This window comes from Falco cherrug, chromosome 3 (genome assembly GCF_023634085.1).
Source record: "Falco cherrug isolate bFalChe1 chromosome 3, bFalChe1.pri, whole genome shotgun sequence".
Lineage (NCBI taxonomy): Eukaryota > Metazoa > Chordata > Aves > Falconiformes > Falconidae > Falco > Falco cherrug.
The window spans coordinates 109,910,797-109,980,757 of record NC_073699.1 but is presented as its reverse complement, the minus strand read 5'-3'; the positions used below and the strand labels follow the sequence as shown (position 1 = coordinate 109,980,757).

General features: G+C 49.9%; 1 protein-coding gene across 7 annotated transcripts; it reads left to right on the top strand.

Annotated features, from left to right (window-relative positions):
- The first annotated feature begins 17,870 nt into the window (after window positions 1-17,870).
- On the top strand, window positions 17,871-62,984 carry ZBTB40 (zinc finger and BTB domain containing 40). Of its 7 annotated transcripts, none has more exons than XM_055704741.1 (18): window positions 17,871-18,019; window positions 25,399-26,189; window positions 26,800-26,933; window positions 33,869-34,064; window positions 34,599-34,741; window positions 40,110-40,302; window positions 43,213-43,349; window positions 43,803-43,992; window positions 44,918-45,051; window positions 45,923-46,091; window positions 50,360-50,764; window positions 51,244-51,450; window positions 52,249-52,413; window positions 52,875-53,089; window positions 53,664-53,826; window positions 54,130-54,216; window positions 55,183-55,403; window positions 56,146-62,984. In XM_055704741.1, the coding sequence occupies exons 2-18, from the start codon at window positions 25,460-25,462 to the stop codon at window positions 56,335-56,337; spliced, it is 3,681 nt and encodes a 1,226-aa protein (XP_055560716.1). In that variant the 5' UTR covers window positions 17,871-18,019; window positions 25,399-25,459; the 3' UTR covers window positions 56,338-62,984. The 7 variants fall into 7 exon arrangements, 6 of the variants coding, with proteins under 6 accessions (XP_055560716.1, XP_055560720.1, XP_055560718.1 ...); XM_055704742.1 differs by lacking the exon at window positions 17,871-18,019 and adding an exon at window positions 18,260-18,405 and having other exon boundaries at window positions 26,803-26,933; XM_027803313.2 differs by lacking the exon at window positions 17,871-18,019 and adding an exon at window positions 18,261-18,405.
- The last annotated feature ends 6,977 nt before the right edge of the window (window positions 62,985-69,961 follow it).

Sequence of the window (69,961 nt, the reverse complement as noted above, 5' to 3'; positions counted from 1 at the left end):
GCTGTCCTGCCTGGGGGATACAGGGCAGTAACACACAGCACAGACTGCCCTATGCTCTTCAAAGCCGAGATGAAACAAGCTGATGGTTTTCACAGCCTCAGCCTGCCCTTCTCCCTGCCACACACAGAGCCGAGGGGGGCGTGTAGGCAGAGAGCGAACAGCTCTGGGGTCCCGCTGGTGGCTCGGGAGCCCATCCAGCTCCTCTGCTGACACCTCCCAGCCAGCCTCTGGCTTCTCAGCCCTTGGGCTTGACACTGGCTCTTCGGTGACACAGGTGTGATCAAGCTCTTTTCCAAGCTCCTGCCACTGCAAACTACTTAACCGAAGTTCGCCTCTTAACATTAAAGATATTTTTAAGTGCTTTATTAAGGGGCACCATAATACTTCAATACTTTGTTAACGAAGAGCTTTGACAGCTAGATGCAAAGTAGCTCCTTGAGATGTGCAGCGAGGGCATCCAGAGGAGGGTGTGCAATCCCAGCCTGTGCTGCGGGGAAGGAGAGGCAGCACTGGGCAGAGCCCTGCTGGCGGTGCAGAGCATGGGATGCAGCGGGGTGCTGCTGCCCCAGCCCCCTACATCCCGGGGGTGGGTGAGGATCCTGAGCTCTGCTAAGAGGCACATGCACGAATGGCGGAGCAAGAATTTGAGGGGATTCCGATAGTGCATTTCATTGACGCTTGTCGCTTGTTGGTTATTTGAAAAATGGGACTTGAAAAATGAGAACTCTTGTTGTCATTTGGCATTTCACTTTGCTGCTAGGCTAGGAGCTGTCTGGGATTCCCTGCAGCTGCAGAAGAAAGGTGGATCCCTCCAAACAGCATGTACTTTCAGTATTTCAGATGCTTTTTCAGAGTGGGATGCACTGTCTCTGTCAACCCCATGATATCCTTCTCAAAATGCAAACCTGGGACTGCCTGTGATGCTTCCGAGAAAGTTCTCATGTTAGAAATACCTGACATAATGTTGTAGAAATCAACTGGAATGGTCTGCACTGTGCAAATGGTCTGCACTTCTTTCCCTGTTGGAAGCAACTGGTATGATGCAAGCCCAAGAACTTCATGGGAAAAGCTTGTTTACGGGATTAATGACAGCTCAGAGTGGTTGCCTGGGACGGGATAAATTCTTATCTAAAGAAAAACACAGATGGATACTTGATGGCACAGGAAGAAATCAGGATGGAGGGATGAGGGGTTCATAGGCACCAGAATACAGAAACCCAGGGACACTTCAGTCAACATTTAATGACTGCTTGATATCAGATGTGCAGGCCACCTCTGTGGTGAGGGACCAGGGAAAGCAGGGACTCTGGAGAAGGTTTAGGCTTCCTCAAAACCCAGGGAACAGAAATTCCCGCTGCTGTTGCAAGGCTGAATATGATTCTGATATGCACAAGCAGGGAATATCACGGAGGTGGCATTACTCCTGCATGTGATTTTAGTGACATCATCACCAAAACGGTACATTCAGGTCTAGGGCTTATGCTTGAGAGTGGCACAGAAAACTTGGAAAAGACTCAGGAAAGAACTAGAAAATTATCCCAGGGCTAGAAATCATTCTCAGTGAGAGGCTAACAGAACATGATCTGTTTAGTTTATCTAGTTTTTAAGAGGTGATTTAATCATGGTCTGTGAGAACTGATGTGGGGGGATACTTCGAGTGCAAAAGGCTCTTTAAGAGGGCAGACAAAGACAGGAAAAGATCCAGGGATTGGAAAGCAAAGCTGGTGGCTGTCGAGCTGGAGATAAAGTAACTATTTTTAACAGTGGGAATAACTGACCATTGGAACAAGGAGCCCAGAGACGTGGCAAACTCTCCATCCCATACAGCCTTGAAACATAGACCAGCCGCTCTTCTGTGAATATGTGAACTGAAACGCAAACTGTTGGTCTTGGTGAAGTTATTAGAAAAGTGAATTTTCAGCTAAGAACACCTGAAATGACCTGTGGCGGCAAGAGAGAACTACTCCACCACATGCTGACACGGTGGTAGGGCCAGGCTTAGCTCCCACTGACACCTGCAAAGGCAGACGAGCACAAAGCTGCGCTTGCTCTGCATAAAGTCCTACCTGAGATTGCAAAACTTTTGCTATTGGAACCTCCCTTTTCTTGTACATTCATCCATGTTGGTTCTTTCTTCTTTTGTATCAATGAACTCTTCCCAGGAGCTCATTCTGTAGCTGGCAAATGTGAACGAATACCTTTCTGCATCTGACTGATATTTTGAAAATGTATTCTCATGGGGAGAAAGCTCCTAGGAAGTTACCTAGAACAAACCCTCCTCAAACAGGAGGGGCATGGCTGGGTCTTGTGGCAGTTCAGTTGCTACTTCTCACGTTCAGCAGAGCTCAGCTTCTCCCTCGTGAACTGGCTGTAACACTTCTCAGCACAGCCTGACAAGGGGGACATCATGAAGGTGTCAAGGGCAGTATTTCATTTGCAGATTGTCACCTTTGGTGAGGAACCTGGCTGGTGACCCTTGCAGGGGGAGTCTCCCCCCGTTCCTCAGCGTGCAGTAGAATTAATTTCCCCAGGCACTGCTAGGAGGCAGCCCCCAGGTCTCATTAATCCCAAATTCATTTGGTTGCCCAATTTGGAAATTTCTGAAATTCCCCGATGAGGCAGATCTAGAACAACAGCAGAAACAAATTTTATTCTAGAAAAGCAAAAGGCTAAATTTTTCAGAACAAACCTGAAAGCAAACTTGCTGAAAGAAAAGCCATGCCTGGACTTCTCCTGACCTGTAGGTGCAGGTGCCAAAGAGGCAGCTCAGGTCCACCTCCCTTCCCAAACGCTTTGCTTAGGAACTCCCCCTTCCCAGTTATACTGGAGGGTTAGCAGATATGCTCAGTCTCATTTTGGGAGTTTGCCCTGCTGCCTCTAGGAAGATCAATATCATAGCTTATCTTTCATGACTGTGGCAATGAAAACAATGCTGGACTGCAGCTGGAGCAGCAGAAGAGTCTTTTATGGGCTGCTTTCACCCAGGAGGAGTTAGTGGACTCACCATGTCTCCAGGCACCTTCTGTGGCATCACAACACGTAGTTTCTGAATTATGCAGACTGTCACTCCCGGGACATGCTGCAAATGGCTCCCAGGGCATTGCTGGACTTCATTACAACAATTACAGCACACAAATAACCTAGCTTTGTTCTATGGAGCCCTCCTCCACATCTCACGAGTCTAGGAAGGTCACAGTACTGCCAGGTTAAAACATCTTCTGGTCTGTCGGATGTAGGTAGGTCTTTGCACCTCAAACATCCTTTCTCTGACGTGAAGGCTCAGACAAGCTTTGTGGCAGGGAGGTTGCATCTGACGTTGCCGTGACCTAAACCGCAGGCTCCCCACATGGCAGCCAAGCTGGCCACCTCTCTGGTCGACTGCCCAGCAGGAAGGCTGATGCAAATAGCAACTGTGGATGCTGGCACTCGCTGGAGGACAGCACAAACACGCATCTGTGTCGCTTGCCAGTTGCTATTCAGCACCCATCTTCCTTCTGTTTGTAAAGCTTCGGGTCCACCCACTCCACGAGCGGAAACCACCGTGTGTGGCCAAGCAGCCCGGTCAGGCATCATGGTGAATGAACAACAAATGAGCAAAAAATATTCTGAAAATAGTTTGAGGCTAAATATTCTTTGTCCAAGTGACTTGACCGAGACCCACAAATGAGGAAGTCACTGGCAGGAACTGAGATCACGCTGGGAAGGATTCGGAAGAGAGTGAAATTCATCTGCTCCTTTGTCTCACTGGACAATCGCAGCTTTCATCCTTAACCAGTTGCATTTCAAAATGCGCCTCATGCTTGAAGCCAGAGTGGATGCTTTGGTCAAACTATTCAGTACATTGAAATCCTGGGCTTAAACTGTAGCCCTCAGCTCATTGCCGCACACAAGGTTTATCCAAGCACGTTACCAAGGCTGTGAGGAGTCCTGGATCCTGATGGAGATGTGAAGAAAAACAATTGCATCCTTACGCACCAGTTTCTGTGCCCTGGGAAGGACTGAGAACTTCTGAATTACTTCTCCGAGAAGCTAGGAATATGTTGGGAACTGAGAGATGGAGATGGAGCCTTCATCCTAATTCAGCCCAACCTGTTTAACCCATCTCTTGTTGCTTCCTACGTATCTTTAATGAGTACTTTCTTCTAATGGAGCACTTGCAGTAAGATTAAGACCTGTATTAGTCAGGTGGGAAGATGATTCATTATTATGATGTCCTAGCTCTGCCTGAACCTCGCACCATGCCTCCTGCACAGGTGGGATTCATTTGTAAAGCAATCTCAATAATTTAGGAGAAATATGTTGGAAAAAGCACATGGGTTATTTGCCTCTGCAAAGACCCTGAGGAGAAAGAACTAAAACTGCGTGGCCTGCATGGGTGTCTGTACGACATGTGGTACACAGCCTCTGCTGATGGGCGTACCGGATTTGTGTGACACTGGCAAGACCTCACTGGGCCCATGATGGGACTGGATGTGTCTTCTTGCCTCTGGACCAGGGCAGCTCTATCCACCGCCTGCATTTTCTTGGTGAGGATGTGCGTGGAGCTGTGGCCCACCCCTGGGCTGCATCTCCAGCAGAGAGAGGCACAGCAAGACCATGGTTCCAGCACGAGCCACAGGCACTTCAGGGCTGTGCAGGCAAGGATCTAGCTGCCAAGGGTGTTATGTGTTTGTGTCTGAATGTGGATGGTCTCGATGCCTGGACACGGACACAGCACACACTTCCCCGTGTGCTTCCTCCCTATCAATAAGAGCTTGCCCTCCCCGTGACGAGAGTGGAGGTTATCCTCATGTCACATCCCTCAGTCCCATTGCTGAGACGCCCCATTAGCTGAGTGTTAAGTGATGGAAAAATCCTGCAGGAGAAAATTAGAATAGGGAATTAGAGGCAATAGGAATATAAGAGACGCCTTACTGGGTCAGAGCTATGGCTCGTCCTGCATCTAGCAGGGGCAATAGAAATGCTGTTTTGGGTGAGCCTTCTGCAGCCCAAGCACTTCATACTTTATCATCCACGGTCCCTGGGCTTGGGACAGCAGAAGGCACATCCCTGCTTGTTCCCTCTGATATTCCCTTATGGACCTGCTGTCCATTAGCTGGTCTAATCCCTTTCTGACCATGCTGACAGCATCTCCCTCCACAGCCTCTTGTGGCAGTAAATTCCTGAAGTTTTACTCACTGCATGAAGAAATCTTTCCTTTTCTCTGTTTCAGAATGATATCCTACCAGTTCCACTGACTGCCCCTAGTTCTTGCCCTTGGGATTTGATTTCATCTTCACCTGATTCACCACCTTGGGGATTTTGAGAACTTCAGTCATATCCCCCACAGTATTCTCCTCTGAAAAATCATGAATCTCAACCTTTTCAGTGTCTCTTCACAAGACAACTGCTCCAGCCCCTTGTTCATTTTAATTTTAAATTGTATTGCCCTTCCTATATGAAAGTTAGAGCCTCCAGGTTTGTTTCTATCCTCTGGTTAGCTCTGGAGAAGATCTGGCAGAACTTCTCTAGGGGTTGTAATTGTGGTGAGTGAACATTCAGCTACTTGGAAATATATCCTAAAAATATCAAATGCCTTGTTTGTGGTGTTGGCTATAGTCCTTCTGGATTTACAGTTTCTTTATAGGGTATTGCTCTTTATAGCGTTGCTCCAGCAACCTGTATTGGAAGTTGAAGATGCGAGTGACCTACTACTAAAGAAAATCTCAGGAACTGTCTCAGCTCTGCAGAGAGAAAAGGCTGTTGCGGTTTAACCTCAGGCTGAGGAACAGCAAAATTGTGAAGACAACCTCAGACTGAGGTCAAAAATCTCACAGGCTGATGTCCCTGGTGGCTTACCATAAACATGCATTTATTTAACACCGCATGTGGTCCTGCAGCATTTGCAGGAGAATGGTTGATGTGTCTCATCCTGCTTCCAGAGCTGTCCGGAGATCCCAAATCTTTGCTCTGCAGAAGCACAGCTGAAGAGTCTCTTCTCAAGGCTCACTGCAAAGGTTAAGCTGCATCAAAGGAAGTTTTTTTCCAGAGTTGGGGTTGAAGGAGAGAGCTCTGGTACAGCCGCATGCAGTCTGTGTGGCTGTGATGGTCCCTCAGGCCATCAGAAGGGCTTTGGGACAGAGAAGGCAAGCATTTATTTGTAAACTTTCCCGTCTCCTGAAACGCTCACTGATGAATGAATGCATAAAACCCAGCTCTCCTCTGTGTTTCATCTGCTTCAGCTTCTGCAAAAGCATTCACCTCGTGCACAGCAATGAAGCTAAACATCTCCCCAACTTTATGTTCATCCCACACTTCCTGCTCCTTCCTGGCCCCATGTTTGTGTGTTCCCACCCTAGGAAAGCCCAGGTAGAGCTTGCGCTTGGCTCTTGAGCCTGGTGCCCAACAGCGGCAGCTCTCCAGTGAGGATTCTGGTGGCAGGACACAGCCAGCCATCAGGCTCCGGTCCATCACAACCAGCACCGTGCGTGCAGGAAGCCATGGGACAGGATGGGGCAGGACGGGGCAGCACGGCATCCAGGTGCCTGCTCTTCCCAGAAAACCAGGTGTGCAGCCAGCAGAGATCAACCACTCCAGAGTGCAGGGACCAAGGCCCAGGGACTGCAGTGAAGGGGCTCACCCGAGCTGGTGCCGCTCTCCCCAACATGCTGAACCACAGCTCAGGCAAGCACGGACCTGGCGGCTCTCTCCCCCCAGGGAAGGAGGTGTCCTACTGACCAGGGTCATGACTCATGCAGAGTCCCTTTGCCATGGCCACTGATCCCAGGGAGCAGAGGGTGGTGGGCGAGGAGATACCCATCTGCCCTGCCCCACGGCTCTGAGACCTCTGCATCCCACGCGGGTAGGTGGAGGCTTGCCCTCGGCTGTGCCCGCACAGATCCTGCGCAGCGCGAGTGGGACGCTGACCTCTCCCTGCACCAGGCTGGATGCTGCCGCCTGTGCTTTGGGACCCGCTGACTCACGCCTCTGACTCACTCCAAGGCTGAATTTCCACTGCCCCAAGTTACTCTGTTTTGCTAAGCCATAATCCCCCCCACCCCAGGGAGGCTCTCAGCCCTGCGGCAGGAGAGCAGCAGCTTTACTGCCAGTCAGCAAAGCGGCTGAGAAATGACAAATGGGTTCACGGTTTGGTGGCAGCATGTGCAGAACAGGGTCCTTGCACACAGCTATTGCCTGTACTTGCTACCTACTCACTGGGGCAGGGCAGGGAAGCCCAGGAGGACAACTCCAGCCTCCAGTGTTAGCCTCCTCCTGGAGGCTGCCTGGGACAAGAGCTGTCTGAGCCCAGGGCTCCAGCCCTAAAGCCACCCAGGGACCTGCCCGATGTGGTGCTCTCCTCCTAGCTGGCCACAGGCATCACCAGTGGACCACCTGGCTAGTGCTGCCTAGTGCTGCAGACTGGCCTTTCTGCATCTGGAATGGGGCACGTGGGGATGCATGGAGTAATTTGCCTTCCTCCTCAGGAAGGGATGCAGAGCCTTGCCCAGGTAAAAGGGGCTGCAAGATGCAGAGCTCAGGGGGAAAGAAGAGACCAGAACAAGTGTGCACCAACTCAGAGCTTGCCCTGGTTGCCTGATAGGAGTGGCTCATCTTGCCTTATGATTTCCAGTGCAATCTATGCCTCAAACCCCATCTCACCAGAGATGTCACACCCTCAGAGAGATGAACAGTCCTCCAGGAAGGTGCCCCTCTGACAGGTCCCTGTGCTGGCTGAGAGGTGCGAGAATCAGACCTTCCCTTTGTGCACAAGAAGAGGATCCACGCCAGGTCGGGGAGAGCAGGACTGGCCCATCACTCATCCCTACTGGTCCCAGGAGTGGGGTCTCCTCAGTCCAGCTTTGCTCCCAGTCCATGCTACAGCACTGCTGGAGCAGCAGACCCACTGCATTGGGAAGGGAAGGCAGGTGGGCTCATACCTAGCTGTTCTGAGTTACGTAGTGGGGATCTCTGGGATGCTTGTTGTCCCAGAGCCTCCTGCGCCTGGCCTAGTGCCTGCCTGCTCGTGCTTCCTTGCAGTTTATTTGCCAAAATCCCCACCAGATCCCAGTAAGATGGAGAAGCTCCGCACTGTCCCTGGGGCCTGGCCAGGCTGGGAGCTCTCTTGGGAAGATCACAAAATGCTCACCATCCATCTGGTCTGTTGTCCCCATGCCTACCCATAGGTAGCCACCCATAGGTCAGTCTTAAGAAGAAATGTCCACAGCTGCCAGGTTAGGGCAAAGAGAAAAACATCTCCGAACTTCTATAGCGAGGAAGAATCCTGGTTCACAGCTCCCCCTGTGAGCGACCGAGATCGACAAGCATGGGTTTTGGTTGCTTCTGCTAGCCTGCTATGGTTACCTGTGTCTTATCTGCACTATATCCCAACCAGGGCAGTCTTATCCCCACAAATATTTAAGCAGTTGTTGCTACAGAGATGATCAGCAGTGCCTTGTGAGGGATTACATGGCCCTTAGGGTCCAGCACCCTGGCAGGACCATGGTAGGACATGCCTCTAGCTCCAAATGAGAGCCCTTATCTCCAGGGATGGGGAGTTTGGATAGTATGGTTACATTTGCAACCACTTACCATGACTGAATCACTTTCTTTTTCTGGAGGTTCCCCATCCCAGGAGATCAGGTTAGATCAAGGTCTCTGGTTTTCACCCAGTGACCCTCAGCACACAAGAGCAGTGTCCCAGCCCATCAGAACATCTGCTGCTCTTCACCCTTTGCAGCTGGATGAAAATACCTCCTGAGCTCGATTCACAGGCTCGATTAGAAACGCTGTCTCAGTCACATAACCCATCAACAAACTTTCTGGACTTTTGCAAGGCCCTGGAAACCTTTTGCCACCCTGTTTCTGAGTCTCCCCTCCATTTTCCAGACGGTGCAGATGCCTGGGAGGCACAGAGGAGGTGCCAGGGGTATTCTTCCCAAAGGATGACTGTTGCTGGGTACCATGCATTAGGACGGAGTATACTGTACAGCCGGTGCAGTGTTACTGCTGCCCTGAGCCAGCTCTGGAGGGGTGGGGGGGTGGCCGTGCACAACCTGTCCCCAGTGTGTGGGGAGAGGGCTAAAACAGTCAGTGGGCTAAAGCACTTCCCTTACAAAGAGCTCTGTGACAGACAGACCTTTTCCAGGTCTGGTCTGTCCAGAAAGACCCCAAAAAAGTATCACTGAGGCATGGAGCCCCAGGGGAGAGAGGAGCAGGAGCAGGGAGTTGGACCAGGCTGGTACACTCAGCCCCATGCACAGGGCAGTCACACAGATCCACGCTATTGACAGAGCCAAAAATAACTCCAGCATCTCTATTTAATGCTATTTAGACAAACCTCCCTCTCTGAAATGGTGAGCTTCCCCAAAGACAGGATCAATATTTATAAATGCCGCGATTTCCATGACCTGGTGATTTATACGGGAACTGGGTCAGGCAGGGTTGCGGCAGCCCCAGCCGGGTCTGTGTGCATTAATAGTGCCAGTCAGTCATTTTTGCTGTTCCCCAGGGGACCAGGGCAGGCTGAGGCTGCTAGAGGAGGAGGGCTGGGCTGTGCAGGGAGGCTGCTGGGCAGGGGCAGGTCACACGGAGGCTGAATTTTCCTCCCACATGAATACATAATGAATTTTTGAGGAAATTCGGTGCCAGCGCTGACCCAGCCGGGTTGAAGTTACCAAGTGATGTTGGCCAGTGGTACGCTGCTTCCCATGTCAGAAACAGCTGGGGGCTCCTGTAAGGTAGCAGAGGGAGCATGAGGCACTCCCTGGACACAGGAGACTGTCTCCATCCTCTTATGCCCAGGATTTAGCTCACCTTTCCTCCTCCCAGGAGCCTGTGTTGCCCACATGGAGAAAAGTCTGGAGGTCAGTGCCTTAGCTTTCATGGACGTGACTAAAGTTTGAGCCAATAAGGAAAACTGCAAAGAAATAACCATTTTGGGTCAATGTGAACTGTGTTTTCTCGATTGCAATTTTCCAGGCCACAAATCAGCCAGCAAACACACTACTTGCCCAGCCCTGATCAGGACTGGTGTCCTTTCCTACCAGACTGGCTGGCAGTCCCCCTGCCCCTTGTCACCACAGCTGGAGTAACACAACATGTTTTATTGGGTGACAAAGACGATTTTGATAATTTCTCTTTCTCTCACACCTTGCCATCTCCTCCACTGTTCCTATCCAGCTGACCGTGGATGGCTGTAGAAAGCAGATGGGGGTTATATTTAACCCCCAAGTCATCTCCACAGCTCGATCTTTAGCACAAACAAATGTGTCAGCAGATGGCAGGGACAACAAGCTGGGGGGAGAGATGGTTACCAGCAACTCTGTAACATGATTGCCCCTGATAAAAAAGCGTCCTCTGCAACACTGCTTCCCAAAATGTTCTGCCTGGCATTTGGACTGGGATATCCAAGGGATAGCATAGGGACTGGAGGTTGCTGTGCCTGCATCAGCTAGGAATAGGTTCCACCTTGCTAAATGCCAGCCATCAGGACCTCTCCTACTTGCCTTCATTGATCCCACCACAGGACAGGTCCCAGTCCATGAGAAAGGACCCTTCTGAAGCGTTTGGGACACTGCTCCTCTGTGATGGAAATCTGTGGAAGCAAGATGCTTCTCAGGCAGGTGCACAGGGCACAGATTTACCTGCATGGCTGAGTGACAGAGAACACCAAGCCCTTCTCTGTTCTGCAGCTCAACTGTGCAGCCTGGAAAGGTACTCATGATCCAAATCATGGCACTACCTTGGCACCATCAGGGGACTGTAGGGGTCTCCACCCCCTGCTCCCACAGCAGAAAAAGCAAAGCACGGTGGTGGGAAAGCCAAGCTTGCTCGTCGCTCCTAACCAGCAGCAGGCACTGGTTTGCAGCTGCCAGTGCATGCTTGAGGGCCAAAAAGGGGACTGGCAGGAGTCTCTGCCCCAGCAGGAACATGGTCCATGCAGCAACTGGGTTGGGACGTGCAGAGGGACATGTGCCACAGAGGGCAGTTTGAGGGAAAGGAGCTAAATCAGCAGGCGAGTGCATGACTGGAGCCCCGCCAGCACCTGCCACCTCTGGAAATAGCTCTTACAGAGAACCGGGTTACAGGCATGGAGTCCCCTTCCCTCGCGTTATTACGCTGTACATGATACATGAAACATGTTGGCAGCGGTCAGTCTAGGGAGAGTTGCAGCAAGGGAGGGAGCAAGATTAATAGGAAAACAAATCAGCACCTAGAAACGGAGCAAAGGGACAACATGGAGGGACCCAGACCACCGGGTATGCTGGATCGCAGACAAGCCCATGCACATGCATGGAAGGAAAAACAGGCTGTGAGCAGAGCTGGCCACCAGGAGTAAAGACAGGAAAATGAAAGGAAAACCCTTTATTATCTAAATGGGGATACAATTTCTGGAAGAACAGACTCTTCAGCCCAGGAATGGTGTTTGAAGCACTAGAACAGCTGAGAGAGGTGTTGATGGGAGCTGTCATCAGAAAAAAACCCCATCAGACTGTTTTTTACCTAAAGCCAAGACACAGGAGAAGAGAGAGATACTTGATTCTGGGGTGGGGAACTCCGCATCAGCATGGGCCCATGGAGGTAGTAAAGGAGAACATGTAGGGGAGATGCTGAGAGAAGCAGATCTAACACAGAGGAAAGAACAGTTATAAGAAACGATTGATAAGGAGTGGTAGCTGCTGGTGTTTGAGACACGCTGGCTGAAAGTGATGTGCAACGGACACAAGGGAATAGAGTGGACAGCAAAATGTGGGGTTCTGGGCAGCAGTGAGGAACTGCACTGTGCTCAGTGACCAGTGGCAGTCTGCAGCTTGCAGATCTAGGAGCAAGGATCCTGCCAAGTCAGAAACTTGTGGCTTTGCTAACAGAGCATCTATGGACATGAAGGAGGTTGCGCTCAGACCGAAAAGAAGCTGCTGACCGTGTCCTCTGGACCGGGATGAACCCTCCAGCTGCTGGCAATCCCTGGTCACCATGAAAAAGCCCCTACAGAGGAGATTTGCAGATCACCTCTGAGAAAAAAAGAGTTCGAGATGAGCTAGGCTTACCTTGCACCAGATGTGCAGATGGATCTGCAGTCTTTTAGCTTGTAACAGAACTGGCATGGCTGGAAGGAGAGGCTCAAGGGATCTTACAAAGATCCTAACAGAAGCAGGTACTGAGACAGGACAACAATTTGTACAGCAAGGTTGGCAAGATCACCGAAAATCAATGTGACAGATACCAGCAGCTCCTACCAGCAGGTGAAGGGTGAGTTCTAGGTCACATTTAGGGTGGGATTTTGCTTAAAAGAGGCCAGGCACTAATACCAGGGGACGGAAGAGCTGACATCATGGACAGATGCCTAGGCATGCTGAGTCGAGGATGAAGGCATGCCTGGAGCACTGCCAGGGCTGGATATTGATGCTCAGCTGAAGGCCAAGTGTTCTGCCCCATCTTGAAAGGAATCTCTGCAGCCACGTGAAACTCCAACCTGTTTGTGAAAAGACTGGAAGAAACGTGATCACATTTAGTAATGGATCACAGATAGGGGATCACTGCTATTGCAGCCACAGAGCCTGGGAACTGGACTTTCTAGAGGCCATTGAAGTCATAATCTGACGGTGAAGGTGAAGATGCACTGAAGATGCACTTCAGAAAGCCTGATGTTCTCAAGATGTTCTGCTCAGACACGGGGCCACCACACTCAGCAACAGAGTGGATACAGTTTGGCATCCTGTGGGAACCTGGACACAAGATATCTTTCCCCACATGCCACACAGAAGGGGCAGGAAAGGCAAATGCCAAGGAGATGGCAACCTTTGGGAATAATTTCAATAAAAAGCGATGAAGTCAAAAGCCAAAGAAGCTGGTGAAACAGAAACTACAAGGGGCATTAGGAAGCCAGTCTGGGTGCCAGTAGTCTACCTCTGAAGTGAAACTTCAGTTTGGTTGAAGAAACACAGCAATGAAATGCTCCAAACCCATTTACAGTCCCTGCTTCTTAATGTGAACGTCCCCTTCCCCAAAAGACCTCATCGGGCTCAGATTTGAGGGCAGTTTAGCTGGAGTAACAGGGCAGCTGACAATCTCTGAGTACGACCCCGGAATGTGCTGGCAAAGGCAAGAGGATGGGGCAAAAGTGGGGACAGAGACCGCTCTGCCATGAAACAGCTGCTCCCCTGGGAGGAGGGGGAAGGACTAGGGGGAGAGGAAATCTGGAGTTTGGTACACGGAGAGTGCACTTTGCTTGGTAACTCCCAGTGTCTCCTCTGGGACAGCTTGGAGGGGTTGTGCATGGTGTTCCGCTCCATTAGTAATTACTTTATGCCAGCACATGTAAATAATTATTCTGGCACAGCTTCCCAGCAGAGTGCTGTGTGCAGTCCTTCTGAGCCGTTCTAGCATTGACCCCAGAGCACAGCCTGCTCTGCTGGCTCCCTTGGAGGCCGGTATCAAGAGCAATGAGATCTGTGTTCGCACACGGACAGGCTGCAAGTCCTTGCATTGACAGCACTTTGGAAAATGAAAAGTACCTGTGCAGGTAAAGCGTATTTCCATCTGATCAAACTCACTGCTTTCCTTCCAGAACAGATTGTGCAGCCCACCCCTTTCCCTGAAACCAGACACTCTAGAGAAAAACTTTGAGGTTAAAAAGATGGAAGGGAAAAATGCTTACAGAAAAAGGAAGGTAAGCCTCCATCACTTGGTATTTTCTGCGAAAGGTTTTGCCCGAGACGGGGCATTCATGCCAAAGTTACAAAGCCCTGTGAACAGCAAGGTTTCCAGTGGAAGAGAGAGTCCTTGCAAACTGATGTGTCTCTGCATGGTATGAGAAACAAATCTCTCACGCCAGAAATCTGCCTCTTTCCAAACTCCAACAGTGCCCTCAAGTGCTCAAAGAAGAAGCCACAAGCCAGGGACGGAGTTTGCTACCACCCAGGCTGCAGTGCAGAGGAGAGATCAGGAACTAGGAGGGAAAGTCGTGACTGCATGGCCTTGAGCTTGCCCCACTGCTGTCCCTGCCTCCCTACGCTGAAATGGCTGCATCCCCCTGTCTTCCTTCTGTTCCCCCGTGTGGGCAGATCTGTGCCATGTGACAGCCCAGCTGTCACCAAGAGATGCTCCAAGAGCATCCACAGCAGATCTGTACTCTCTGTTGCCTGCAAAGGAAGCACACGCCAAAGCTTGTGAAAACATTGTGTGGTTTGGATTTGACCACTGGAGTGATCCCATCCAGCCAGACCTCCTGGACCCATCCCTCCAGAAGACGCGACCTCCTCTGGAGAGGAGAGGATGAGTCTCAGTGTCCCAGCTTTGAAGGGGAGGTTGTATTTCACCCCAATCTGACTCCCTGCCATGAGCTTTCCAAGCTGTGTGGAGACAGTTTTGGCACAGCAAGGCAGGGCAGTCCTCGCTCCTTCAGTGGGCTGCGTCTCAGCAAGAAGAGCTCTTTTGGGGAACAAGAGATAAGGCTTGTTTGGATCTGTGGGACCTCTGCCTGTTCCCAGTGAGACAGCGGGAGCTGGAGACACTGTCCATGCGCACTTTGTGTGACACACAAGTGATCCCTGGTTGGATGGTGAACTCAAAAAACAGTTCACTTCACTCAGGTCTTCCCCTGCAGGTTCCCTGGGAAGTTATGTGGTGGAGCTTTACCCTACAGTCCTATACTCTGGAGAAAGAAAACGCTGAGATGGTACACCTCCACTCACCAGTACTTGCCGTGTGAGAATTAAGATGGTTCCAAGGGACAACAGGACGTCACTGTGATGAGAACTGACAATGGTATATTGGGACATTGTCCTTGTTTCCTGTTTCCTCACCTTTTTCCTTGTCTGGGGAGGCTACTCTTAGCCTGGATCATGGCATCGGTTTGCTTTACACTGTGTGGCCCCCAAACCCATTAAGCAGTGGAGGGGACAGGAACAGGCCCATGGGGAAGGGAACTTCTGAATCTGTTTTTGTCCCTGTAGCCAGAGTATCATGGGACCATCCCCTCTGACCACCTGCAGCCCTTGAAGGAAAGCCTGCCTGGCTTCTCTGAAAGCACATTTGTTATTCTTTTCTATCACTTCTTATCATGCTACTGTCCTGTCATCTCCATACACCACTGTCCATCACCTCCAAGGCAGGGGACTTTAGCTGCTCTCTGAGCAGGCTGCCATCACGCCGTCAGTCCACCTGGAATCACAGACACTGCCAAGCAAACAGCGATTTTGGCTCCAGAGCTGGTTTCAGCAAAAAGCCACCCCTTTATCGCCTTGTGCTGTGGTGCCTTGATCTGGGCAGTGATGGGCTTTCAGCTTTTTCCTTTCTCTGATTCTGGTGAAAAGCTGCTATCCAAGTGTTGGCTGGAAGTACCACAACACAAAGCCAAATTAGACACCGTCCAGCTCACAAACATAGAGCTACAACCTCATGCCCCACCGGACCCCTTTTAAGTGCCAGAGCTGCAAGTTTCTTCCCCAAGGACTGGTTCTCAAGGTGCCAGATATGGGGGCTCTTCTCTGCCATCCCAGACTTTGCAGGAAAGGTTTTGCTGCTCTGGAGAAGGCACCTGCTCCTGCTCTGCTGTGCTTCAGTGCTGTCTCAGATAGCAGGAGGTGACCCTGCCAGCAAGCACAGATCCGACAGCGATGAGGACGGTCTCTCTAACATAGCGGGCAGTGCTCACTGCCCTTTGTCTCACTGATGCTCTCTGGCAAGTGCCAGCGTCTCCCTGCAGCAGATGGGGAACAAGTTTTTCATCTGACACAACCTGGTCATCACCTTCAGGTCTGCTGCTGTCAGCAGCCACAGAGCAAGAGCTACTAGTGACTTCTCAGGGCTTAGCATCAACTTGCTTTGATCATCACTGGCCTGGGGATAAAAATAACCAGATCTGGGTACAGCACTTTTTCACAGGGATCTCTTTGCCGCATAAATAGGACCACTTACGAGAAAACTGGTGGAGTGGGAACTGATAGCTGTAACAGAGACAACTACTTGCAGGAGTCCAGCAAAGGACCATAGTTTGAGCAGGACCCCCAGGAACTTCTCTCCACACCTCCACAGGAAAATGGCCTGTCCTGCTTTTCTTGCATTGATCAAAAGTGACCTTGAAACCTGCTGCTGCAATGCCATTTCCATTCTAATGACCAGAATAGCTGGCTGTGCCACTCATGGCTGAGGATCCCAGCCAAAAGGCATTTCCCTGGCAGAGCACAGAGGCCCCAGAGCAGAGCAGGTCTCATCATGACATTGTGGGTTTCTAATTAATACCCATTTGTTTGCAAGCTGATCTGCCTGACCACATGCCAGCCCCAGAATTTCATCTGCATCCCTGCGGAGAGGGCTTGACAGTCACTAGGACCCACAATCTCGGGCTCTGCCTGCCTGCTGCTCTCTACCAGGTCACACACAGCCTCGTCTCAAAGCAGCATAGCCGAAGATCTTACTCAACTTGCCTCCACGCGCTTATCCGGAAATTAGCACTTGTTTATGCAAATGAGTCAGCTCATTAGGCCGTCTTCTCAATCCATCAACAGATGGCAGCAGATAACCCCCTTCCAGGCCTGGGAATACAAACGGAATGCCTGAATCTGCTATTCATGGCACTGCCTGGCGATTTTTTAAGAAAAAAAAAAAAAAAAAAAGTCATGCATAATAGAGCCAAAACCTTTCTGTTTCCACAGTGACATGAGTCAGGCAAAACTTCCCCAGTGCACTGTGACAGCTGTGCACAGAGGGACCAGCAGCTTTCAGGTGTGCACGTTGGCACTGTACGACCACACAGAAAGCAGAAAACACCCACTCGACGTTAACACACAGGAGAGGGATCACATCTTCACTGCCAGGGCATGATCCACACACAGCTGTGATTTAGCGAGGCCAGCAGGGACACTTGGTGGCCTCTGACTGTTCCCTGCACTGCTGTTTGATGGCAGGGGGCAGTCCCACTTACTGGGGCCATCTGGAAGGTCTCAGCCTGCTGAAATGAAATGCACCCAGAGGCACCCTCTGGCCTGTAGCTGGGTCAGATTACCGAGAGATGGGGAACATAAACACACCAAGGTCCTGGGGAGGAACAAGGAGCATCCCTGCTATGCCAGCATGCATCTGTACAGAAATACAAATTAGGGTCTCATCACCTCTGCCCTGAGAGCACAACGCCTGCACACAGGCTCAGCAAGGACAGCCTGCTCCCACCCATCCTGCCCTACCTAGGCTAATGCGTGGTGTACATACACACCCAGGACCTTGAAAACCACAGTGGCCTTCAGCATCTGGTGACTCCTTTGCCCCTTGCATTTCCTGGGGCTGGCCATACACCCTGGGGGTCCCTGCCACCCACCCCACCCATTCACTACAGTGGTGAGATGGCTGACAGAAGTGATTGGGCAGTCATTCCAGCAGCGTGCCACGAAGCCAAGGGCTAGCAGCTGGGCAAGCAGCTGACAGAGCAGAAGGAAGATGGGATCCCACTGCCAGGATTGTGTCCCTCAGCCCTGTTCTCTTCTCACAGCCAGCACCTCCAAAGTACGCCCATAACTCCTGCTCTGGAAGGCCCAGACCGGCTCAAGCCTTCCCTTCCCCTCACCCTGCCCACGGGTGGGTGACCCAGAGCCAGGCCGGGCTCCCACTCGGGGCCCACCTCAGCCCAGCAGGCTCCTCGCAGCCACCAAGCTGCTCGCCCAGGGCCCGCACTCTGTCACCGCCCTCCTAAAGAGATGGGCGCCAGCTCTACCCCAGGAGAACGCCGTTTTATTAACCGAGGGATCTCCGAGAGGGAGCCCAAGCGGCAGCAGCAGCCATGACGCGCCCCTCCCTCACAGCCGCGGTGAGTGGGCGGAAGCGCGGGGGCGGGCGGGAGCGAGCGAGAGCACTGCGCATGCCCAGCCCCCCGCCCCGCCCCCCCGGCGCCTCCATCACGTGCCGCGGGCCCGCTGCCGCTTCAAGATGGCGGCTGGCGGCAGCGCGCCGCTGAAGGGGTGGAGCGGGGGGGGGGGGGGGGGGCGGCGGCGGCGGCTGTTGTTGAAGCTTTATTGTTCCCGTGTCCGCCGCGCCGCTCCCAATAAAGGTAACCATGGCGGCGGTGGCGCCGGCCGGGCCGGGGGCTTGGAGGCCGCGCTGTGGGGGCGGCCTAGGGCCTGGCCCGCCTGGCTCGGCCCATCTGCAGGCCGCCCTATCTGCAGGCCACCCCACTGGGTGTCCCGGCCGGCCCCCCGGCCTGCCCCTCCGGCCTCGCTGCCCCACCTCGGCGCCAGGCCCTAGCGGGGGGTCCGGGGGGGCTCTGGCGTGCTGGGGAGGGGGCCCTTGCCTGGCTCTGTGGGACCGGCAGCGCCCGCCCTCACCCGTGGGGTGGGCTTGGCCCCCGCGGAGCCTGCGAGGGGGCTGAGGGGAGCCCGCAGCCCGGCCGGGAGGTGGCCCCCGACGGCAGCGCTGTGTTCAGTCAAGGTGTGCTTGGTAGGTGCACCATGGGTGGCCAAAAAAGAGGGGAAAAAAAATATGGGAGGACCGCTATCCCTCTTATTTAAAACACTACGCGTGTACCTGCTGCCAAAGGGAGCTGCTTGATTGCATGGCTGTATGGGAAGTAAGGCAGGGTTTTTCTTTTGGTAACCTTTGCTTAAAAGCAGTGATGCTTCTGCTGGAATTTTGGTTCGACTTGTGAGCCAAAGCCTGGCAGCTGGATTCCCTTGACATTTTCCCCCTGCCTCCAAAAATGTTTCTCATTAGCTGTGCTTCAAGGCCTCTTTTGAGTTGTGTACCCTGCTGAGGAGAACCTGTGAACCTCTCCGGAAAGTGGGTTTCTTTAAAGGTAGGCATGGAAGAGAATCATCTTGCTCTTCCACGTCTTTTGCCACAGCAGATTCTTCTCCTTTCTCTGGACCGCTAATTACATCTGTTCATTGAGGTGAGGGTTGGAAGACACCAAGAGACAAATAAATGAGGGGTTTTTTTTGTGCTGTGCCAAGAAATCAGCAGTCTGAGCCAGTTTCTTGTGTCGTCACCAGCTCGACAGAGCTGCTGCCCTGTTCTGTAGCAGCCAGTTCCCAGGTCGAGTTAGAAGTTTTATGGGAATGTGCTGCGGTGGGTGCTGGTCAGTAAAGCCCACCTCCTCCCCAGAGGGGGCCAGGCTTGCGGGGGTGTCTTGGCAGTATATTCTTCACCTGTGATAGAAAGGAAGGCTGGCACACCTGGATTATTGGCCCAATGTGACACCAGGCAGTATGATTCTGCAGCTTTTTGGTTAAGAGATACCAGGTGTCTTGCATTTGAGGAGTAATTTGCGTTTCAAACTCGAGTCCAAGGACAGGGAGTTGCAGGAGCAGCCTGTCCGAGTACAGACCAGAACAGAGGTCCTCTCCCAGCCGACCACCCCAGCTTCTGTAACCTGCTCATTCATTCTTGTTTCAACTTTCTTTCCAGTATATTTTAACTGCCAAACATATTGCTTAAAGAAGGTGCTGAGAATGTGTCCATTGTTGCCCAGACCACAGCTCAGCAGTTATAGAAGCCTTCCAGGCGACGGGAGGAAGCGAGTTGGTTTCTTGGGGTAAATGCTGTTAGGCTTTTATGTTGCAGCATCCTTCTCTGTCTGTTTTAAAGCAGCTGCGCTCATGTTTGAAGAGTTGCTGTAGGTCCTTGTGCTTTAATGGAGTTTTGGGGCTGGGGGGGTGCCTCTCTGATGGGCTGAAGCTATAGATGACAGTGGTTGGAAATCCAGTTGCCTCCTGGCTTTCTGTCTCAATAGATTCAGCTCAAAGTAATTCTGTGTACTTTTATTACAAGGTCTGAGGGAATTGGTCCCTGGTTTGGCTGACCAATGCTTGAGAAGTGTCATTTTAAAGGTGGGGATTTTTTTTCCCTCCCCGTGTACTTGAAGAGGCCTTTGGACCAAGGCACCGTATGGGTGCATTGTGCCTTGTCCGCTCCTGGGTGCGGGAACAAATGTCTTCTGTGCTTCTGCGGACAGCAAAATGGATTGCAAAAGCTGGTCAAAGTCGTGTTTTTGGGGAGGGGGGTTGTTTGTTTGTTTGTTTTTTAAAAAAACCTGCTAATAAATTGCAACATGCAGTCTGCTCTGATGTAAACCTACCTGACAAAGAAGAGTTCAGATATCCAGCTTTTGTTTTTTGAGGATGTTATAGGAACCTGCAAAATATAATTAGCATGTCCGGTGTTCTTGGGCACAGTGAAATGTGGATGAGCAACAACTGGAGCAAACTTCAGCTGTTGCTTTGAGTTGGTGCTGGTTTTCCACTGTGTGATTTCATTCTCTTCTTGGGGTAGCCCTTGGTTTGCAGAGAAATGGAAAACTTGCTGATAAGAGTTAGAGCACAACTGTTCGTTTTTCAATCTATTATATTTCTAGTCAGCGCATCATTGCAGACAGATAGCCAAAGCATTGCATGTTTTTTGAGCGGTATATTCCACTGCCTTTAGAGACTGTGGAGCGCTGAATTTAGTCAAAGTGTTGCTTATTTTCCTCTGTTATCTGTCTGCGTTGATGCTCTGAACTGAAACAAAATAGATTGAAAACCAAATTGGTGTGCCCTGGCTCCTCATACTGGATTTTACATTTTCCTTTGGGAAAGCTGCCTGCTCTGGCCCTTCAGAGCACCCCGGAGAAAGGTAATGATCCCTCAGCTTCTTTCAGCACTTCAAAGACTGAATTATTTTTGGTGGGAGAGGTAAGAAAATTGAATTGCAATATGTGATTTTCTGCCTTTCGAATAACCGTCTTTGTAAGGTCATCATCTTAGTAACAAGAAAACAGGAAACTGGTAAACACGCACAAAAAGTATTCAGATTCTGATTTTAAGGCTGTTGTCCTTAATGCCTCAGAGCTAAAACCAGAAAGTTGCCCATCACTTGGAGGCTGCTGTCGTACCCCGGGAGGACTGCAGGGCCAAGGAATATGAGAGAACAAATCTCAGCTTTCTGTCCTGCTGCATTTACTGATGTACATGGGTCTTGTGAAACGAGCCTTTTGAGGATGTGCAGGAAGGGTGAGCTCCTCTCGCAGGGACAGGGAGCCTTCCTGGGCCAGGACCTGCGCTTACTTCAGTGACCACTTTGGATTTAGCTCCCTTGGGCAGAAAGCTGAGCGTGGGGAACAGGAGGGTTGGTGGGCTGTTCCTGCGAGACCCTCCAGTCAGCTCTAATGTAAATGGCATTTACTTGAGACAGAGAGGTTGGATTCTTCCATGTTGCTTATCGCTTTCTGTCCACTTTATTTTTTTTTCTGCCTGCTTTGTTTTAGCTTTTTGGAGCTTGCAGAGGAATTGATCGCTTCTATTTTTGCACTGTGTATGCAGATTGCTTTTAGGAAGCTTCATTAGCCGTCCGAGCGTTGCAGTGTGCTAGCAGCAGAGGGAGCACAAGGCTGCTGGTTTGTGCCTTTAAAAAGCAGTGTGAGGGTATTGCTTAATTTTTTAGCAGTGCAGCAATAGTTGTTGGCTTCTTAATTTATTTATTTTTTTAACGCTAAAAAAAGCCTGCTCCATGTGCATTCCAAGGAATAATTTCAGACATGGGATGCATCTTCAAGCTGGCCACTGAGATGCTACTAATTAATGCAGGAAGTAGCTTTTGGCATTATTTCATTAATGCCAGAAGGTGTGTTGACCAGCACCTTGTAAAAGCCCTTAATTACAGCAGTGAGGGGCATACAGAATCCTTTTTCTAAGGTCATGGCAACATTAAATTTCTTTCTGTGCCTTGTGATGGCCTTTCTGATGGTGTGAGGGTACTGTGGCAGCATCGTAACTGCAAGGGAGGGATGGTCTCATTTGTGCATCTTTGGAACACCTATCTCTGTAGCATCTAATTGCTGAAGTGCTTAGTCCTAAATTCCAATTATCTTTTGATGAACCTAGTGACGTGGATGGCTTTTGAATCTGTTGAATCTAGATGGAAGTAATTATATGAATAATGAAGAAAAGTAATTTAATTTGGAAACTCCTTTTCAGTTATGTGGATGGAATCGGGTGTTCCTATTTCCTCCTCCTCTGTGAAGAAGCATTGTCACTATCAGCAAATCTTTTCTCTGTTCTAATGTAGCTTAAAGAAAAAGGCACAATCCCCTCAAACTGTGGAGGTAGGCGAGGACAGAAATACCTGGGAAGAGGAAGAAAGAGCTGAAATGTTTGAGAGGATAATGTTTGTGCAGACCCATTCTGGGCCTCCTGTACTTGGGATGTTCAGGGGGAGGGGCTTCTTTGCTGAAGTGGGAGTCCTGAGAGCAGTCACAAATGATAACTGTTGCTTAAGGGTGGCAGGAGGACATTTATCGACACGTGGTCAAGTACAGCATTAAGAATTTTAGGCACTTCTGAAAATTTGGCTCAAATTGATTGAGGTTGCTGTCTCACTGGAAAGCGGTGGAATGAAAACTTCTAAGCCACCTTTGGTGTTCTCCCTGGGAAGCTGGCAGGATGGAGCTTAAGATGTCCCCTGATGTTCCTCAAAAGATTAGTTTTGCAAAGCCCATTTATTGTGCAGCTAAGATGAGCAAATATCTGTCTCTGACTCAAGTAAGATGATATTTTGGAAGAGGGCAGTGCTTGTGTGGCTCAGGTCTCAGAGGCCCCACAAGCAACCTGCTTAAACCATTTTTTACCTTAAGTTTGAAATTCATAAAAAGTCTCCAGTGAGCTTGGCTCCAAGGAGGATGCTGAGAAGCAGCTTTAAGCTGAAAAAGTGGCAAATGGCTTTTTCTTACCCGTGGTGCTGGCAGAGGCAGATAGCTCGTGCTCTCTTAGGGCTCGTTGCTGCTCTCAGAGAGGTTCCCAGTTCAGTCCAGTCCCACAGCCACATCTCCCAAAAGCTGTCTAGAAGGTGGCTGGGAGATGAAGCCGACAAATTCGGGTAAGAAACAAGGCATGTAATTTAATGTTGGAATAACTGTGGCAGTGGAGGGTCCTCCCCCTGAAAATCAGTTCTTATGACTGGGCGTCTTGCTGGAAGAGCAGCTTTAGCCAAACCCAAATTACTGAGTCTGGAAATCTAGGAGGCAGTGACAGATGAGAAATAAGATTACTGGTGGTGGTCCCTTCTGGCCATAAGCTTTGAATAAAAGCCTGAAGTGTGTTCTAAGTGGGGGGCAATTGCCTTGAGGATGGTCTTGGCCATCACCCCTCATTAAAAAATGTCTATTCTCTTTGGCAGTACTGGATCTTTGGGTCCCTGTAATTAAAGAAGTAAAAATTTTAGCAAATATGTCTGATCTAATTGCTTGGGACACATTTTCCACTGCTCTGAGTTGTTGTAATAAAGAAGGGGAGGTGCTGCTAGGCTGCTTAGAGCTTTACTGTTTTGAGCTGTCATGGGCAAATATGTCTTCTATATTCTTGCCAGGAACAGAGGGAGCAGACGGTGCTGCTGCTTCTTGCAGCTTGCCACAGTGGAAGTGGTGGGTTTATGCAGAAGGCTATTCATGGCAAAGTGAGCAGACATCTTTTCCAGGACATTGATGTTTCCTGCTTGTCCTTTTGTAGGAAGAGCCACAGCTATTATTATTTAACCAGCAGACCCAATTTCGTCTTGGATACTGGAAGTCCTTCAGCTCTGGGGAAGGAGTGGGTGGACTAAAACTACCATTACATTGAGTCTGGCAAAAGAAACGGGTCTCTTTCTTCTCCCACGGCCAGCAGCAACTCTGACAATGGCAGCTCGGTTACTCATGATTTACAATGGTGTGGGAGGATAGCAGAGCCTGTGTGTTTAATAGGCTGGAAGTGTAGGTGGCCAGCCCTGTGCAGGAGTGAGGGGGTGGATCTGGTACTTGCAAAGCAGCAGAGATGAGCTGCAGAGCAGACAGCCATCGGTTGTGATGCGCTTGGAGAAGCTCTGGCTCCTGGGAAGCAGAAGGGTGGGGTATTGACGACTACTTAGGATTCCCAGCCTTCCAGAAAAGGATTCATCTACCCTCTGCTCTTGCTTCAAAGCTACTCAGATGGAGAGCGTGACACCTCTGCTTTGAGGTGATGTCAAAACCATCTGTGATCTTATCCTAATGATTGAAAGGCAAGTTACACAGTACCAGTACTTCAGCCTTAAAGCACAGGGGAGCTCTTGGCTGAGCAGGGGAGCTCTCATGCAGGGGTGGTATGGCTGTCTGTAGCTCTGCTATGAAGTGATGTCTCTTGGCTCCTCCTGTCTTCCCACAGCCACCGAAGGCAGCACCATGCGGAAGGACAGCTGGAGTCCTGCCTGCCTGTGGGCAGGAGGTCCTGCTTCCCACAAAGTCTGAACTCCAGAAGGGTTGGTGCCTCGTGGGAGTGAGACACCAGCTCAACCGGTGCCCAGTGTCTGCTTGCAACTTAGTTTGGTGTGAGTGGGGAGTTGCTCCGAGCTTGCTTTTGTATGAGGCAGCGCTTCAAGGTGGTATATGAGCATCAGCTCATTAAAGCTCATGCCCTTATGACAGGCAATATTACTCTTGTTCTCTACAAGAGAGTGGGAAGCTGGGTGCAAAGATGTTAAGCGAGGGTAGTGTAAATCATGTCCATCTGATGCTCTTCCACTAATGCTCATGCTGTTTTGTTTCAGCATCATTGCCAGCACCAGTGTTAGGCATCCTAGTGTGTAGACAAGGCAGTAACATCTTTATCTTGTCTAGCTTAGAAAAAACCTGCAGATATCCCGCAGATAAAAATTCTGTTGGCAGATGTCCTATCTGTTCTCTCTCCTGGAACAGGGCGGAAAAAGTAAACGGGAGGCTCTGGTAGATGGTATTAGGGCTGTGGACTTCTGCAAGAAATTACAGCTTGGGGTAGAAGGCTTGTAAATTGATGAGTTAGGACTGTGGTGTGCGGAGAAGAGAGATGCTGAAGGCCCTGGGCTGCAAGCAGACCACTCTCTCTTAACTGTCCTGTGCCCCTGCTGATCTTAGCAGTCATGTGGGGAGCAAAAGTGGTCCCAAACCACTTGCTGCTCTGCGGGTCAAAACCAACACCTCAGATTCTCCTCTGTGCTTGTTAGATGGCCTGAACAGGTCTTCCTCCACTACTTCCCCACCTGCCCTTTTCAAACCAGCTGCTGAATTCAGCATCAGCTCCAGCTTCTGCATGCAGGCGAAGCCTGGCACTGCGGTACCTGGTACGAAGAGTGTTCACGCTTCCTTGAGCTGCATGGTAGGAGGCACATCAGGGAGTCTCTTCTTCCTTTTTATAGCTCCTAGGACTCAGTACTCATTGCCAAGCTCTTTCTGAAGCATTTGTATTTGAACAGCATCTAGGCTCTTCAGTTCTAGTAGGCCAAGTTGCTGAATTTGGGGAGTGTGAGTTCAGAATGGGGCCTCTTACTATAACCACTGAACTGCAGTATAGTAAACTACTAGGAGGTGTAAACTGAAAAATATTTTTTGATTACTCTTTCTTTCTGTCTGACTCTGAGCAAAGTGCTAACAGGATCCTTTTTTTTTTCTTCTGGTTTTTTTTTCCCTGCTAGCTGGGCTTTATGAAAGCAGTGTGGAGACCACAGTGAGAGGAGGCCAGTAGACCCTGGTGGCATGGAGCTTCCCAGTTACAGCAAGCAGCTGCTGCAGCAGCTGTACGCTCTCTGCAAAGAGCAACAGTTCTGTGATTGCACCGTCTTCATTGGAAATGTTCATTTTAGAGCACACAAAGTGGTTTTGTCTGCTGCTAGCCTGCTTTTCAAATCCTTGTTGGACAGCACAGATACAATCTCCATCGATGCTTCTGTAGTGACCCCTGAGGAGTTTGCGCTCTTGCTGGAGATGATGTACAGTGGCAAGCTCCCACTGGGGAAACACAATTTCACCAAAGTTATTGCTGTGGCAGATAGTCTGCAGATGTTTGATGTGGCTGTTAGTTGCAAAAACCTCCTCAGGGACCTCATCAGCTGTTCTACTCAGGACCAGGTAGTGAGAGAAGTCTCCAGCCAGGCAGCAGACTCATCTGGAAACCACGCTGAAGCCAATAACCTGCCCCAGTCTGGAAAACCCGATGAAGGAAAAATAGATACCCTCCTCCCTCAGAGAGTTTCCCCTTTTCCTGGCCCTGTAGAAGCAGAAATGGAAGCAGATGTTTCTCCTCCTGGCCAGGAACTTACCGTGAATCACACCTGGGTTCACCAGGATGCAATGTCAAGTGACTCCAGATCCCTCCAGGAGGATTCAGGCTCTCATCCTGATGAGCCTGCCTGTGCTGAGCAGGGTGGCTGTGTGGAAGAGGAACTTGCTGAGCCTCCAGAGGAGGAAGGAGGAGTGAGGGATTTAGGTGAGACTTCACAGGTCTGGACACAGCATTACCTATTATTTCAAACTCTGTTGACTCATATTGTCCTGTTATGGGGGGTCTTTTCCTTGGTGCTTTTTAGTTTATCATGGGATGGGAGCAGCGCCAATATGTTCCCCTTTTCTGCAGGGACTTCCTTCCTTTGGCACTGTGCAATACTCTCCTTTAGCCTTTGCAATTGCTTAATGCTCATCACTTTACCAGAGCAGTAGTGAGTTTCTCACCCATGCATGTGATTGCATCTGACATGCGGTGAGATCTGCGTTAGTTCAGTACATGAGGTTGATAAGGCAATCTTTATAACAGTAAGAGAGTTGCCTGCTAATGCTACCTTATCCTTTAAACTCCTGTTCAGCATGGGAGGAAAAAATAGGCTGTACTGGGTTTAAAATAAATGTTCCATTTATAACTGGTGTTAAATAAACTGTTGGTTTTCCTTGCAGGCTGTGTGGTATCTTCAGAAGGGATTTGTGAGTCACTGTTTCCCTATTATAGCCAATGTGCTGGTTACAAACCGATGCCTTTCAATCACATCATGCTTTCTGTGAATCCCTTCAATTAGCAAATAACTGATCTTGTTTCTCTCACACAGCAGCAGAGAGTAAAAGCTGTAAACTGGATTTCTTTCTTCGATATGAAAGTGTTTTCTCTGAGGCCCTTTCTGATGCCCAGGCTGTGCTGAAAAGACTGGAAGAGTGCAGAGAAGTTGATGCCTCTCAGAAGGAGGTAGGTGTGTTTACTTGCATAAATGGTACGAGTTTTTTTTTCACCCTGCAGAGGGCTGGAGTAGTTTGTGCCCCGTTTATGAAATTATTTCACGGGAAACTAGGGCTCTGGTGCCTGGTTGTTTGGAGGGCAACAAGTGCTCACCTGAGCAACACCCTGAAGAGGAGCACCTGTAAGAGTGAGCTGCTTGTGCACATAGGTGAAGAAGTATACGTCCTGCCCTGACAACATCTTCGTTTTATTGTGGGAGAGCTCCAGCACTGGTTTCTTTCTTCCTGTTATGACATTTGCTTTGGGAACTGTATCGACTTGTAAATGACTGACATATGAGATCCCAAAATAGACTTCCTGAGCCCTCGGCAAGGGCTTGCCGTGGAGCATCTGCTCTGTTCTGTGTATAGCAGGCTGCTCGTGGGGAGCGTTACGGGGAGGTTATGGGTGACACCCCGCAGCACTTCTCCTGGCAATGTGCTGCTTTAAAAGCAGTCATCGTTGATGAATGATGCTTTAGTTGCTGTTGGAGGGCATATTTGAATCTCGTGCTTAGTTAATGCTGAAGGATACTCTGGGCTCTGAACAATGGTAGCCAGACACTGGCTGTTGTACCAGCTCAAAGCCACCACAGAAACAGCAGGTTATGTCCGTATTGGTGTGGCAGTGGTGCAGGAGGACATGGAGTTTGGAAATTATTGTGGTGGGTCCAAGCAGGCAGTCATGCTGGCTGCATGATGCTGCAAGGTCCATAAAAAAACCCCAAACAAACAAACAAAAAAAACCCCACAAAAAACCCAAACAAACAAAAAACACCTGTGGCTGCTACAGGGTGAAGATGGCACTGTGCTTGCTCTCCTCACCTTGGCTGTTTCTGATAGAGCATTTTTCATACCAGGCTGCATGAACTGCCCTGTGTACCTTTTCTGTATATGGAAAAATGAGAATATAACTGTTCTGGCTCTTCATGGTTCTGTGGTTTGTGGACCTTTTGAAGCCAGAAAATGCTATTCTGTAGGTTGGGGACTTGTGATGCTCTCTAGATTGCCATGTGCTTGCTGGCTGGGAAGCTGCCTGGATTTAAGTCACTTGGTTCCTCCCATACCAGCGTGACCATAGGACATGGGACATTTTGGCTGTGGAAACATTCTGCTTTTAAAAAACAAAGGCAATGTGTTTATTGGAAGAAAAAAAAGAAGTTATGACAGCAGGGAGGAGAATTTGCTTGAGTTGTGGAGTACAGGTTTCTTTTCTGATGAGCCTTGAAATGTTCATTGAGGGAAGCCCTGGTTCCCTTAGCTGCTGACCTTCCTGGTGGTGTTGAACTTAACATCTCTGGGGCTTTAGGAGGGAGATGTGGTCCTAATTCGTGTTTGTAGCAGCAAGCCCAAGCCTGGCTGGGCTGACAAGCACCTGTGAGTGCATTGCTCTCAGCATGCCTGTGCACTCTGAGAAGCATTAGGGTTTTGTATGTTTGTTTGTTGCCCTGATCAACAAAATATGTCAGATTTAAGGTTTACCTCTTCTGCACTTTGGCAATTGGAGCAGAGCTGGGGAGGGTACTCTGTGATGTGGATGGACATGCCAGAAGGGATCACCTGTGCCAGAGTGCCTTCCCTTGCCTGCTTGTGCTGTCTCCACAGTCGCAAGGCAGAACCATACCTGCAAAGCAGCCAGGTGTACTGCCTTGCTTCTGCTCTGCATAACAGCCCCATTTTCTCTTGCTTTGCAGTAACTGTTCTTTCTTGAGCACCTTCAAGACCCAGCAGGTAAGGTTTGCAGACCTGCGCCTGGCCCTTTGTGCTCCCAAATGAGCTGTTGCAGCAGGAGCCAAGCGAGAGGTTGTGGAGCTCAGAGACTGCTTGGGTGTCTGACCACAAAATGGCAACTGGACAATTTTTCTGCAGCTATAAATAAACGCTGAATAAATGAGAAATGGATTTTCTTTAAGCCTTCCTGAAAAATCACTCCTCAGCTGTGACAAGCATGAAAAGTGTCAGCCTCAGGGCAGTGGTGGGGACAGACTGCAGCCTGTTGTAAGCAAGGGCTCAGCCAGATCTGTCCCTCTCTGAGCTCCCCTCTGGGACATGTGGGACTCTGGGCACCCACACCACGTCTAGGCTCTGTTTCCAGCACAGAGTAGCTTTTCCCCACAAGGGCCTGGTGTTTTCTTCAGGGGAAACACAGTGGTTATGGTTTTGAAGGCATGCTTGAAGTGCAAGTTCAGCTCTGAAGAGCCCAGCTTGGGCTGCGTAATTAAGGCTGAGACTGTGCCAGTGGTAGGAGTCAATGGATTATATTTTTTCTCACTCCTTTCCCCCCCACACCCCCCTTTTTTTGCATTGTTTTGCTAGTCATTTGCTTGAAGTCTCTTAGGTGCCTCGGAGCAAGTAAAAGTTGGTCTGGAAGCCAGTGAGATGCTGTTTCTTTGCACTAAGCAGTCTTGCTGGGCGTGCTTGCCCTGCTGCAGGGGGGTCTACCATCCCTTGTGCATGTCCTGCTCAGGACCCTTTTTTTTTGGGTGGTTTATCTCTGTAGGCAAGCAGAGATGTGTTTTGGACAGCAAAGCCTGGGCAACATGGGTGTTTGTGAGGGTTTGTGGGGGTTTTGCAAGCCTGCCTGTTGACACCAAGGCTGTCCTGGTGTTCAGGCTCCTGGTTTCAGTGAGATTTTGCTTTGGATTTGGCCTTTGTATTTCTGTTCCTTTACTTGTGAGCCTGTCCCTGCATGGGTGCCTTGTTCCCCGCAGCACTCCTGTCTGCTCCCCTTCGGTGTTGCTGCTTTATTGCCAGCTGCCTCCAGTGGAGATTTGTTAGGTCATGGGGTTTTTCCCCAAGGAGGTTTGCAGTGCAGGGCTTGCTTTTGTGAGAATTATTGCTTCTCTGTAAGTTTGATGTTACATTCTGCTCTCCAGGCTAAAAAATGTGAATAAGTTGCTTTTCTGCTTAGGGAGATGTGATTTTTGGGGTTGTTTTTGTTTTAGAATCTCTCTGTGTGTCTCACATAAACTATTCCTATCTAATTTGGTTCTGGCTTGGATGAAACCTGCTTGGAAATGAGAACAAGACTGAAATTGCAGTAATTTGGGGAAGCGTAGAAGAGCTTTGCTGGTGTCAAGTCTTATCTTCCTGTGCTCTCTTAGAGAAACTCAATTCAAATTATTGCACAGCTCATTTGTTCCCTCTACTGCTTGGTTCAGATGAAGTGGGGGAGTGTTGATTCTCCCACGTAGGATAAATGTCACTGTGCTTGTGGGTCATTTCCATTGCCTATAGGCCTGTCCAGTTATTGTCAGCTTTGTTTGCAGCTGCAGAGATTTCTGGATGCAGCAGAAGAAAGAAGTTTCTTGTTATCTTCTGCATCCTGATTAGAAGTGATAGCTTATGAGCATTTTTTTTTTCTGTGGTGACAGAACTGGAGAACTTTTTTTCCCCTGTTCTGATGTATTTGTATAGCAGTTTGGGCTGAGCTTTTGTTCCTGTTGTGTGCAGCAAGCAGAGGCCAACATTCTGCATGGAGCCTTCCTCGTACTGGGGTCTCCCTCATTAGTCACGTACAAATGCAGGCTTGAAAATAAAACACTTCATGTTTCTGAATGACAAATGGGAACAAAGTTGGGTTTTTTTATGATTATTGTATGCACAGTGATAGTTGATTGACTTCATGGTGCACTCATAGCCTAGGAGCTTCTTTGTGGTTCAGAGTGTAGAGTCAGTCCCTGTGCTGTCCACGCTACTGGCCCTGTGGGCAGCAGCTCTGTTTGTGCAGGTTTCCAATGGCTTTTGTATATTTTCTTCACCTTACACACATAAAAAACCAGGAAAAACCCCAAAACAAAACGAGGATGCTTGTTTTCACAGAGGACTGATGATTATGTCTCTGAAGGTTTGCCCATGGTGCACAGCCTCCTGCGGTCAGGGACTTTGCAGCTCACTGAATGGCCGGTGCAGCTCTCCCTGGTATTGGAGGTGTCACTGAGGTATGGGCGCAGGATTTACCGTGTTCAGGGGTGAGTCCTGTAACTGAATGTCCCCCAGCTTGTGACTGGGGGGTCTGAAGGGAGCTAGCTGCTTCTGTCACCCTAAAACCAGGTTGCTTTCCAGTCTGTCTCTTGCAGATCCCTCCTCACCACCCTTTGGGTGCTTGCATTCACTCTAAAGCCAATGCTTGAAGGAGATCTCTCAGTAATCATCACTGAAGTGACTTTTTTTGCTGAGATGCGCGCTTAACAGTGGGATCAGGAGTGTGGGTAAGGCACAAAAAATCATAACCCTGCTTGCCCACCTGCAGGGATGAGGCCAGTGGCCACCTGGGCTAATGGCTGCACTGACCTGCCCCCTCTCTCTCCCCACATCCCTCTTTAGTCTCAATTGTGGGCCATTGCACTCTTGTGTGGGATGTGTGTTTCTTGCCCAGCTGGTTGAGATCCTCTCTGGGTCCCAGGACATCCCTCAGGTTGGTACACCAACGGAGTTCAGCCCAGGCTCAGGGCTGCTCCCTGCAGGGTCCGCCACCAGCTGCTCCCCAAGGATCCCTGTCCTCACTCAAAACACTTAAATCTCACAATCATGGTGGAGAGGGAGGTGGAGGTCTTGGAGGCACTGGCTTACTGGGGATGTTGTGGATTGGTGTGAGGAGAGAAACGAGCGTCTGGCTGGGAGGCCACAGTGCTAACTCAGCTCTTGAGCTTTGCAGAAGCAGGTTGTGGCTCTGCATGAGCAGCCTTGTGCATCTTCCTACCCAGCAGCAGGGTGCTTTGGAAGGAGCAGGAAACAGTGAGGGTAGAGCAGGAGATCATGCAGTGAGCGGAGGGACACAGCACTGTAGGAATTGGTTGTATTAGGAAAGAAATCTGGAAAAATGTGGGAGATGTGATTATATGTAGATAGGAGACCTACTCTTGGGGCTGTGACCTTCAGAGATTCCTGTTCAGAGCTTGCCTTGGAGCTGCTGTGGCAATGAGGAGGTTTGGGATGAACTGGGAGGGCTGTTTCATGGAGTGTGACCATTGCAGTACTGGGTTAGGAGTGTTGTGGCCACCAGAACTGACATCCTCAACTGGGACCAAACTTCTTGATGGATGTTGAACCTATTCGGTGGCACAGCTGAAGTCTGAGCCAGGTCTTGGTGACTTGGTTTCCCTGCTCAGAGAGAGGGTCTCTTGCTGCGATCTGGAAGCTGGATGTGTGCTAATTTGTGCCAATTTGGCCACAAAGGTTTTGCAAGTGTCCCAGGCAGTGAAAGCCTAATGGATCAGGCTGTAATGTGTGGGCACATTATGACTAAGTGGAAACTGGGATTCCAGCTAATATCAGTATTTCTCCATTTTTTTCCAGGATCTTTGGGAATTGTTAGTGCTTCAAAGTAAGTCTGAAATGCACTATGTGCTCTTTCAGCTAAAAGGCTGTTGTTCCCACTGAGCAATGTGTCCAAGGAAAGGTCTTCCGGAAAGAGACTATAAATAGCAGAGCCTTTCAGTTTCTGAAAACTCATTTCCATTAACCAGATCCATGCACTGAGGAAGGGATGTTACCCAGAGCTCTGGGTAGCAATGCTGTGATGGTTTTTAATTTAAAAATATAAATATGGTGACAATGCAAGCTACTTTTCATCCATTTTAGTAAAAGCATGTATTTGGCAGGGGGCTGAGCACCTTTAGGATGGTGAGAGTCAAGATCTTTTGTGTTTTACAAGACCGTTTTGATCTGAAGGGGGCAGGTACGCAAACCTTGAGAACAAACATGATCTGGTTATCAAGTCTCATTACAAATTAATGTTTGCATTAAAACAATACCTTTAAGCTTGTTCTTCAGCACGTCTGCAGCATCTCCTTTATTCCTTTATAACAGAGCCCTTCATGTCCATGTCTCTCTGTTCGGCAGGAAAAACGCCGTTAGCGGCTAAGAGCTGGGACTCCTGCAGCTTCCCCTCTGTGGATACTCTTTGCAATAGGTCATTGTACTGTCACGCTGCCCTAATATATGAGCATTTACACCTGCTAGGAAAAGCAAGTCCACCATCCCCCTGGTGCGGCCCCAAGCAGTTGCATTCAGTCTTTTTATCATAGAAATAAAAATGACAATGACAGCAGAAAATGGCCGCTCTCTCTGGAGCTGGGCTAAGCTCTTCACTTCAAAGGTACTTTTATAGAATCCCTGGAGTCTCTAATAAAGGATGTCTGCTCTGAAAGGCTGGCATCTCTCCTGGAGAGCTGGGGAGCATGTGTCTTTAGGGGCAATATTTACAGCGTTAAAGGGCTCCGGGGAAATGGGAGCAAGAGTTACAGCTTATTTCTTTTCCTTTTATTTCCGTAACTGCACAGGCATGTTTGCCTCTAGTTGCTGTTTCGGGTCACTGGAGTAGATTTTGGAGCTCTGGGCATGATTACCAGGCATGCTGAGAGCCCATGACACTTGGAGGTTGCGTGCCTCTTCTCCAAAACTTTCCCTAGGAGGTGCAACTCCATTGTGACTTGAGAATGGAGATTCCTAAAAGTCCCACTTCAGATGCTCTCTGCTTTCTGTGCGAGTGATCTCTCCTTGCTCTGTGCTGCAATCTAGTATCCTCTGTCCTAGCCTTGGGCTTCCAAAGTAGCGATGCTTAAACCATGTTTTATTAGGTCTCTTAGATTTGTTGGCATTTTTTGGCTGTTAGGGGAAGAAATGAAGAGGTGTTTGGTGCTGGAACCCAGGTCCAGTTTGTGGGACTTGCAATAAAGGGAAGGGCTGGCAGGCAGGGCTTGCTGCCCTCCTCCCTGGGGCTGGTGGCCACAGCCAGGAGCTTGAGTTCAGTGGTATGTGTCTATGCGATTATTTTTCTGTGTCGTTTAATTTTCTTGTTTCCTGAACAAAAAAACCCCACCAGGATTCTGGTTTTTGTGTTCATTTGTGTAGGGCCGTTGACTCTTGTTAAAACCTTCCGTGCGTTTCCCTGTTCTGTTGTAGGCTGTGGCTGCCTGTCTGGCAGAGGCGGGGGAACAGTCGGTATACAAGAAGCTACTGAGCAAAGTGAAGGATGCTCAGACCCTGGATGCTCAGACTCTCGTGTCTTTACTGAAACTGTTTCAAGATGTGAGTCCCAAGCTGAGAGCAGCTTTGCTGGAGAAGGAACAGGGCAGTGGAGAAGCCCTGCGGCAAACAGGTAGAGAATTGGGTGCAGCCCCTGGCAAAAGTGAGTGGGCAACCTTACAGGCAAAGCAGGTCTCCAGAAACCCTGCGTCTTTACTCAAGATGCAGGAGGGTTATCATATGCTGGCCAAGATCCTGGCGCGTTTCCAGCCCGCAGCAGCGGGGTGTAGGCAGCGCAGGGCTCTCCCCATTGCTGCCTGGAGGGCTGGATCGATGGCTGCGCAGCTAGCGTGGGTCAGAGCACAGCTGAGCCTCCGGATTGAAAGCTCCTTTCTTACTTGAGTCTGACACAAAGCAGTGGCCTTGCAAACCTGGTGTTAACCTCCAGCTTGCTTTATGGCTTTGTGCTCTGTTAGATAAATGAGACATTTTCCTTTCATAGAGTTTAAAGAGAATAGTAAAGTGGTTTTCCTCTGCTGCTTGTGCTTGGGATGAGCTTTGCTATTCACTTAGATCTTTCACAGAGTCTCACTCGCTTCAGGAGCCTGTCAGTTCCTTCAGACTGACTTGTTTCTTCTCTTGTGTTTCTGAATCCTTTTCCCCCCAGAGAGCACAGACGAGGGAGAGATGCTGACTGCTCGCTTGCTGGGACGCAGGGAGGAGCTGATCCAGAGCGTGACACAGCTGAGCCCCATCGTGGAGTTCTTGGAGGCAGCAGAAGAGGGATTCCTGACCGCCTCGGAGAAGCGGGTAAAAACAAAAAATAAATCTGAAATAAGGAAAACTCTGTGGGTGTGGGGTGTGTGTGTGTGTCTGCAAGGCAATGCCTTACCGCATGCTTTACCAAGTGACATGCTAGCCTCACCTGGCAATTTCACCTCCCTTTTGTGCAGCACAGATTGCACGTGTGTGTCTCGGGCCCTTCTGTGCTGAACTGTGGAAATAGTGAAAGCTGAGCTACAAAGGCAGCCTCAAGACCAGGATGAATGCTGCCTGGCACTGGTGTCAGACTGGCCCTGCAAGCAGAGCCTGGGGCAGAGCAGGTACCTGCTACTCCCTGTAGGCCCTGAAAATGCGTTTTGTGAGCCCGGAGAAGGCTCTGTAGCAGAGTTTGGTTTCAGCAGAACCGCTAATAGCTGTATGCTGCCTGCTTCAGTTACATCCTTGTGTATGTGGTCATCAGTTTACCTTTCAGCTGACTCTCCCAGCTTTAACTCTAATTCTTATCACACAGTTGCCTGCAAGAGTAACACATCCACTGACTGATTTGTTTTTGTGTTGGGTTTTTTTTTTTGTGTTGAATGCAATAGTTGGTGGCGATGACTGTTGCTTTCCTGTAAGCAGCGTTGTGTGCTGATTTGCAGAAGCCATGAAGGACAGAATATTTTATATAACCTGCTTTCCTTTGTGTTTTGGGGGGGAGCTGGCTACACCCTGCCTGTGCAGCTGGAACTTGCAGGGTGCCCTAGCGTGCTGCATTCAGTACACAGCTTGCAGACCTCCTGTCCTAGTTTGTCACGTCAGTTTGTTCCCTCGATGCAGGATTATAGTGAGTGGAAAGCACTGTTGTGCCCAGTGGCATGAATGATGTCTGCTTTCTGTCTGAGTGAGCCTGGCTAGAGCCACAACAGGTGGGCCAAGAACCTCTGCCCATCTCATACATCCCTCAGTTAATGTCTTGCTCACATGGTCCCTGACCAAGTGTCTGCTGTGGACCATCCCTGAGTGTGGGCACAGTTCTGTGCATGAGGGCCAAAGAAGGTGCTGCCAACAAAGGCATCTGCCTTGTCCTTGTGGGCTAGGATGTGACTGGTAGCTGATGAGTTTCCCCCTCCAAAAGGGGATGAGCTCAGCATGGCTGAGCCTGGAATGGCGATGTGAGAGGAGAGAGCAAAGCGTGAATGCAGCAAAGGACTCAGCATCTGCTGGGGATATTGCGGCTGTCAGCAGAGACCAGCGTGGGGGTGCCTGGAGCTGAGCTCCTAGCTGTGAAAGCTGCCTCAGCAGTGGGGGGATTAGGATTTTTCATATATGCCTGTTTATGCTGCAGTACGGCCTTTCTTTTAAAGGCTGCACCTTTTCCCTGCACTCTTCTTTTTATCTTCATGAAATTAGGTAGTTAAAATGCAGGGGTTTTTTATCTCCCTTCCCATCGGAAAAAAAAAAAACCAACCAACCCAGCCCTAACAATAAACCAAAACCATTCTACCATCAAAATACTGTTCCTTGGGCACAGGATACAGTATTTAATTGCATCATTGTATACTGCGGGACTCCTGCCTCTTTTGGTGAAGGTATAGTGTTATTCAGTATTTCTTTTTATCCCCTGCCATCACTGTATGCTCTGTTTGCTGCAGAGCCTCCAAACCCTGCTCCGAATACAAAATCCTTCTCTTCTCTATGGGATTCCTTCATGCTCTTGTTTTAGCCCACAAGCTCCCAGCAGATAACAAATGTATTTGGGAGCACTCCAGTGAGGATGGGTGCAAAGCTTTTTACTTGCTGTGACACAGGAAAATAAGGCAGAGCAGACCTCAGGCATTTCCCTTTTTTTTCCAGGCTTGATTTATTTGTTTATTTCTCCTGCCCCTCCAAGTGGAAAGGTGCTTAATTATTTCAGAAGTTAAATTGATTAAAACGGTGGGCCTGTGGCATATGTGCAGTTGAGATCTCTGGTGTCTCGGGTGCGGTACTGGGAAAATGAACATGGAATTAGCAGCCATCTTTGAAAGTTTTGTCTTACCTGATTCCTCCAGCATTGCACTAGAGCTCTGGGCCGACAGAGATAGGATCTAGTTCTCCAAGGGTTCATAAAGAAGAGTCTTTTTTCTTCTCACAATCACTGCCTCATTAGCTACACATTTATTCAGCAAGACAAGTGCCGGTTTTACATGTAACAGCCTTTTTTTTTTTTCTAGGCAACTGGGTTCATTCTGTACCTGGTCCAAGCTGTGCATGGAGCAAGTCTGCTTTTCTTTACTGGAAAATCTGCACATGATATGTTGTGAAGCCTTTTTGTAAATCGCTCTTTTTCTGGGGAACTTCTAATCTAGCCCTTCTATTTTTTGAGTGCTTAGATTTGTGGCTTTATTACTGTTTCTGTAATGTGAGGAGGTAGAGTGTAGGATTTGGGGGGTGGCTTGGATGCAGATTATCACTTAAAAGAAGTAAACTTGGATACAAAGGAAGAAAGGTAACCTCTCGTGCATGGGGTCCCATGACTTAGGTTGTTGCAGCGTTCAGAGCGAACAGTCCACAGTACAGCCCTGAACCTGGAGCTTCAGAATAGCTGGTAGAAACATCCATCCTCTTCTGTCCAGGCTTTCTTTTAGAGGGGACTTGGGGAGGGGAAAGCCCATTGCTCAAAATACCCATTGGCTCCAGTGCCTACACAGCTTGATGCTCAAACCAAACTACTTCAGAACTAGGACAGGTATCAATGACAACTCAAGGTTACTGGCCGTTGCAGGAGTGATCGTAACTGGACACACTAGGGGATGGAGAAGTCCGGCTGCAAGCAAAATGGGGGGGATGTTTTCCAACTGGCTCACCCAGTATTGTTAAAATGAATCTCAAAATGTCAGCGCTGCATCTCCCACTGCCAGGGACATCACTTCTGCACTTGTTGGCACTTGCCTGGGAGCAGTGGTAGTTACAGCGTGAGCCTCCCCAAAAGGATGCTGCTCTTGTACCCCTTCTTGTGTTCTTTTAAAAGAGGACTTCAGACCGAGCAATCCAGTCAGCTCAGTGTGAATTAGACGGGAAGTTGTGTCAACAGGTTCACTAACAAAGTTTGGCTATAAAAGGAGAGATCTTTAGAAATGAGAGACACTAATTAATGAGATCAGCTGCTCTAAGAGCGCAGGAGGAGCTGTTGGATTAGTTTCTTTTATGTTAAAGGTAGGAGAACTGTGTGAAGTTTGCATCCTGAATGAGTGAGGAGAATTTGTATGAGAGGTTACAGACCTGAGTGAATGAGTAACTTGAGGAAGTGTATTAGGACCTGCAAGGAATGCCTGAAATGCCTGACAGGCAAAGAAATGTACTTTACAGGTATGAAGAGAGTCTTGAAGCATGTCGGGCTGCTGGCCATCATGGCATATATAGTGACAAGCCACAAACATTTGTCTGATCAAGTAAAGAAAGAGAATAATGAGAGGAGATGACCTGAAGACTCATGGCTGAGCCTGGGGCCCAATCTAGGAGAAACAGAAGTTTTCTGCAGTTGAAGTGCAATCACAACTCAAAGGACATCCTTCGGCAGGCTGGAAGAGCTGGTATCTGTGGCTAGGAGAGTGGCAGCAAGGTTTATTACCGTATTTTCCAAGTTGAGAGTGGTCCCTACAATTGACGACCAGTACAGATGTGTGTGGGAAAGGGAAGCAGCACTCCAGGCAGCCAGCTCAGTGGGTGCACAGGAATATGTGCTGGGACAGGCTGGAGGGCACGTGGAGCTGAAGCACTGTGTATATGCAAAAAAAAGTGGGATAAAATGCAGCAAAGGGTGTTCAAGTAAATTGTTTCTGCCTGACCTGGAATCTTTATTTGATGAGATAAAAATGTTTTGGTGTTTTTTCTGCCTCAATCTAGACTTGAGCAAAGCATTTGAATTTCATGTGAGGGAACTGTTAAACTAGAGGAAGCGATGATATTAAAAAAGGATGTATCTTACTGGGAGATGACTACAGATTGTGCTGAAGGCGGGACTGACAGGTTGGAGCAAGGCTGCCAGTGGGATTCTTGACACTTACCTAATATTAACACTAATATTATTGACACAAAAATACCAAAGCATGCTTAGCAAAACTTGCTGATGAGCAAAAGGGGGGGATCTTTTCTCCACACAAAGTAGGATCTGCAAGAGGGAGAAGAATTACATGGCTGGAGAACTAAACAGTGAGAACTGAATGACGTGGTAGTATAAAGTGAAGGGCGTGCATTTGGATCATTTGGATGCAGTAACGAGAACCAAGAATTAAGACCTCATCTGAAATTTGTGTGCAGTTCCAGTCTTGTTCAAAAAAGGTGAATTTGTATTGAAGCTGAGACAGATCTGCAGTTGTCAGATCAGAGGAGTGGAAAAGCTGTTTGACGAGAGGAGCTGCCTTATTTAGACAAGTGAAATGAAGACTGAGAGGGAATATATGATCATGCTCTTTTAAAGAAATTGGAGAGGAAGGGTAAGGTAAACACCTCAGAGAGTTTACAAGGTTTTTTCAGCTAAGAGATAATGTTGGCACACGAACAAATGGGTATACGCTGGCTATGAATAAATTTAAGCTGAAAATTAGGAGAATCAACAGGGGAATGAGACTGTAGAAGAGCTTTCCAACCATGGGAAAGGGAGCAAAAATGTAACTAGTTTCAGGACAAATCTTAATAATTTCATTAATGGGATTGTATAACGTAGTGCTTATGACAGCAGAGAGCTGGGCTGGTGACCTACAGAGTTTCTGAGAGCTCCATGTTTCAAATGCTTAGGAACACCTGTTTGCAGAGGAGGTCAACCTGTAGTTGTCACCTGGCTTTCCCTTGTAGGAGCCTTGCAGGTGTTATCCTGGCATACTAGAGCTTTTCTGAGCTATAGTGACTGTATCTCACATAAGTGATGTCTCGTGTGGCCTTGTTGTAGAAATAATCATTCGATTAATGGGATGCTTATTTAAATAATGAGTCGGGGGTTTTTTTTCTGTTCATCTCTGTCTTTTAATGACAAGCATAAAAATTGGGGAGATGAGGGAAAAGAGACTGCAATTTTAAAATGTATTGGTTAAAAAATATTAAATGAAGTACTGGTTTGAACCCTGTCTTTAAGTTTATTCTGTTTCCCTTGAAAAAATGTTTTTTGCTTGTCAGCCACTTGGAAGTAGCCAGACTTGGTGGAAGAACCCACCAGGGTAGTTTTCAAGGTCGCACATGTCCGATGCACTTGGACATGTTTAGATGTTCCTGTAACTAGCATCCCGTAACACCTCCCAGTTAATCAAATTAGTGGAAGCGGTGGATATGGATTTATTGCAGTACTGTGACACTGTTCCAGTTTCTCCGATCTCTATTCAGATCCAAGAATTTGTAGGAAGCTCTCACAAGCAGGTTCTTGGCTGTTCCTTTGTTGCAGGTGGTTTTGGATTGCTGTGAAGGCAGCTCGCAGAGGGAAGCCATGGACAGTCTGCTCAGGAAGGTGGATGAAGAGAAAACCCTGAAAGTGGAAAGTTTGGTCAAACTTCTAGGGGCTGTGAAAGCATCGTTCCCTGGTCTCCACCTTCTGCTGGACAACTTGGTAGCAACAGCAAACGTCTCTGATGGCGACGGTATGGGTATACTACACTTCAGAGCCTGGGGGCTCAGTTCAGGGAGTTGCCTGGAAGTCTGGGTGCTTGTCTGGACTTCTGTATGCTCTTACAATTTTACTTTTATGTAAGGGACTGGGATGGCCATTTTATTCAAACAAAAGTGTTCTGGGAGCACTAGGGTAGGAGGGTGATGCTAGCATGAAGGCCCCCACTTTGCGATGAAATAAGCAGTGTGGGGCAGAAGCCTGTTGGGCTCCTTCCTTAAATTTGGCACTGATAGGGTAGAAGCTAGGATGTCCTGTCTGGAGAACAGGACAAAAAGACTTCCAGTGTCAAATTACTTTTTGATTTTGAGTCACTTGGAAGCAGCAGCATGTGGGTCTGTAATAAATAGAACAATTTTCACATAATGAATGCTTAATAGGTGAAGGCATCTTTACCAAACTCATCCATTGGTGAGTTTAACTTCTGGTACTTGCTGGCTTTGAAAGCAAATTCCTAAAACTTCCCTAAAGTCGTAGATGCGTTGACATTAAATACAGACAGTGTCTTACCTGGGTGCTGTCTTTGTGAATTCCTTGTGATTGAGGGACATTGTGGGGAGAATTTAGTTGGGCTGTGCTCCTGTCCTTGATCCAGGCAGTGTTTCTGAACTTCGTAGTCACTGACTCGTGGTCTCCTGTGTGGAGCAGAGTGTGCTGATGGGAGGTCCCATCAGTGTTTCCATTAGACATCATTATCTCGGATGGCTAGTCTCCTTCTTCTTTTTGTTTTGGTGGGGGTTTATTGTTTGTTGCCTGCCTACAGTCGTTCAGGGACTCATGAGTCCTTATCTTCTGACTGGTGGGACAGCCTTCCAAGTTTGGCTGGGTTTAAGCACATCCCTGAGCAATTTGGATAGAAGTAAATTTCACCACCTCTGAAGTCACAGAAAAATTAAAAACTAAATTAACATGCAGTGAAATGTAAATGAGTGTTTCATAGAAAGCAAAACTGTGCTCATAATGCTGATAATTTCCTCTGTAGCAAACATTCCCGACAGGCAGTTTGCTTTGTCATTTGTTAAGCATGATTGCTTTCTTGAAACACCAGACTCCCAACATGGTTAATTATCTAGTGGTAATACCCATTCCAAGGAGGAGCATTCCTTAATTACATAGAGCTGAATCTCCTCAAATTGCAGCTTGAACAAACAGAAGCACAAACATTTCTTATCGTGGAAATTAAGAGGGAGGGAATGACTTGAGGCACTGATGGCAGCCTTTGACATCCTGTGCTGTCCTGCTAACAGAAAGGAGGATGTCTTGCGTAGTGGTGCAGGGCATGCCTGATATGGAGCTCACCTTGGTACGGCAGCAAAGCTTAAGAGTGCATTGGTAATGACTCAAATTTGTGTAATAAAATCAGAAACATTCCAATGGGAGAAGGGGGAAAATATTTTTTATTTGTAAACCATCCCCTGATCCATGTGGGGTACATCCAAGTCATACCTAAGCCCTATGGAGATCAAGCGCTTAATGAGGTTCCCTTAGCTTTGCTGGGGAGTAGACTCATGTCTTCAAGAAGTCTTTGTCCAGGGAGTATTTTATATTAGTTCAGAATCTTCCATTGATTATTCCCACAGCCTGCCATTGCCTCCTTCACCATCCTGGAGAGCTTTCTCTTCTTAGTCGGCACCATACGTCATCTGGGTCCCAGAGACACACTGCTTGGTGAAAAGAAAATCCAGTATTTAGCTGCTTTTCTCCCAGGTAGTGCTGTGCAAATAATAGATCATTCTGTTTGGTACCGAACCACAATGATTAAAAGACCTAAGCACACAAAGAAAAAAACGTGCACAGATGTCTTGGGTGAACTACAGGTTTTTATTTTGGTTTCTCCTACAAATGTATAACTACGCATCTTCTCCAGTTTAGTAACTCCAACACTGAGGGGGAAAAAATCCTTTTCAGATTAATCTATTTGGCAATTTCCAGTTTTATTTATCAACTAATCTGGCGACAAGTACAATCATATGTTCCTTTTGGTCTACAGTATATTTTGCCCAAGTTTCTTCATTATCCTGAATAAACACTGTTCCTCTTCCTTGAATTAGTCCATTGTGTCCTGATACTGGGGTGTCTTTAAAGGGTAGTGGTGTTACTCTGGAGGCATCCTTTCTCAGATTCATAGGGCAAACCTCAGCAGACCCAGCTTGGAATGAGGTATGGGAGGAGGAAGGAATTCAGTTAAAAGTTGTATTTTTTTGGTGTAAGGGAGAGAAAAGGGTGTTGGTGTTGCTGCTGCTTTGCAATCACGAGTCTGATTTGTGTTCCCTTAACGTATTTACCAAGGGCAACTTAGCCTGCTAAGTTCTTGATTACCTTGGACCATCTGGGTGTTTGTAAAATGTTAGTATGTTTGATAGTTACAGACTGCTGAGACAGAGCATGTTGGAGAGCTCCTTGTTGGTGGAGTGCATCAAAGAATCTCACTTACAGACGTCTTCCAATGAAACTACAATTAAGAGTCAGTAATGGGGTCTCCTTGATTCCAGGGCATCAGAAGAGGCTGGTGAACGTCTTGAGGTGTTGTCTTCACAGACAAGGCCACATTTCCCTGCTGAATGTGGCTGAAAACTGAGATTTTCTTCTTCTGGGCTCAGACCAGAACTGGGACTTGGAAGGCATTTGGGTGCCAGAGATCTATTTTTGTAGGCATGTGTGGGCAGAGAATATTCTGTATTGTCTTTGATTCAGAGAAGTTTTGATTTGTTGTGTTCATCCTCTGCTTGCAAGTGAATCCACGTGTGCTTGAACGTAAGGCCCTGAGCATTAGTGACCCAGGGAGAGCTGGCTGCCTTGGTTTTTTCAGTCTCTAGCTCTGAAGCCCTTTGGGAAGATGCTGGAAATTGAGCTTATTTCCTTATTTTCATTCACTTGTATTTAGCCAAATGGAGCCCAGAGGATTATGGAGCCAAACTGTTGAGACGATACCGAGAAAACTTAGTGGAGCTTCTCACAGACACCCAGACGCTGCTGCAGGGCATCTCTGCTGCACAGAGCCTGGCTCCTGCTGAGAGAGAGGTAAGCAGTCTCCTGCACGTGTGCAAGCAGATACTGAGCTTTAATCCCCATCTGGGATCCCTAACAAGTCCTGAGGACTTGATTTACTCCCTCTCAGTCATGGCCTGGTTTTGGTCAGTCCTCCATCAGGACTGTTTAATGATTCCTTAGTGTTCTGTAGCAGCAGTGAAGCAGGTAATGTATATAAAGCTGAAGACTGGCAGGTAAGAGTGGCTGATTTGGGCACTGAGGATTGACGCTCAGCTTTGGAGCGAGTTGAGGAAATGGCTGATGTGTTTGGGTGAAGAGTTGGGCTTCTGAGTGCTTACCACTTGGGTTATACCATAAACCAGGTCTTCAGCAGGGTGAGAGAAAGGGCATGTGCGTTTGGGGTGAGTCACGGTCGTGTCTAAGCGTGACAAAGGGTAGATGGACATGGTCCCTTGTTAGTGCCTTACTGTGGGTCTTTCCAAGGCGATGGAGCAGGTTGTGAAGCGTGAGGCTGGTGGTTTTGCCTCCCTCGTTTCGGCAGCGCTGGAGGAGCGGTCTTTGTCGGTCTCTGCTGTTTGGCAGCTGCTGCTGGCTGTGCGGGAGCCCGCACCGCTGAACCTGCTCATGGAGGAGATCCGGAAACAACCCGGCGCAGAGTTTTTCTTCCAAGCAGGTAATGGCCTTGGTGTCCCCCCATACTCTCCTTGAGCTTCTCCCACTGCTGGTAGGAGCTGCTTTCTAACTCCCCACCCTCTCCCTGGCTGGGAACCTCTTTTATTCCAATGGATCTCAACACCTGTGTCCTCAGTGGAACAGCTGATCAGTTGGAAAAGCACTTTGGTCTGCAAATGTCGTTGCTTTGCTTGTGCCTCTGTGTCTTCAGGTTTTGTAATGAGCAAACCTTTTAAGAGCTGGCCACCATCATGTGCTAATAACCAGCTGGAGGCCCATCAGCCTGAAAGCATGTGTTTCACCAGAGGTCTGTGTGCAGCCCAGCACCCTGTCCTCCCCAAAGTCTCAGCCTCTGGCTTTGAGTTTTCCTACTTTAAAACCTAAACCGTGCTTTTCCCCCAAAATCATTGTCAAAATCTCATGCAAGTGTGAGGAGCGCTCAGTTTGGTGGTCTTGCGGGGCGGGAGGGGTGGGCTGTGCTCATCCCTGAGAAACAAGCACTTCTGGTGCATGGTTCATCCAGACGCTTTTTACGTGGCTATCCTTGGATGAGGCAAATTGTGCCTAGAAATCCCAGTTTCTCTGCCCAAGTCAGAATGGGATGTCTGTAACTAGGGCAGAGAAGAAATACTGGGTTTTGGGAGAACCATGCCTGCCTTTTGAGGTTGTCACCGTCTCTTCCATCAACATGCTTTGGAAAACCTGATCTCATCCAAAGTTAGACAAGCAGTGGGAAGTCAGGTCTGCTAGTATTTTATGTTGCATGTCAGTGCTGCAATTAGTATTACCAAAGCTTGCCTTGTAGAAGTCACTCCTGCTGTTAACAGCTCCAGGAGCGGCTGGACAAAGCTAAGCGAAACTAAGGCTTTCAGGTTCTCCTTGGTTTTGTGTTTTTAAATACCTTTACTTTTTCTTTTCATCTTCAGTGGCCACCAGCGAGAGCACAGCCATTGAGATCATCCTGCGGCACAGCAAACTGATCTCGGAGGCCATCCAGCAGAGAGCGGACCTGGAGGGCTTGGCTCCAGGGGAGGCAGGACTCACAGAAGCAGTAAAAGAGGTACGAGGGGACACTCTCGGAGCCACCATGGTTCAGGGCTCAGAGCATGGACAGGCCTTTAGTGTGCTTTGAAATCAAGGGATGTTATTTAGGTTGGGGAAGCCACCCAAAATAGTGGGTGAGTAGTGCCCCTCTGCTGCAGTGAGAGTGTGTTGGGTGTTTTATATAAATTCTGCAGGTGTCTTTAGGTAAAAGAAATTGCTGGCGAGATTCTCGGTTGGTGAAAATGTGAGTGTTCAAACACAATAAAACCATTTCAGCTCTGCAAGGGTGCTTAAGTCCCGCAGAAAGCAGAGCTGCCAGGGAGTGGGTTTCCATTTGAGCTGGCCGTTTGAGGGCATATGGGAGTGAAACATTCCTAGGCAATGCACTGCGGGTACCGTGATTGTGTAGTGTCCCAGAGTGCCTTGCCTGGTTTTACTGTGACAAGGAAAATGGGCTGTGTGTGTTAGTAACGAGCTGGCCTTTCCCACCAGGCAGTCTGTGGTCACTCATTCCTGCTCTGCCTGGCTGCTGCTGGAGATCTGGAAGGGTGAGGTAGATATGGGCAGGCACAGCTCCTCTCTGTGCCAACAGGCACTGAGGAACTGCTCTTTCTATGGAAAGGTGGCTTTAAGTGAGCTAATACCAAAATGGAAAGTCTGAGAATTTGTTGAAACTTTAAAATCCTGAAATTCTCTAAGCTCATGCACATACATCTGTGGAGGGGCAAAGACCTGTATGGAAAGGGGTTTATCTGCTGGTTTCTGAAAGCAAGTTCCCAGCAGTAGAGATGAAACAAAAGAGGAATTGCCCTCGCTCCCAGACCATCCCGACCTTTCACAGCCCAAAATCTCTGTCATGTGATGTTTTCTTCTTCTTACTTCTCTAGCTACTGAGTATTTCTGCTCAGAAGGAAAGTTCAGAGGCCTCCTTGAAAGCAGCTCTGAGCACAGCCCAGGAGAAGTCTGTCCCGGCCATCAAGATCTGTCAGCTGCTGTGTAATGTCCATGAGTCATTCCCGGACCTGCAGCCAGTGATGCAGGAGCTGGGGCACGTGGGTAAGAAAAGCACAGGCTTTCATCCTTCTGTGAACTTCTACTGACAGTTATGGGGGTCTTGGGCAATTTGGTAGGGGACCTCGGTGTCCTGGTGGCCTGAGGTCATTTCACAGAACTACCCCTGGCCAGGTGTCGTGGTTGTACTTGCAGGAGGATTCGCAAGGGCGATCTCTGGATCCAGACACTGGAGTGTGCATTTCTCTTGCTGGTAAAATGCACCATATTGAAGTTTTGTGTGTTAGGAGAGTTGTGGAGACCATAACTGACCCCATACTGGTATTCCCTAACTGCATTTGCACTTCTCCACCCCAGCCCTTGCTCTGGGAGGTGTTTAAACAACTTAGTTACGTAATTGGTATCTATATTGGTTTCTTTTTTAGAATTATTACCTTTAAGCTGTGGGGTTTCTTTGGCTCTTCCTGTACTGTTGGATCTGTATGAATTTGGACTTGTTACAATGCCTTGACTTTATATGTGTGTGTGTGGATACTTCACAGGCTGATTGCAGAAGGGTCACATTAGAGCACACTTGTCTCATGCAGAGATGACCGTGATGTTGCAGTTTGTAGTCCCAAACTATTTTCTGAGTTAATTTTCTTATAGTGCCTTAGTTTGGTCTTGCTATGTATACACTTTACAAAGCAAATGATCCCCTGCGAGGGTCCCACAGCAGTAGGGGAATGTTACATACTGTACTAGTTTGGCAAATGTAGGAACGAAGCATATGCAGATAGCAATTTGGTGAACTTGAGAAACAAATGCATAGCAATAACCATGTGTGAGACCCTGCCCTGAGCTGTGGGATGCTTGCCTGCTGAGCTGAATTGTTATCTCTGCATCCGTCATTCGAAGGAAGAATGCTTAACAGAATTTCATGCTTTAATGAAAAAGGTAAGAGAGCCAGGAAGCTAACTGCAGGTTTTCAGTCTCTTGAAAAGGGTGCAAATGTGATTTGCTTGCTCTGTTTGCTCACATACATTTTTCTGACATTGTGTTCAGTGCATCCAGGTTCTTTGGGCCGCAGAGTCCACTGCGATGTTACAGTGTGGTTTTTATCCAAGTACAGGCACTGGTTCAGCTCAGTTCATCCCTATTTACTCGTGGTGCCAGAGCTGCTTAGCTTACAGCACAGTGTGGAAACACTAGCAGATTGCTAGGTAGTTAGAGTAAGCAGCTTGTTATTAATGTCTTGTCTTGTTTTAGGGGTAGAAGGTTTAATTGCTTTGTCTGAAAATATAGATCAAGGCCACGATCAGTCTCTGAATGAACACAAGCCCCGTGGCTCTGACACTTACCGTTGTTCTGTGTCTGACCATGAAAGGCAAAGCTGATGTTCCCCCTGTGCTGGGAAGGGGCAGGGAGTGACCTGCCCCTGGGTCACTCTCTGCACCCCAGATTTGTTAGCTTGCCTGCTTTCTTGAGCAATGAGGAAACGTTGTTGACATGGTAGATGGGACTGGGTGACTGGGAGCACTGCACGTATAGAATAAACTGAGGATCTGTATTACTGCTCTAGCTGTTGGGCTTGGAGGGTGACAGCGCATGCTCTGCTCCCCTTTCTTGACTCGATGGCCTTAGTGGTCTCCCTGGGAGATGTCCTACACTGTAGACCCAGCATTCATGCCCAGTTCAGATCTAGGTCCCTCTCTTCTAACTCCACCAAGAGCTGCCGCCAATCCAGTTGGCTTTTTCACCTGGTCATGGCTCTGATGAAGATTTCCAGAGAAAAGGTGATTTCCTCTTATCTGCCATTCCTTCTCTGTCACCTTCTGATGCTGCAGGCATTGTCCCACTCTCCTTGACCCTGTCTGACCATGGCATGTGCCAGGGCTGATGCCCAATGGACTCTAGAGGAGGTAAGCCAACAACAACTGCACATACCTGTGAATGTGCAGCCCACCTTAGCTCCTGGGACACCTTGCAGTGCTTGCCAGCGAGGGACCTGGGAAGCCAGCTAGATTGCTCTGGCAGATGCCTGCTTCTTTGGCACTAATATCAAAGAGAGCAGACTGCTGTTACTAAGTGTCTTTGCAGGGCTTCATGCCAAGGTTGAGACAAAATCAAGCAAGAAACAATATAAAAATGAAGAGCCCTGGAAAAATGGTATTTACTTGGCAAAAACACGTATTCTGTATGAAATGTCCAGAGGAAGATTGCCAATTACCACCCCTTTTTGGCATCCTATGGATCTTTATGCTGAGCTTCCATATCTTAATTTCCAGGTCAGTCTCCTTAGCTCTCATATCACTGCTTACCAGCTCTAAATGTTGCAGGTGGCTTTATGGATTGATAGCCATGTGTCTCTTGGCAAGAGATATGAATGATAACTCCGGGCTTCATGTTTGTGGGATGTGAGCTTCCGCTTGAAACGGAGGTCTTACATTTCTGAAGAACGCCTGCTGCATGGAGATGTGTACAGATTACCTTTATACATGAAAGCAACAATTTTTACATGTCTACTGAAAAAAATATATTCTGATGCTTAATTTAGGTGAGCTGAAGCACTTGGAAGACACTAGGCCTCCCTGTGGAGGGAACTGTCCACGGCCATCGCCAGCCACGGTCAGCATTATCGAAGTAATGTGTTGGTTTCTTTGGTGGAGGTACAATATGAAATCTGTTGGCTTCTCCTTGGGTCCCTTCTGTAGTCAGAGCACTTTCACTGTTGGCAGCTGGTGCGTGCAAGGACAAGGTTTGGCTCTTCCAGCCAACTCCATAACTTCCTCTCTAGCCATCTGCTTTCCAGGTCTCTGTACAGTCACTTCTTTGGAGATCACGTTTGTCAAGATAAGTCTCACTTTCATATCTCAGAAATGCGTCAAGAACTCTAGCAAAAAGGCTTTTCCTCTGCATAGTCTTGTGTTTAAAAAAGACAGTTAGCATCTACCTGGCTTGAGTCAGCCCCTGGGATCATTAAATTGGAGGGTCTGCAAGCAAAATGCCATTCTCCTCTGTAAAAGTTCTGCATTAGAAGCTATCGTGCATGTTGTGTTAAAACTCCTCTTCGTTCATCTGACTCTGGGTACAGCCCTGCTGCCGTGGTACTTCTAGACATTTCCAGTCCTGGTTTCCTTAGTGCTTATATCTTTCTCCACATTCATCCTGCCCAGCAAGATGATTCTTTTTGACATTCACATTTCGTGGAGGCTAAAAGATATTTCTTCACTTGGCTCAGAAAAACTGACAGTGTTAGTTGTAGGGATGTGAGAAGAGGCTTTTAGAGGTGAAAGATGCATATTGCTATTGACAGAGCAGGACAAACTGGACACCAGTCTTTCTGTCTATTTTTCTGCCTTGATGTGTTCACAGGGTGGTGGGTCACACTTGACATCTTAAGATTTCCAAGTCTGTTGGAATATGTCATCTGGTTTCTAACTGGTTGGAAATCTGGGGCAGTAGCGCTGTGCAGGGAGGACGCTTTGCTGAGCTCTTCCCATGGTGAGGAAGGCAGAAATGAAGTTTTGCAAACACAGGCTGAATTTCCTGTGTATGGGCAAAAGGAGAAGTCTGCGCTGGTTTCCATGGCCACACAGTTGCATGGTTCTCATTATAGCAAAGAAGCCAAATATATCTGTTTGTATTTTGATTTCTTCCATACGTACATTCCCTGTGGGTCTTTTCTGTAGATTGAGATCCTAGGTGAATTTTCCAGCGTGTGCTTTTTGAGATGATAGTGTTACAGGGACTCAGAAAAGCATTAGACTTTATAAGAAGTGAATGTAATGAGCGATTTAAAATACCTCGGGGCCCTAACCAGACGACTGAAAAGGGTCGTAGCAAGATTATCTGTTCCCTTTCAAAGAGTTTGCTTTTGGGAAGTGTTCCTGAGATTTCTTGTAATTAATGGCTGGGTATCCACTCTCAATGGCAGACTTAGACAGTATCATACCTGAGGCTCAGATCTTCAAACATTTAAGCACTGCTGTAACGTCATGTCTCAGAGCAGGAGGTAGGTGCTTGGAAGCAACAGTTGTTCCTGTTTGAGGAGCAAGCTTTGTGGAGAATCTGGCCCTAGCTCTTGCCATCTCATCCAGCCCCTGGTATGTGTGGGTGGAGAAAGTAAAGGACCACTTTTTCATGCATCGTGGCCACGGCCGCTTTTGGGCAGAGCCGTGTGCCACTGTTGTGGTGGGACAGCATGTCCTCTGTGTGTCTGTTATTACTGTGCCGGGACAACTGTCTGTGTTGGAGACAGGAGAAAGTTGACTTGAGAGGCTGGTGCCCAGTCCTACTGGTCACCACTGAAACTAGAATTGCCATTTCCATAGGTCTCTTGACTGAGGGAGGCGGGGAGAAACCTGGGATCAGGAAGTGGAAGGTGAATAGTGAATCCCAAGTTGAAGCTCTGGGCAAAGGTGAGGACAAAGAAGGAGGTGCCAGTGCCAAGGAGCTGAAGGAACACCAAGAAAAAGCTTCTTCCAAGAAGAGTTTTGTCTGCAAAGCTTGTGATAAGACCTTCCACTTCTACTGCCGCCTGAAGGTGCACATGAAACGCTGTAGAGTGGCCAGAGGAAAGCAAATCCAGTGTAAGGACTGCAGCGAGGTCAAATCGACAAAGAAGGAGCTGGAGAAGCATCAGTTGGAGGTCCACGGGGTGGTGGGGGTGGCCAAGAAGAAGAAGCGCCTCCCCGTGTCATGTGACATCTGTGGCCGAGAGTTTGCTCATGCCTCAGGTAGGGTTGGTGGGAGAAAGGCTGTTCAGACAGAAATCTGGATAATGTAATAGAGAGTCTGAAACCTCCTCCTCCTCCCTGCAGCTCTGTGAGCGAGAAATGCAGCTCAGCTCATTTCTCCTGCCCCACTGAGCACAACCGCTTTCTGATTAGTTCTTCTCTAATTGGTTTTCCACATGGCTCATCAAGGAAAAGTGGGGCTACTGGCAAATTTGAAAGCCTCCAAAAATAATCAAGCTGTTCCGATTCTGTGGGTGGTTTAGCAGGATGAGTAAGAGGAGTTGAGTCTCTTTGCCCGCCCTGTTTCTGTCACAATATGCTGGTGGCCTCTGGGCTGGAGGACACCGATGGACCCCCGGTGTCACAGGTGGGCTGGTGGACCTCCAGGCTGGGGGGAGCGGTTCCTCTGCAGCAGGGTCAGGCAGGGCTGGCACTGGGTTCCACCAATGCCACCTTGGTCTCCTGCTTGCCCCCCCCAGGGATGCAGTACCACAAGCTGACGGAGCACTTTGATGAGAAGCCCTTTTCCTGTGAGGAGTGCGGGGCCAAGTTCGCAGCCAACTCCACGCTGAAGAACCACCTGCGGCTGCACACGGGGGACCGTCCCTTCATGTGCAAGCATTGCCTGATGACCTTCATGCAAGCCTCAGCCCTTGCCTACCACACCAAGAAGAAGCATGCTGAGGGTGAGCCTTCCCCACAGAATCCACCCCTTTTGCCCAGTTCCTCCATCTGCCTCCTGGCTGCTTGCTGCATCCGTTGGGGGACCCCTGGGTGTAACAGGCTGCTCCCAGATTTCCTTTACCCGCATGGTTTTGTCTGCAGTTCCCCACTTGCCTTTCCCCCATCCCCTTGTACAGGTCTTTTGTTTAGCGACCCAGTTAGCTGTCCATCAAGAGGATCTTCCTCTTCCTCTGCCTTCCTTGTTTTCTCCTGAGTAGCTCCTCTCTGGCCTGTCAGATCTAGACTCCTGCAATGTTTCTTCCTCCCTCGGGTTAACCTCCTTTCTCCTGCCCCTACCTCTGGCTGAATTTCACATAGTTTTTCTTGCCAGTGCTTCTCCTGCCCCTGCACTCAGCCCCATGTGCTACTGGGGCTTAGGTATGCCTCTTCCAGCTGATGGGCACAGAGGATGCATCGCTGTGTTTGTAATAAGTACACTTGGGGGTGTTTCCTACTGTTGCATAAGTGTGATGTAGCTGGGCAATTAATTCTGAATGTGAGACACACCAGTGTGTAGTACTTCCAGAAGTATGTAGTACCTCTGGATACTTGAGGTCTGTAGTAATTTAATACTCCCTGTGCAGGTGTGGTTTTTGCCACCACCTCTAGGGCCCTTTTGACCCTGTGCTGAGATGCTCTGGCTACCCCAGGGAAGCCTGTCCACTTTACGGTCTCTTCCCTCTCCCTTTGAAATTCGGAATTAGTCCAGACAGAGCTGCTGTCCTGGTAGGTGCAGGCTTTCACCCTGGGTGTCACTGCAGGGAAGATGTATGCCTGCCAGTACTGCGACGCCGTGTTCGCCCAGTCCATTGAGCTGTCGCGCCATGTCCGGACTCACACGGGGGACAAGCCGTACGTCTGCCGGGAGTGTGGGAAAGGCTTTCGCCAGGCCAACGGGCTCTCTATCCACCTCCGGACCTTCCACAGTGAGTGTGGCCAGCTGCCTCCCTGGCTTGGGCAGCCCAGCCTGCAAGGCATGGCTTCTGCAGGGTCATGGCAGACCCGTCTGTGCCAGCAGAGGCTTGTGCAGGTGTTACTGGTGTCTGCAGGCTGGCTGGCTGTCTCATGGTGGGGTTTTTCCCTCGCAAGAAAAGCAAGACTCTTTAGTGGTTTGATGCTGTGAGTAGGGTTATCCCAAAGAAAATGTTAAGGGTGGCTTCCAGCAAACAGCAAGCTGCTGGGAACCCATCATGGGAAGCTGTAGGTGAGCAGGAGCAGCAACATCTTTAATGCAAAGCCAAAACTCCAGTGCTAGTTTTCATCTGGGAAGTAACAAGCATTTCTTTGTCTTTTCTTTCCTCCCTCTGTGAATTCCCCTCTTAATTCTTTTCTTTTTTTCCTTGATTTCTTTGCCCCCTGTGGTTTTTATTGTGTTCCTGGGTGGCAGACATTGAAGATCCCTATGACTGCAAGAAGTGCCGGATGAGCTTTGCCACCCTGCAGGAGCACCGCAAGCATGTCCATGAAGCCCACTCCCGGGAGTATCACCCCTGCCCTACCTGCTCTAAAGTCTTCAGTGCCCCGTCACTCCTGGAGCGCCACATGGTGACCCATGTTGGGGGAAAGCCCTTTAGCTGTGAAATCTGTGACAAAGCTTACCAGGTGAGCTGGTGCAGCAAGGATTTGGTCTCATGTGCTGGAGGTTGCCGTTGCCCACTCCTGTGCCAGGATTTCTTCTGGCCATGTGCACTGAGTGCAGCAGTCTGGGGTCAGCAGAGGGAAGAATTGCACAGAGGAGGCAGAGTGCAGGGAAAAGACAGGTCCATGAAGAGAGATATGGGCCGTGACTGCAAAGGGCTACCTGCCTGCCTCGACCCTCAGGAATCTCTTCCACCCAGGGTTCTAACTGGCAGGAAGCGTAGGAATAAAAATACTCACGTTGCAAATGGTGTGCTTCAGTGGGAGTGTGTGTGGGAGCACATTCCTACAAGGGAACAAAAATGCACACCGAAAGGAGACCTGCAGTGAGATGAGGATGAGGGATTCAGCAGTGTTCAGCTCTTCAGGGGCAATGGAGAAACAAGTGAGGTGTTAGTCTTGTGTGGGAGGATGATCAGGTCTTGTACCCCCTGAGCACAACCCCACTGTTACTGTTGTTTTCCATGCAGTTTCTTGCTGTCGTGATGCCCTGGAACAGCTTTGGTTTATAACCATGATTTGATCCTTATCATTGCAGCAGTTGTCAGGGTTATGGTATCACAACCGGACCCACCACCCTGATGTCTTTGCAGCTCAGAATCACCGCTCCTCCAAGTTCTCCTCCCTGCAGTGCAGCTCCTGTGACAAAACCTTCTCCAGCACTGCTGCTCACCGAAAGCATGTCAAGGCAGAGCACACAGGTAATGGCCCATTCGTTAGCGAGCAAAACCACATGGTGACTGGCAGAGATGTATTAATAACTCTGATAGGACAAGGTTGCACATCCCATTTGCCTGCAAATCGAAGTAGATTCTTTGTATCCTGTAGCAGTGTCTTCTGCCAAGTCTCATCTCGGCATCTTGCAGCTCACTGGCTCTCCTTTTGCTGCCCTGTCTCCAAGGATGCTCCTGTGTGGTGTTGCTGAAATATTAGAGCTCTGGTTCAGAAGGTCTCTTGCAGAAGACCCTGGGAACACACTTTTCTGTTCTTGGCCTTGTTTGCAGATGTGAAGTTCCATGAGTGTGAGACATGCAAGGAGCTCTTCCCCACGCTGGCTCTCCTGCAGGTCCATGTGAAGTGCAGGCACTCAGGTCTGTCACATTTGTTGTTGTTCATGTTACCTTGTGAGCAGTGACTGCTCCTCTCAGTGGGTGATGTCTAAGCTGTAAGTGGGAGAGTGAAGATGGGCATGGTAAGGAAACAGAAAGTGCAGAAAAAACTGGAAAAGCACTGGTTTCAGTGAGGCTGGGATGTGCTTGTTAAGCTTCTGGAGCCACTGGAATCAAGAAGGGTTCTGGATTTGCTTGTTACAGCAGAGAGCTAAGTGTAGGTGATGAGATACCAGCACAGAGAAATGAGGAACTGAATCCTGAGCACTGGGGTTTGTGGAGGATAGAGCTAGTGGGAGACGGCGGGGGAAAAAAGGGACTTAAGCACCAGAAAGATCACAGAGGGACCTGGGCTTGGGGAGATCCGTCAAGGGCCCTTTGGTAAGTGTGCAAGCTGAAGGCTGTGAGGGCAGAGTGAACTGGCAGACTGGACTGCTACAAAAGATTGGTCTGCAGGGCTGTGCATAGGATAGCAGGAGAGGAGATGGATCAGGAGACATTAAAAGGGGCAGCCAACAGCAGCCTGGGGAGTAAGGAAGGAGAAGACCTAGACAGAGCGCTCTCTGAGAGGGGAGAGCCCCTGGGGTGGATGATGGGTTTGCAATAGCTGAACTGGGTGGTGCAAGCCAGACCAACAAGGAGCAGTGACAGATGGTGCAAGGAAACAGGAAGAAGAGATTTCTGTGGGAAGGGACAGCCACAGCTACAGTCAGGTACACCAGCCCGGCTTCTGAATGCCACTGCTGCGGGGAGCTAGAGCTAAAACGGACCTGAACAGCCATAAACTGACAAACGGGTGTAGCTAGGAGAAGGGACACTGGCACATGCTGTGCCCCGAGTCCCTGGTGGGTTTCAGCTCTGTGTGTCCTGGCTATTTGCAGCTCCCTGTGCCCTTGGGCTGACCCTGACCACCGCAGCCCCAGCTCAGGGCACTGCTTCTCCCCCCAGGCTCCCAGCCGTTTCACTGCTTGTACTGCTCAGCATCCTTCCACTTCCCGGGGGCCCTGCAGAGCCACGTCACCAGCGAGCACTTTAAGCAGACGGAGAGCACCTTCACCTGCGAGCTCTGCGGGGAGCTTTTTTCATCCCAGGGCGAGCTGGAGGGGCACTACAGCGCGGAGCATCCCAAGGTGGTTTTCTCCCAAGCCACCACAGCCCAGATCGTGCAGGTAAAGGCAGCTCTCTGCTGCACCCCCTGCAGTTGTTTATCCATCTTCCCCATCCAACCTGCTTATTCTGCCCAAATCCGCCCTCTGCCTCCTGTCACCCCTTCTGCTCCCTGATTCCCCCTTCTTAAAGGGGTCCAGGATGCAAGCCCCCTAGCCCACCTTGCTTTGGGATTTCTGTGCTAGTGTGAGGTGGACTCGCTGGAGGGGAAGCAGCTCAGTTCTGGTTTTCAGGAGCCAAGGCGGGGAGGGTGTGTGCAGAGGTGCCTGATTACTCAGAGGCTACTAAAGCCCACATGACCTACCCTGTGGGATTATGGCTGTTTTGTTGGAGGCCAAATGCTGGGCTTGAACCCAGACTCTCTCTACTCTATCTCAGTCATCAGTGGAGGACAGCTCCTTGGATGAGGGAGCCCAGTATGCAAGATTCCTTGGGCTGGCATTCCTCTGGCATTCCTCCAGTCGATAATCACAGAGTGTTTATTGTCTACAACTGCTTATGGAGCTAAATTATAGCAATTTTGTGGAGAGAAATATTTAAATTGCTCTCCTGTCTTCTCTTTTGCATCATCTGTGTGTGTGGTTTGGTGTTTCCCATTAGTCTCATGCCTATTGTAATTGCAGACCTCTGGTGTGAAGATAAATGTTATTACCACAGCTGAGGCTGGGAAAGATGTGGGTAGGAAAGCGTTTGTGGGGAAAGTGGTGCTGTAAGCGTCTGACTCTCACGTCATCTTTCATGCAGGTGATTCAGACGTCGGAGCAAGGAGCAGCAGAACATATAATTTCTTTTGATGACTCCCAACTTGCTGGCTCCCAAGTCTTTGTGACGTTGCCCGAATCCCAAGTGAGCCAAACTGGCTCTGAGCTGGTGGCTGTGACTATGGAGGACTTGTTTGATGACAAAGTCACTCTGATTTGTGAAGAAACCAAGTGACAGTGAGTGGCGGGTGCCCATGTGTGGTGCCCAGTATCCATTAGACTCGTTGAGGAGCTGTACCTCAATGTGCTGCTCCATGAGGGAGATTCAGGGTTTCTTTGGGAAAGCAGCCCCACGTATGTGATGCTGCAAAAGAATTGTCATGCAGCAAGCCCAGCATGGCCAAGGACAGGAGAGGTTTCTAGGCGTTCACAAGGGCCTGGGAAATCTCCCTGCAGTCAGCAGCTACCAGCTCAGGTGAGCTGGACCACCCGTCTCTCCTGGCTCAAGAGAAATAAAGCAACAGAGGGGAAAGATGGGAATTGGGTGTGTTCATGTGTGTTCCTCCACTGCTGTGAACAGAGTGGAAGGGAGGGCACTAGTGTGGGACAAAGTTGGGGTGGTATGGGTGTGTGAAACCAAAGAAAAAGCTGTCCTGAGAGTTCGAGCTGGAGATTTTTGTGGCTGAATTAGTGATGTGCTCGCAGGTATCTGTTATTCTGCAGGGTGAGTAAGGGCTGCTTTGTTTCTTCTGTTGCTCTCCCCCTGTACCGCTGTGCTGCCTAGGAAAGTCCTCTAGTGCAAAGCTGACATTTGGACCTCTCTGCTCCAGCAGAGACTTCTTGGGAGTTGTGCTGAATGGCTTCATGGCTGTTTAGATAGTATTTTGTGTAGCACAGGTCTGATCCCATCCATGCTTTTGCCGCGGCTGTCCATTACAAATAAGGGTCACAGGCAGGTCTGGGCATCCATGTCCCCTCTGTGAGCAAACAGCCCTGAGATCTCCCACCCCTTCTCTAATCCACTGAGGACATGCTGAAGCTGCCACATCTGAGAAAGAAGCTGTGCCAGCATCTCAGGGCCCCTCGTCACTGTTATCAGTGGCTTGGCACTGATGAAGGTATTTGAGTGTGCAATAGCTGCTGTGACTGCACATAGATGTTCCCGGTGGCACACAGGGCATTACTTTGTAAAATGCATTCAAATACCTACTGTAAAGTTTGCTTCTCTGGTGCCAGCATGATGCAGCAGCTTCATTGCAGCACGCTGGCCCCTTTAAGGCTAAATTTCATAAAGCTTTTTATCTGCAGTTTCCTAAAATATAATCTGATAATTAATGGTTTGCTGAATCCATTATGAAGTGCAATTAGATAGATGCGGGGTTCCTGTGGCTCTGAGGGGACTGGTAGCATTTATCTTCCTTTCCCTCATGCCAAAAGGTTGAGCCCTGCCACTGCGATATTTACATACTGAGCAGTGATCCCTGCTGCATCTTGCAGCCCGAGACCCTGTGGTGAGCAGTGCCCATTTTATCATGCTGCCCAGAGCCACAGGAGCGCAGGAGATGAACAGATTGGAGTTTTCCAGCAGCATCTTGTGCTGGCTGCTCCCAGCCTCCAGGCAGAAATGGGTTGCACAGGAGCCTGCCGAGGCATTTGTGCCAGTGAGAGTTTGTTGTTCCCGTTACAACTTGAAGAGAAGAAGCAAACAGCAAGGGGTGCTCCCAGGAGAGGGGCTTGGTGCAGCTGATGTTCTGCATGGCATTGCGTGTGTGTGTGGCAGCAAGGGTATGACCCTGTTGAGGTGTTGCACATGGCTTGAAGGGCTCTCACCTTTCTCCTCTTCGGTTGCATGCACGGCTTGTCCCCCAGGCTTTGTGGTGATGGTGAAATGGAGGAAGCCGAGGTTGTCACTGAATCCAGGAATGACCAGGAGATGGTGCTCAAGGTCTTGAGGATTAGTGCTGTTGGCCAGGTGCCTCTTCACCTTTGCTGGAGCTTCTTTCAGCCTTCCCAGGCCTTCCCCAGCTCCGGGGCTGGAAGGTGCATTGCCCTTGAGCCACTGCAAAGCTGAAGGACAACTCCAAGCCCTGGACAGGACACCTCCAAATCCTGGATACCACTGCTTAAAGAAGAGCCTGAAACTAGGCCGTGGCCGCCTGTGGAGAGGGTAAAAAACATCTGTTAGTGAAGTGGTGAAAAAGCCTGGGACCTGCCTTGGCCAGGAGGAGAGGAGGAGGGGAGCTGCTGGAGACCATCTCATGCCTGCCTGGACACAAAAGAGCTGTGTGTGATTAGAATGAGCATGGGGATAATGACAGAACAAGCCAGTATGTCTTTTGTCAGATGGTCTCAGAGCAGATGTGTTGGGAGGGAAGCAGTGGATTTTGTCCCACAGGCTGGTAGAGATGGAAGCTGTTCCCCCTTTTCTGGCTCTGGCGGGGCTGGAAGTCCTGCACAGGCTGTGTCAGTGCTCTGGAGCAGGGGATGAATTGTCCAGGTGATGCTTTGCAGATGTCCTAGCCTCCCTTTGGGAACCAATATCTGCAGGGAGCATTGCAGGTGAAGCTTATCTCCCTGAAAAACTCTGGAGGAAGAGTAAAGATTTAGCAGGGTTTGTGGAGAAGTGGCCTTATTTATAGCCCTCCCGTAAGGCAGAGGGAGCTTAGCTAGGGAAGAGCCTATAAGTGATGTGTTTTGGCCTTGATCCATTTGGTCCCTGTTTACCAGGTGTTGTCACAGTTGAAGGAGGATGGTGTGGATCACACACCAGGCATGGTTCAGGCTCGTGTCTCCTGTTTAGGGCCATCTCTCCTGCCTTTGTGCCCAGCAAGAGCCTGCATGGATGTATCCTTGGCAGAGTCCCGCCAGCAGTATACACCCAGTGAGAGCTCTGCAGCTGTACAGAGACCATCAAGCATCTCCTGTATCATTATGAGGAGGTAACAACTCAGATCCCCCTGTTTCAGTTCCTTCTTGATGGATGAAATATGCACGTCAGTGCAAACTGCAGTGTTAGCAACACCTATGTCCTACCTGGGAGGAAGATGTGTTTCCCAGGGCACATTCTGGCTTGGTGTGCACAACGCTGAAGGTGCTGATCACTAGCAATTTCTTGCTATGCTGCATATTATCTTTTTCTCTGTAAAAATAAAACGTGGAGATTGAAAGATGTAGCTACAGAGTGTCATGTGAAGAAATTGACTGGAAGGAAAAATCCTTGTTTCTGAAAAGATGATTTTTGCAGGTCTACCTCCAGGTGCTGGGTGACCCGTTGGGTTTTGCAGGGTCCTGTGCCCCTCTTGACCTTGGTGCCATCCTCTGTAGGGAAGTGAAGGTGCTGTCACGTCAGGCTGGTGCATGGCACTGTCCTGCCCTTCGCTGTCCCGCTGTTGAAAGTGCCAGATGCTTTTGGAAAATGAGCAGAGTGCCTGTAACAGAAGCCTGGGGAGTAGCATCCCATTAGATCAGTTAATGATTATATATCTCTTTGCATTAATTGGTGCCATTTAGAGTGCAGGACTAAGCTTGTGACTATTAGGAAATGTCTGTTTTCTGCACGAATTTCATTCTGACCTGGTGTCTGTCCTGTTCGCTGAAGGATCCTTTGGAAAAGGCAGGGTGCCGCTGGATACGGCAACGACTGTCAGCAGCCCTCACTTGGCATTTCCCAATGCAGGTGTAGTTTTGGAGCCCCAAGGTGTTATTTCAGCACAGTATATGCAAATTCCATGCTCTGGGCTTTGTTTGTTTGTTTGGGCTTTTTTTCTGAATCCAACCCATCTATGATTAGGTGCAAAGATGATGCTGCCTTACCCAGGAACAAGGGATGGAGGTGGTGGTGGGAGCTCAGATGTTGCTTGAAGCCTCTCCTGGGGGAGAGGAGGAGGAGGGCAGGTCCCTGTGGTCTGAAACCTGTGTGAGTTGGGCAAGCCCTGGCAGCCCCTGCACCCCGGCTGATGCTGATGTCTTGGCAGATTGCATTACTGGGCTGGTAGGCTGCCAGCACGTCCCCAGCGATTCCAAGCACTGGAAAAGGGAAGCGATGTTTCCAATGGCCTCCAGCTCAGCAAACACCAAGCAGCATTTCGCAGGGCAGAGATTAGAAGCTGCAGCAGCCAGAGGGAATTCCCTCTCCTGATTATCAGTGGTTTGCTGTGGACGGGGAGAGCAGAGGTGCTTCCCTGGGATATGGGCTTGGGAACCTTTTGTAATGGGGAGGAGCAGGCTGGCTAATGGAGGGGGCTCAGCTGCCTCTCCAGCATCGGTTAATGCATCTAATCCCCCAGCACAGTCAGCTGTACGGTGCCTCGTTGCAGTAAGTCCCCGCAATTCCTAATTTCCTGTCTTAAAACAGTAATTCCTTTTATCGGGTCTGCACCCAGCCTTTTGCACACACTGAGAGTGCAAGCTGAAGCTCTCTCTTTGCTTCCCTGCACCATTTATGATCCCTCAAAGCAGGAAATCTGCCCAGGTTTCTAATCATATTTAAGCAAACCTGATAAAGTGTAGCTCTTAGTCCATTTAATACGAGACACATGGATGCTGTGTAGCACCTGCTGTTAGGCTGCTATATATAGCTCTCATCTACCAAAGGGAGTGGGGCTGGGAAGCACCCAAGGGTCCCACCATGGCACCTGTTTCTGTGACCTGCAAGGAAACAGAAAGTCCTTGCTGGCAAAGTGTGCAGGTGAGACAGAGCCTGGAGAAATGATAAGGAGCAGCGGGGATCTGCATCGCCTGGCACGTGGGCTGTGTCGAACTGTGTGCATCTTAGTTAGATACCCAGCCTGACATTTAGAGACACTGGGAAGAGGCGATGCTGATGTGGAGAGAGGACTGTGGTCAGGCTGTCTGAGAGCATCCTGAGGTGTGCCAGTTGTAACCGGAGGCGTGCGGAGCCGTGAGTGATGTTTGGGGGCTTTAGTAGCTGCTCTTGGCAGAAGTTGGAAGGTGTTTACTGCTGCCCCCTGCTCTGAGCATTGCTGCAACTAGATGTCATTCCCCTACAGCTGCTCATCTACGGCAGTGTGTGGCAAGTCAATGACAAACTGAAGGCTGTGTAGGAAACAACTGCCAGCGCAAGCTGGAAAATCTGCCTTATTGCATGAGAGTGAAGGAGCTTTAATTGCTCCATGTGGCTAAGGAGTGAGCTGGTAGCAGCCGTCACCCCCCCAGTGCCAGGGGACTGTGCTCACTCCCATCTCTGTACTTTAGCAAAGTGCTGAAGGGCATCCTTGCTAGTAAGGGTCCATCTGTACAGAGCACAAATGCTTAATTTGCCTTATTTTCCTTCCCCTCTCGGATACCCTTGAGATAGCCAGCATTGAGGGCAGTCCAGACAGTGACCTTTTCACTTCTAACAGGAGCAGTCATTCCCTGTCTTGTTCCTGGGGTGCTCAGGGTCAGGTTTGTTGGCCGATATTTCCTTCATTCCCTGAATCAAGGATATTTAGAGCCCGGCAGCATATGGGAAACCTGGTCTGGGCCGGCTGGCTGCTTGTGTTCTTCTTTTGTGCTTCCCACACCTTCTCCCACTGGCCCCAGCACCCCTTGCAGATGGGGAGGGCTGGGCAGGATGGCTCTGTTGTACCCATCCTTGCTTGGAGCACAAAGGAGCTACCAACAAATGGGTCTGTCCAGACAGATTAGATCTAGTTTGGTGCTGTGCAAAATGACATTGGCCCACAGGTCTTGCAGCCACTGGGGCCTTCCTGCCAGAGATGGAGTTTGCTCTCCTCCTCTTGGCTGTAATAAGGTGAGCAGAGCTCTGCCTCAGGTTTCAAACTGCCTGTGGAGATAATCCGTCCCTCCAGCTGTGCCGAACCTGCTAACGGGTATGACGATGGCTTTCCCTGACATGTGAATCTGGCTTTCTCTGCCCAAGGAGGCCAAGGCCATATGCCACCTACTCTGTGGCGGTGGCCTTCTCGGCCAGCACTTTGGTAGGGAAGAGTTGAGCTCCAGTCCTTGCCAGCCACCCTCACTCCTTGACTTTGCTGTGCTTCACCTGGACAAGGTCTCCCTGTAGGTTCACCCCAGCCCTCCACCCACCCTCACCTGGCCTCTCATCACCCAGAGTATCTTCCCCAAAGCTTATCCCGTGGAGATGGTGCATCTTTGATATACACTTGCCACGAGCTGATCCCCGTGCAGGGCTTTGCTGTCTGTAGAGACTACACATGGATGCACATCTGGAAAATCTCCAGTTGCCGATAAATAACTCCCATTCTGGCCTTCTGCAGGAGTCACAAGGATGGCTCTGTGCCGGGTGAAAGATGGGGGGGATGACCAGAAGGACCCCCTTGGCAATTACAAGCATGTGGGTTGTTTTCTTTATCCAACTTGTATTTTCATTTCTTCTAGCTCAGAGGCTACAGTTGAGACGGTATTTAGAGCAGAGCAGCCCTGTCAGTTGATACTTAATGCCATAATAATACTGCACTGGTTTAGCCCATTGCACTTCAAACCTTAAGTTGTTGCTTTTGTCTCTGAACATTTAATAGCTGTCGCTGCTGAGCTGTCCAGCGACACACAGCTTTTTCCAGCGTGGTTGTAGATGATAGTGAATGTGGCGATACACAGGAGTAGGTCAGATGATCCCTATGGCATGCTTGAACTCCCATTTATCAACACTACGTTTCCCTTGCAGCGAAACTGGTCTCTGTTAGCAGTGAATTCCCTCTGCAGCTCCCCACAGCCTCTCTCATCGACTAACCCAGATAATCCTCTGCTATCTGCCACATCTCAGTAGATCTATTAAACACACAAAGTTCTGGTTTCCTTGTGCGTAACCAGGGTAGGTTACAAGATTTTGAATCCCCCAGTGCAGGATACTGTCAGTTTTATTGAAAGTCTAAATAAACAAACCACTTTTAAAATCCATTTCTCAGTGGTTTGAGAAGGGCTTTTCTGTTTTGGAGGTGAGATGTTGCCGTTCACTTGCCGGGCTGGTTCAGGTTATGGGTGATACAGCTGACCAGGAGCTGGTGCTGCTGGTGGGACCCTGTGGTAGGGGGTTGGATATGGGATCCCAGGAGCTTTGCACAGGTGGGGGTGGGTCTGCCTACAGCTCTAGCAGAGGATGAGGACAGGTAGCACTTGTTTCGGGGGTTCACAGTAACTTACTTTCAATGCTGAAGAAACCAAACCATCAGCCCTGCTGGGTGCCCAAACTCTTTTTGCATGTGTCCCTCTGGGATACACACAGGTGACTGCCAAGCTTTGCCAGGCTCGGTCCCCTCCTCCACTTAAGTCTTAGGAGGGCCAGCAGAGCAGGGAGCACAGAGAGTGCGTTACTGCTGATACTGCTCATTGCTTATGTGTCAGTACCTGTGTGTCCGTCCCCCCCTTTTCCTGTTTCTCACTGCAGAAGGCTCTACCACTCCTGCATGCCTAATGCAAACATTGCAGAAGGATGATTCAGCACTTGGCAGAGAATTACAAACGCCTGAGAGATTATTTTGAGCAGCTTGGAGCAGCTCTGGGAAGCGATGGGGTGATCAGGGTCCTTGTGCTTCTCCATGGACCAGCCGGGTGCCCGAGCATCCCTGGGGCAGCCTGGTGTGCTGCTGACTGCTGCATCTCTGCCTCTGCAGCCTGCCTGGCTGCTTTTCCCTGGCCAAACCTCTGCAGCCTCAGCAGGGACCCTGAGTTCCCCTTCCCCCCCCAGGGAGCTGGCACCTGACCTTGCCAAAGCCATCGACCACAATTTCCTTTTCCCATGTCCAAGCCCATTCCGGGGCTGTGCTCAGGCCAGGTGCTTGCAGGAGAGGGCTCCTGTTGGGAACAATCCCTTCCCCTGGGCTGTGCTGGGGATTACTGGGACCAGTAATTTGAAGCGGGGATCTAACTGGTGTTGGTTTAAATGTGAAAGCAGCTGGCCTGTCTTCTGCAATGGGAAGGAGAAAGAATCTGAAAGCAGTTGGGATCAGTGGCTGCAGGTCAGGGGGGTGAATGCAGCCCTTAGCTTGTGATGGGTTGCTGCAGGGGCTGTCTGACCCCTGGGGACACTGGCTGGGCCCCTGGGGCTGACACCAGTATCTCCAGCACTCTGATCCCCCAGAGCAGCTCTACTGGTTTGGCCCTTAGCCCTCCCTGAGCCCACCACACCGCGATGCAGAGCTGACGGGTAGCATCTGGGGGGGGGGGGGACACCCGTACCTGATGCTCTGGAGCCCCCAGAAAGCCTTTGGGGGCTGGAGCCTGGCGGTTTAACCTGAAAAACTGTTTGGCTCAGGGTCCCTGTCATGAGGCCCGGGGTCAGGGGTGTCTCCCACCCCACATTGCAGGGAGCCATCCCCATCCTCTGGTCTCATTTGTTTGGAGCAGGTCTCCGCTCATCAGTTGCTTCCTCTTTTTTATTCTGTCCCTCCCTGCCTTCGGTGAGCTCTTTTAGTGGGTCTTCACGCTCTGCGCGCAGGGTGCGTGGGCTGGGCAGACCTGGACCCGTGGAAGCGTGGCCAGGAGAATTGCCTGCTGAGACCGAGTGCCTCCTGCCTTGTCCTGGCATGGCTGGCTGGCCTCCTTGGTGCTGAGCACAGGGGAACCGGCCTGGAAACTGTCCCCGGAGGCAGCAGGGAGGTGGGCTGGGGAGGGGGGCAGAGCCTTCCAGCTGCCTGCCCGAGGGATGGTCTGGAAGAGCATCCCACCGGCATGCACGGGTGCCATGGTCCAGCCCCCTGCTCCGCGCTCTGGCTGCTCCAGCCGGGAAAGGGGAGTGCAGGGGATGCTCACACAGGGCTGTATCCACGGCCCATCTTGTAGGAGGAGCAGTGGCAGAGCAGAACGGCTGTTGCTGGGCAGGATGATGGAAGAAGAGGATTATGACAAACAGTATTACCAGGGAGTGCTTCCCCCCACCCCCGCTTTTATTTTTCCCCTTTTTTTTTTTTTTTTTTTTTTTTTTTTTCCTCCCCTCCAAGCTCAGATAATGCAGAACACATCCATGGAGATTTCGTCTCAGTTTTCCCAAAAAAACTCTTTAGTCTGTGATGAAGTCTGAGACATCTCCAGCACAAAGAATATTTTTTTTTTTTTTGTAAGTTGTTAATGCCTGAAAAGAGGGGTTTAGGAGAAAACGACCTTTGGTGTCAGTTATAATCTCACTGCACGAGTCTCTAATATCCCTTGCTCACACGAATACATACACCCAGCTTCCTCCAGAGCATCCTTCAAGAAAATCGATGAGGAAACGGGATTTGCCACGCTGGTCCAGCTCACTCAGGGTCCTGTCTTCAGAAACAACTGCTCTCATGCTCCAAAGGTGAAAATCCTCTGCCATCCACACAAACACTCCTGCAGCAGCCTGATGGGGAAAGAATTCCCTTGGGAGCACTGTAGCCCCCTCAGCTTTTAAGGAAGTGGTTTGGTCATCCTTGTTGGAGGGCCAAACCCTGTTTATGCTGCTGCAAAGCCTATGAGTATGGTCCAGGTTGAAATGAATTTAGGGGTTGGTTGGTGCTCCAGGCCCCTTGTGTCCAGGGTGCCAGCTCTGGACATCCATACTCGGGGATGCTCCACCTGTGAAATCATGGCCTCAGACATGGTGAAGCAGAAGTCCTATCAAATGGACGCTGTTGATGATGCCCCACAGAAGAATGCTGGCTGCAGAGCCCTGCTGTGCCTCCGTGATGTTAAGCCCTGCAGCATGAATCATCTACACCAGCCTGGCATCTCCAAGTGCCTTGTGACGTTGAGAGAAAAAAGCACAGCAAGGATTTGAAGGGGGGGGGTGTGTGTTGAACTAGACGATCTCCAGAGGTCCCCTCCAACTTTAATTACTCCATAGTTTTCTGATTGCAATTTTTTTTGCAGCTCTCCAGTTTTTCCCCCAAGGATTGAGGCCGTGGCTTTGGCTGGGCTTCCCTACTGCGGCACAGGGCAGTATCCAGCAAACCCTAAACTCAAGAGCATTGCTTTCATTTTCCTGCTGGAGAAAAAAGTGGACCAAATGCACGAGGCCTTTGGTGTGTGCTTCAGTGTGATCCTAGTGCCAAGGCAGGACGGAGCAGGGCAAGTCGAGGTGGACAGTTTGTCTCACCGGGCCCCTGGGGGAGCAATGTCTGCCTCCCAGTTATGCCGCTGATCCAGAACTGGTGTGTGGCACTTGGATCTCTTTCCAGAGTCAGGGAGGTCCCCTGTGGTTCAGGGGACCAGCCCTGTATGAAGAAGGGGCATTTTTCTTCTTTATGAAGCAGGAGCAAGCAACTCAGCAGGACTGTAAGGATATCACGAGGTTATACAGGGCAAAGATCAGAGAGGAAAAAGCCCAGCTAGAGCTCAGGCTGGCCCCTGTGTGAAAGATAAAAAGTGTTTTTACAAATACATTTAAAAAGGAAGGCCAAGGATAGTCTTCATCCTTCATTGGATGCAGGGGGGGACATTGCCGAAGAGGCTGAGGTATTTAAAGACTGAGGCCAAGAAAGCATTAATAGCAAGACCAGCTTCCCTCTGGGTACTTAGCCCCCTGAGCTGCAAGACAGGGGCGAGGAGGAGCAGGATGAGGTCCCCACAGCCCAGGAGCAGGATGAGGTCCCCACAGCCCAGGAAGAAGCAGTTAGTGACCTGCTGCTCCACTTGGATGTGCATGAATCGGTAGGGCTGGGTGGGATCCACCCCAGGGTATGGAGGGAGCTGGTGGAGGTGCTCGCCAAGCCGCTCTCCATCGTTCCTCAGCAGCCCTGGCTCACCAGGGAGCTCCCAGCAGGTTGGGGGCAGCCAGTGGGACACCCACGTACAAGAAGGGCTGGAAGGAGGATCCAGGGAACTACAGGCGGCCAGGCTGACCTCGGTGCCGGGGAAGGCTCTGGAGCAGCTCATCCCAAGTGCCATCATGCGGCACGTGCAGGACAGCCGGGGGATAAAGCAGGTCCTGCTTGATGAACCTCATCTCCTACGACCAGATGACCTGCCTCGTGGCTGAGGGAGAGGCTGTGGACCTGGTGTCTACCTGGACCTTAGGAAAACCTTTGACCCGTCTCCCACAGCATCTCCTGGAGGAACCGGCTGCTCACGGTTGGGCTGGGTGTGCTCTGCGCTGGGCTAAAGGTGGCTGGGTGGCCAAGCCCAAAGTGGTGGTGGATGGAGTCACATCCCGCTGACGGCTGGTCACACGGGGTGTCCCCCAGGGCTCAGTGCTGGGGCCGGTCCTGTTTGATATCTTTATCAACAGTCTAGGTGAGGGGATCGAGTGCACCCTCAGAACATTTGCAGGTGACACCAAGTTGGAGGGAGAGTTGACCTGCTGGAGGGCAGGAAAAGAACCTGGGCACACTGCTGGCCGACAGCCAGCTGAGCACAAGCTGGCAGTGTGCCCAGGTGGCCAAGGAGGCCAACAGCATCCTGGCTTGTATCCAAACCAGTGTGGCCAGCAGGACCAGGGCAGTGATAGTCCCCCTGTACTTGGTGCTGGGGAAGTGCACCTCAAATCCTGGGTTCAGTTTTGGGCCCCTCACTAGAAGAGGGATGCTGAGGGGGTGGAGCATGTCCAGAGATGGGCAATGGGGCTGGGGAAGGGGCCGGAGCACCAGCCTGATGGGGAGCAAGGCACAAGGTAGGTCCTACAGGCAGTGGGACTGCACACCCGAGCAGCGCATCACGGTGAACATCCTAACTGGGGGCAGGCGGAGATACTGGCACTTCTCTTTGTGTCCAGCCTCTGTGCTGGCTGTGGCTGTTTGCCAGCCTGATGCTGTCCTTCCAGGGCTTTCCTTTCTTTGAGGAAGCTGGTCTTGCTTGGTAATGCTTGTCACCTGTGCCCCTTTCCCATGGCAGAGCCGACCATCCTCCCCCCAGTGCTGCTGCTGCGGCTCCAAGCCACACGCTCCATCTGTGCTGGGGACGCGGCAGCACTCGCTGCCTGCAGGCACGTCCCAGCATTTGCAGAGTTGTTTTAACTTTGCCCTTCTGCCTTCTGTTCACTGCCTTCCAGATCTGCCCTTTCTGATTTTCTCTAGGGCCTCCCCAGCTCTGGGATGCTCCCTGGCCTCGCATGCAGGGCATTCCCACCTGAGCTAGCACTAGCCTGGCCTCAGTGGGGCTGGGGAAAACTGTGGCACCAAGGCAAGCAGCCTGGTAGCATTGGCTTTGACAACCTGTTGCTTACCCAAGCTGTAATGTACTCAGGTCACCGTTATTCCTACCCAGGAGCCACGCAGCGGGTTAGCTTGGTTTTATTTCTTTCAGCAGTGATGCTGCTTAAGGAGCATGGAAAGGGTGCTGCATCACTGCCCATCGCAAAACGGGGCTGCAAAATCCAGCCCCTCATGTCCCGCTGCTGCTGCGGGACTCCAGGCTGCACATCCAGCAGACAAATCCAGTCCACTTGCAAGATTTCCTCTCCTGCTGGGCACACAGAGGCACGCAGATCTTTTAATGACAGCTGAGATTTGTGAGTATTGACTTAATTATTCACCAATTAAAATATTCCAGCTTCATTGTGACATGGGGGTGCATTAATCATTTATAGCATTGCATTTTGATTCAACACCTTAGCAAACTTTAAAAGCGGCTCATGCCATGGCTTGTGCTGAAATCTGGAAATTCAGTCTGGAAATGGAGTTGTTCAGTGGCTTGAAAGATGGGAAGATGAGGCTGGATGCACCATGGAGAAAAAAAAAATATCTGAAAGAGTCTTTGAAAAGGTACCATAACCCAGGCTGGTGTGTGGATGCACCCACTGCCTGAGCGTGGCAGTGCTGGCCAGGGGGGGTGGCATCCGTCTCCACAGGTGACAGCAGGCTGGCACGTGTCTCGGCTGCTCTGACCCTCTTTCTCGAGGCAGCTTTTGCAGAGTTTTCATTCTTTTGCAATATGATGGGTCCTGGGAGAAGGCGACGTCCAGGAGCATTTCTGAGCCATGGGGGCCCCTAGCCCAGCACCTCTGTCTGTTCTGCCATCCCACCTTCCCATGGGACACTGCCCTGGGACCGTCTGTCCCATCAGACCATCCCAACCCTTTCTCTTGCTCCTCTGGTGTAGGAGGCTGGGATAGAGGCAGAGTCCTGTCATTGCTGCCCCTGCGGGCAATCCAGCATCCCTGAGCATCCATTTCCATCCTCTGCCTCACCTGCTATTATCAGCAAACACTTAGAGACCTGATGGTCCGAATCTCTTGTACACGGCGGGGTTCCCCATCAATCGCTTCGGCTCTTACCTCTGCTCCTAGGAGACCCCTGGGGCTGTGTCTTTTCCTCTTGCCTGCATCTTGAGACGGGCAGGAGGGGCGGCGAGGAGGGGGGTGCGACCTGCTCTGGCGTGGGGTGTCGCAGAGGTACGAAGGAGAGGGGGGATGTTTCACCGCAGACATTCTCAGTGCAGGATCTGCCCCTCGGACTGATGGCTGCAGCGGCCTCAGCCCCTGGGGACCCCCCGGTCCCCTTTGGGTATGTCATCCCATCCCCTTTTTATCTCCGTTCCCATCGCAGCCCAATTAGCTGTTTGCTTAAGGTACTGCAAACCTCACTTGAGAAGTTTACCTAATTGCTTCACTTAAGTTAATTACTTCTTGGCTGAACAAGAAAGCAACATAATTGATGTCAAGGCGTATTTGTCACTTGGATTAATGTCCTGGGAGCGGGGAGCCCGGCACTCCCACCCCCCCCGACCCTTCCTTCCCTGCTGCAGCCACGGATGCGGCCAGCAGCGCCCGGCTCCCTGCGGCTCCCGACGTGCGGTGGGTGCTGCGCCTCAGGCAGCCCTGCCGTGCATGGGTGCTCTCCTGGGGCAGGCTACAGCATCCCGGTGATGCTGCCTCCTGCTCCCACCTCTTGCTGTATCCTGGGAGCAGGCAGCAGCTTCCAGGCACTGGCAATGCGGCCGGTTGTACGGCGCTGCCTGCCTGCTGCATGGGCAGGGGAGGT

What these genes read in the sequence shown, in the direction of transcription:
- ZBTB40 (XM_055704741.1), top strand. Translation starts at nt 25,460, where the DNA reads ATGGAGCTTCCCAGTTACAGCAAGCAGCTGCTGCAGCAGCTGTACGCT. An exon ending in TGGCTCCTGCTGAGAGAGAG is followed by an intron (nt 43,350 to 43,802) that starts GTAAGCAGTCTC and finishes GGTCTTTCCAAG; the next exon opens with GCGATGGAGCAGGTTGTGAA. An exon ending in TCTGTGACAAAGCTTACCAG is followed by an intron (nt 53,090 to 53,663) that starts GTGAGCTGGTGC and finishes TTATCATTGCAG; the next exon opens with CAGTTGTCAGGGTTATGGTA.